The 66,331-nt window shown below is 44.6% G+C and overlaps 2 protein-coding genes, 2 long non-coding RNA genes and 2 pseudogenes across 6 annotated transcripts in view; 4 read left to right on the forward strand and 2 right to left on the reverse strand.

Moving 5' to 3' along the window:
* Window positions 1-2,264, reverse strand: part of LOC311429019 — a 3,159-nt gene extending 895 nt beyond the window's left edge. Inside the window, exons 1-2 of the long non-coding RNA XR_014688013.1 lie at window positions 2,101-2,264; window positions 391-595 (exon numbers count right to left, since the gene is read on the reverse strand). This is a non-coding gene — a long non-coding RNA (uncharacterized lncRNA). The remainder of the gene's footprint in view (window positions 1-390; window positions 596-2,100) is intronic.
* A 13,100-nt stretch (window positions 2,265-15,364) lies between these two features.
* LOC311429017 lies at window positions 15,365-33,608 on the reverse strand. Its single transcript, XR_014688012.1, has 2 exons — window positions 33,518-33,608; window positions 15,365-15,893 (listed from the first exon to the last, which is right to left on the reverse strand). It is a non-coding gene; the product is annotated as an uncharacterized lncRNA (long non-coding RNA).
* LOC311429018 (zinc finger CCCH domain-containing protein 11A-like) lies at window positions 16,751-22,448 on the forward strand (annotated as a pseudogene). Its single transcript has 11 exons — window positions 16,751-16,803; window positions 17,188-17,365; window positions 17,566-17,685; window positions 18,465-18,588; window positions 19,019-19,221; window positions 19,863-19,982; window positions 20,520-20,600; window positions 20,895-21,005; window positions 21,738-21,800; window positions 22,067-22,168; window positions 22,372-22,448. The product of its transcript is annotated as a zinc finger CCCH domain-containing protein 11A-like (transcript).
* On the forward strand, window positions 22,961-26,822 carry LOC311429015 (zinc finger CCCH domain-containing protein 11A-like). Its single transcript, XM_084540180.1, has 6 exons — window positions 22,961-23,448; window positions 23,674-23,750; window positions 24,463-24,655; window positions 25,296-25,465; window positions 25,880-25,941; window positions 26,486-26,822. The coding sequence occupies exons 1-6, from the start codon at window positions 22,974-22,976 to the stop codon at window positions 26,751-26,753; spliced, it is 1,245 nt and encodes a 414-aa protein (XP_084396306.1). The 5' UTR covers window positions 22,961-22,973; the 3' UTR covers window positions 26,754-26,822.
* Window positions 33,609-35,882: 2,274 nt separating the features above from the next.
* Window positions 35,883-41,137, forward strand: LOC311429014 (zinc finger CCCH domain-containing protein 11A-like; annotated as a pseudogene). The gene is made up of 10 exons: window positions 35,883-36,057; window positions 36,258-36,377; window positions 37,157-37,280; window positions 37,711-37,913; window positions 38,552-38,671; window positions 39,209-39,289; window positions 39,584-39,694; window positions 40,427-40,489; window positions 40,756-40,857; window positions 41,061-41,137. The product of its transcript is annotated as a zinc finger CCCH domain-containing protein 11A-like (transcript).
* A 512-nt stretch (window positions 41,138-41,649) lies between these two features.
* On the forward strand, window positions 41,650-45,510 carry LOC311429016 (zinc finger CCCH domain-containing protein 11A-like). The gene is made up of 6 exons (XM_084540181.1): window positions 41,650-42,137; window positions 42,363-42,439; window positions 43,151-43,343; window positions 43,984-44,153; window positions 44,568-44,629; window positions 45,174-45,510. Exons 1-6 carry the CDS (start codon window positions 41,663-41,665, stop codon window positions 45,439-45,441), a joined length of 1,245 nt encoding a protein of 414 aa, XP_084396307.1. The 5' UTR covers window positions 41,650-41,662; the 3' UTR covers window positions 45,442-45,510.
* Window positions 45,511-66,331: the final 20,821 nt, after the last annotated feature.

Consider the following 66,331-nt stretch of genomic DNA (forward strand, 5'->3'; position numbering starts at 1 on the left):
TTTACAAACTGCTGCTCTTATTCCTGTTCCCACAGGAACTGACAGTCCAATAAAGGGCTTCAGACTTCATTAAAGTAGTCCTGTAAATACTGTTTGTAATTATAAGGAAAGATCTCTGTGCTTTTCAGTGCTGTGACACGCCTACATATCAAAGCCTTTTCACGAGCAAACTGTGTTGGCATTTGGACTGGCTTTTTAGAATGAAACCAGGGCTTTCAGCGAATAATCCCATAAGAGACATTTGAGAGTCAGCAGAAGTAAAAGCACTGCCTCTGCTTCTTGCAAAATCCTTACAGTGCAGCCCTAAAAACAAAGTTGAACCTCACCCAAAACGCTGAGAAATACGAACACTGAGAAGTTACAGACACACACAGATCAGCACTACTTTACCTTCTGTGGGTCAACGGGCTTTGCAAATTCCCTGAAACGTCTGTCAGTGGCAAGTCTGTGAGTAACGTCCCTCAAGAAAATTCTAAGGTCACGCAAGGTATCCTCCTCTTCCTCCTCCAACATCCCTACTTTTGTGGGGATCATTCTTGTGGCTTCTGAGGCTCAGCTGGTGGTGCTACAGGCACGACTTCCAATGTCCAATCAACTTCAATTAATCAGGAAAAATTAGCCAATTTACAGTACTCAAATACAAGCATATGACAAATTACTGACAGAAAATGACCACCAAAGCAAAGCCCAACGAGCTAGTAACTTCGATAGGAAAGTTTTAGATGTACTTCTCATATCCTCCTCACCTCTTTTCTTTACAGGAGGCTTAGCCACTTCATTTAGAATTAGGTCCTCAAAAAAAGATGCTCTCTCTGCCCTACCAGGCAACTCAATATTGCACACTTCTCCAAATTCCTTATTAAATAATTTTTGGATCTAAAGCAGAAGGACGAGAGACATTTCAGATTTAAGGCCACAAAAAACTCATCTTCTATTCCAAAAAGACGAGTACCTTTTCAAATTAAGAATAACCTGAAGAACACAAACTGAAAAAAGTTATCTTCCTGGCCTTAAAAGGCTACATTTTCAAAGGCTGGCACAGCAAATTCAAATATCACCTTTAAGAATCACCTACAGAATTAATGCTCGCTGAAGGGATTGTACGCTACACTGATAAAGTAATGGCTTTCACCACATCCAACAGCGCCTCCTTTGTATTTACTTGCCTTGCTGCAGCCTTTACTTAGAACCTTTATGGCTATCGAGGGAAGAGAAAGGCTTCAGCAGACAAGTGAGGGCTTTTTGCTGAGTTTTTATTTCTCTCCCAAAAGGTGTCTGAAGTAGCTAGTACCTCTACGTCTTCCTCCATTTTCAAGTTCTAGTATTAAAAGGTAGGTAAGGAATTTCACTACTTATTTTAGAAGGAATTTACAGCCTGTACAAAAACTTCTGTGGGACCTCAAGCACTTTCAAAGCAGTTGATAATAAACACGTCTAGGTAAGACCCGTTCTCTTCCCCCAATGACTGAGACCAAATCATCAGAATGACAACAGCGTGGTCCTGTTTTGGGCACCTTCCCTTAATGTAAACTCTCAGAAGTCAATGAAGTTCTGCACGTACTTTTACTACAGTTTATTTAGGAATACAACTAGAATTCGATTCCAAAGTTACTTTAGCAGAAATTGGAACTCAGCTTTCCAGCTTGGAAAGCTTTGGCCTATATGAAGAAAGAAACTGATTTATTTATTTATTTTTTTTAATCAAAGTGTTTCAATTCTCTACTAAATCGCATTATTAGCAGTTTACCCAACATAGCATGGAATGGCAGACTGTCAGAAGAAATCTCTTCAGTAAGAACATCCTCTTGTCATTTCAAGCACTTCATATTCTTGACTGAACCACTTTGTAGCCACCAGAATTATTGTATTAATTTATTATTTGCATGTGTGAGAAGGGGGTGAAAGTCACTTGCTTGACTCAGAAAAAACCTGAAGCAGATGCTTTCACAGTATTCTTTTTCTCTAAGCAAATTTTAAGTGATTTGTTAGGGTGCCTGAGTAATAACAGCATGCATTTAAGAAAGCACAGCATTTTGATGCTGAAAGCATATATAAATTACAAGACACTGAAGAAATAGTAAGAAAAGTATTGACAAATACCTCTTCTGGGAGATCTGAGTGACGTACATCAGACGTAGCAAGCAGCAAAACTGGCGAAAATGCTGGAATGTTACGTAGTAGAGTTAGAAAAGTAAGTTTCAAGGCAGGTCCAGCGTTGTCCCACCATAAATGGATATCTGGGACATAAATTGTGCTTGGTGCTGTCTTCTGAGCATTTCGGATCAGCTAGTGAAAAGGAAAGCTTGCGTAAGAAAACTAAAACACGTACAAGAACCTCTTAATACATAGCTACATAGCCATCTGACTGCCCCATGAAATGAAACTGCGTGAACAGAGTGGCAAGCATCCTTTCACATAAGGAATTTCTCTGTGCACCCTTTCAGATTATCAGTACTCGGAGAACTCTAGTCAGAAGATGGGAAGGATATATTCAGGCAGTGGCTAGACACCGTAGCTATATGGCCACAGCCACAATCATCGCATAACAAAGAAAGGAAATGTCCCTCTTAAGGGACACATCAGTATTCAGTCGTGTAACATGTCTGTCCTTACTTGTATGGCTCTCAAATGTTTCCACGAAAAGTAAAAATATTTTAAGGTAGTGATGCCAAACAAGAAAATGGATTTCCTGCCTAAAAGTAAAAACACCAAATCTGTTCATTTTTTCTAGTTAAAACCACATCACCGTGCAAATGAAGTGTTTTCTGAATGTTAATGCTTTTATTGCACATACTGCAACAGCACAAGTTGTGTACGTCCGTGCGAAAACAAAATAAACAGAAGCCCCAAACCTTGGTTGCCTTACTAATATAATTTAGAAGAAGGCTACAAAAAGTAGCCGACACGCAGTCTGATACAGAGCCATCTACTGGGAGCACACAGTCTTAGGAGGCAATGAGAACTACTTTCTGGATCCCAGTGACATGAGCAGCATTTCTTTCCACAAAGAGATGTTCATTAGCAACACCGCCCAGCTTCCTGAGCTGCTAGCAACAGCCTCACTGTAAAACTGGGTATGGAAAATGTCGACATGTACAACATCCAGATTGTTTGTGGTGCTGTCTAAAACAAAAGGGGATTTTCAGACAGAAGCAAACATCCCAGCACATTAAAACAAGGCCACCTCCATTACCAATGAATTTTGTTCACCTTACTTGCAACTCCATTGATCCTTTACATACAGTCAGTGAATCCGATGAGAAGAAAAAGAAAAAAGGTACCTGTCCGCAGATTTCTTCTGGCGATGCAACGTTTGTAAGCAGAACAGAAAGGTCCAGGGTGTGAACGGGAAACTTCTCCAAAGCATGCAACACCGCGGGTGCCACGTAAGAAACCTGGCTGTACCCTTCTTTTCCTACTATTAGCAGACGGGGCTGGCATGATGTTGGTTCACAGAAAGCACTCCTAGAACAGGAGTTAAGAAAACAAGTTTATAAATGAGGTGCTGAATAGACACACAGATGTTCCAAGTAATTTTCCTATAGACTTTCTCTTCCCTCCCCAAATAATCCAAATGGCAGCGGTACATTAAATACATGTAAGATTTCCAGTTAAGTTATTCAGTCATTCCAATTGTTTCACCTTCTTCCCTTGTGTTTCCTATTCTTTACTAAACCAAGACTGCAAATTAATATCCCTGCAATCTTGCTTTACTTTATTATAAATTTATTATTTATTATATATTTATTATTTACTTTATTATAAATTTATTTTTATTTAAAAATAAATTGGTGAGGAGCATTTGTTTCCCCACTACAATCAGGCTGTACCTTTGCTGGCTTAAATCAAAGATGCTAGAGACTTAGCCTTGCTCTAAAGCACAGAAAATCTTCTGGACAGCACAGCAATAGAAACTGAGAAAAATAACTGATCCAGCTGTGACAACATGATCTAACTTTCCAACTGTGGGCTTGCATGACTTCCATACTAAAATATCACAAGATTAACACAACTTGGTGGCTTAACAAATAAAGACACCATTCAATTTTTTCTCAAGGTGTTTTAACAAGCCCTTTCTCGGTTTTCTTTCTGCTACATAATTCACTACTGGTTTAACAATCCTGGAAAACAGAAGGGCAAAAGGTGGCAACACAAACCCATAAAGCTGGGGTATTTTTAGCTAAAAGGACAGACAGCACATTTATGTGGTCTTGAGTCTTTCAAAGAATGCCATGGATTAAGTCAACGTGTTCTGGTAGTCTACGGATCACTTTGGCTTACGAAGAGAAGCCTGGGCTTTTCAATTTGGTCATTCAGAGCAACTTCATTACAACTTTAGTCCCTCCACCCTTTCTTCTTGTGAATACCAAGCACCCCTTCAACACACAAACTTGATGTTGCCCCTTCGTCTACCACCCCTCGCACTTTTAACAGCTGGAACTGTTTACAAAGACTCAGCAGACCTGAGAATTTAAACGTAACAGGGATCTATCTTTCTTTACCTGCTGAAACAGAGGCATTTTTTCTCTGGTCCGTTAGGCATTCCATCTTTTAATTCATCTCCAGAAACCAAGGATGCAACGTCATCACTGTCAAACATATCATCTTGTAAAATAGGATTGAAATGCTCTGAAAGGCAAAAGAGGTTTGTTAACTTTCCTGAATAGCCTTTGTCTCTTTCTCTTCCATTAATACAGCTTCTAAATCAGTGCCAAAACCCTTTCTTCATTTGAGAGCACACACTGAAAGCTATTTCCTAGAGTTCAGCCCACCACAGATCTAAGGAGATGGCACAAGGCCCTACAAAGCTGTACTAAGTCCCACTGATGTGTACGTGTAAGGTACGCTACTCTTGGTGATTTTTTTCTCCCCCTTAGAATAAAGGAGATTACGAACAATTTCTGCAGTTGCTAAATAGCTAAAATAAAACAAAAACAAACAAGACCATTTCTTTCTGGAGGAGGTTCCCACAATGAAAGCACGGGGATAAAGGATGTGATGGCCACAGAATTCCATTCATCTAGTAAATATCAATGCTAATTGATCTCACGTGTATAGTACGATCCACAAACATTTAAATTAGGAGACTGGTTAAAAATGATGATAGCTAAAACAATATTTAGCTTAGACCAGTTATACTTGTATCCTGGTCCTGACATTCTTCAGAAAGGAATTAGAAACATTGACCTAGAAATGCTTCCCCTCCAAAGATCTGAGTTTTGATTTTTTAAAGAAAAATAGGTGCCTTATACTTCAAACCTCAAGTCAACCTCTACAAATGCTAATTATCTTAGCTGCCGTCAGAAGCAGGATGCTTCAGTAGAGAACGCATCATCCTTTACTGTGTATTGAGTCATTCAGAGCTTCCGTTTGGCATTTCAGTTTCAAATCCACAATAAAACCTATGCGTTGTATTCCAGACTTGCCCAAAAAAAAGACATGCACATGGAAATAATAAAATTCTACCACCATTATGTCTGAAAGGTTTAAGTTGATTGCACAAACCGCAAGTTTTTGCTTTAGCAGAATTATAAAGAAGTGGATGCTGTGGTTATACCTTGCTGTCGGTCCTTCTTTAGCGCAAGCTGTGCATGCGGGAAGATCTTCTGCACAACTTGTAAAATATTCTCTACTGATCTTTTAAAAAGTGGCTTGAAAATGGGTGATAGTGCTTATACGGGTGAAGCCTTGATCCGGTTTGAAGCTGGAACAACCTTCTTCATAGCCATGAAAAAGTCCTTTGCTTTTATTTTAATAGAATTAACGTCTAGTAGCAACTTCTCCCTACTTGCATAAATCTGAGGATAGCATCGGCGTAGAGAGCACAGCGCAGCTTCAGTACATAAAGATTTGATATCTGCACCACAGTATCCTAACAAACAAAAATCAAACGTTACATCGGTCAAGGCCCAGGTTTACAACATGCAACATTTAAAGAATTTGTAATGCCAAAACCAAACAGCTTAACAGGGAATTCAAAGTGCTACCGCTCTGCAGGGAAGTTTCATGTTGCTCACTGCCTGATATCCTGCGCTTATGCAGCTGAAGCAGACTCCTCATCAAAAACTATACTCTTGAGGAAGATGCCCCAGAACCATTTAATGTTCTCAGACAACAAGAGGAACGATAACAAAGAGTAAATAGATGAAAGCATCTCACTCAGATTGCTATGAAGGTGTGCCAGCTGCCTCGTTGACTAGTTGTGCAGCAAGGCACAAGAGCATGGGTACTGCCTGGTACAAGCTAAGGTTCTTTACAACTTGGTCACAAGCAAGAATCCGTTTCTGTTTCAGTCTTACCAATGCATTTCTCAGCTAGTTCATCATGCAACATGTCCGGTGGCTGAGGGGTCCAGTCACAAGTATGAATCTTGAAAATTTCTTTTCTAGCCTGGAAGCAAAATCATTGCATTTTAGCTTGTCCCAAGTTTTCCTTAAAAATACCAACAAGAAACAAACAAACCAAAAGGCAAACAAACAGACAAAAAAAAAACAGTCCTCCCTCAAAACCCCTCATCTATTAATACACTTTTCTTACTTGCTCAACTTTCAAGTATTTTACAGTTATTTAATATACACTCTGCATTTTCAACCAGGAAATTGAATATTTCTTATTTGTTATACTGAACTTTTTCTAGGAACCTACAATGAAAGAAAAGGCATTTATAGCTTCAATAACAAGTTTCCAAACTACGAGACCTAAGGACCCAGAGGAAAATACTGTAATGAAAAATTTATCCAGAAACATTTCTTTGCTGTCCAAAAAACTTCTCTAAAACTTAGCAAGCTTTCATTGGGACAGTCTCATTACTTCATCACATTTGCTTTCCAGTCAGTAAATTCACAGAAAGCACTTCTGGCACAATGCTTCCAATTGCTACAATTACTATAAAGAAGAAAAGAATTATGACTCAAACTACTACCACTGATCCGGGGCACAATCAAATGCAAACACGTCCCCTGTTCACTCATAAGTGAAGGATTGAGACCAAAAACACAACTTCATGATGAAAGCGCCCAAGTGGACTAAATAATTAAGCAAACAGGTACAACTTTGGGAATGAAAGGTTTGATTATAGAACTAACTACTTGGTGGTATCATCCTGACCATATATATCCAGTACTAGATTTGCCCTCCATGGAACAACGCAGTGTCTCCACGTGTCACTCTTTTGTTCAAGTTGTCAATTATTTTTTTTTTCCTATAAAGTTGGACTTTGCCATGGTAGCACTAACGTTGAATTTAAGTTCTCACCTCTTAATTTGGCAAGTTGAAGAGGAAGTGTCTGCCAAAGCGTCCTGGTCTTCGTAAAGCAGGATCTATAGAATCCAGTCTGTTGGTAGCTCCGATTACCACGATCTCCCCTCTGTTATCTATGCCATCCATAAGCGTCTGAAGAGTTGCAACAATGGAACTAATAGAAAAATATAATTTTTACTTACTGGTTCAGTAAATTTTGTTACATTCCACATGACTTTTTTGATGCCGGAATAACCTTCTTCCTAGTGGTCATTCAAAACTGGGAAAAAAATAGTCTACCAAGTCGGGGTTTTTTTGATTTGATAATCAATCTGCAGACTGTTAAGTCATCAAGCACTTCAAGACTGTTTGAAATAATCTCTACGTTAATATAAAAGGAGTACTGCACACTTCTGCTCAGGAAGAAAATCACGGAAAATGTCAACTTTGATTTTAGATGTTGAATTTGTTGCAGTGAGATCTTCCTCATCGCACGATTCTATTTGGATTTAAACCATATTATCTATGGAGAGACCAAGATTAGGACAAGAACAGCACAGAGTTCAGCATGAAGCCAATCAGGAGCTCAAGTTTGTATTCTTTGTATTCAACTTTACCCTTCTCTTGCTGGAAGGACCTGCTTTTTGACTCTCCTTCTCTTCACTAGGAGCATGTTCCCTCTTGCATTCGTAATGCTCTTTCTCAGTGGTTTTAGTCTTGTCCTTTGTATCTTGGCATCTCTCTGTAACAGCTGAGGAGGAAAGGTTTTTAGAGCTACATTCAGTGTCAGACTCGAGAGAGGAAGTATGCCGCAATTTCTCACCAGGCTCACAAGACTCTTTGCCGGACAAAACGGTTTCTTTTGAAATGAGGTCACGTTCTTTTGATCTTCTTGCTTTCTCCTTGTCTCCACGGTCATCACATTGGTACTGGGCGAGGTATTCAACATTCCCAGGAGATTTCGGAGGGTCCACGACACTGCACAAAATAAAATCACATTTCTCACTTCTGCTGAAGGACATGAATATTAAGAGTAAAACCTTCCAACGTCGAACAAACAAACAAAAACCTCTGAACTACAGGAACCCTCGCAAAGATATGCCATTTAGAAACCTCTCCTGTGATTAGGACACCTTCTTCAGCTCCCAGAGAAAGTGCTTTTTCCCCTCTTGCTTCTGAAGCCATTGCACTAAAAAAGCAAACGCATCTGTCTCCCTCCACATGCTGCTCTGAATAAGAGCCAGAATATTCAAAGCCACTCTATTTCTTCTCCCCACATAGCCGAAAAAACACCAGTTGAAAGAGTTTTCTACCTCTCTCCACGAATTTACATCCACATATCCTATGACTGCAAAAATAGAAGGCGGGGCTCAGGAGAAACAGCCAGTGCTGGAAATGAAAAAAAGCAGCTTGTTTCTTCAGAGTCTTAAGCCTATGCTACTAGGAACAAAACAAAACAAAACAAAACAAGAGGAGAGGAGAACAACAGCGGGAAATTTACCTATTCTCCAGGTGTTCAATTGCAAAGCCTCCTCTGGAGGATCAACAGTTGTGAATTCAGTGTGCTTAGGAGAAATCAGATCTACATCTGAACCACAACTATTTCAGTAGTATCACGAACTTCTGTTACTCTGAAGAAGCAGTCAGCACCGTTTCTATGTTAGGAAAGAGCTGAACAGAGTCTGTTATTCACATCAAGTAGTCAGGCAGGTTTCTTTAGGAAGGCTGGGTTTCACTAGAACATTACTAGCCTGTAAGCCTCATGGCATCACCTTCCATCTTGACTGCTGAACCTCCTTGCTCCCTACTATCTTCTTTGCCAAGATACAGCTGTCCACATTTACTTTTCCTACTTGGCTGGACTGAATTTAAGAAGATCTTGCATCTAAGAAAGGGAACAAAAGCTGCTGCCCAGCAGCGTCTGGCTCAGGGAGGAGTGAGAAAGCTCTGTGCAGCCCCCAAGGTCCGTGCAGCAGGAGGCAGGAGGTGCTCCAGGCTCACAGCAGCAGTTCCCCTGCGGCCTGTGCAGGGAGAGGCCCCTGGTGGAGCAGGCTGTCCCCCTGCAGCCCATGGGTCCCCCGTGGAGCAGATCTCCACGCTGCAGCCCCCCTGCGGGTGGAGGAGCCCCCAGTGGAGCAGGTGGCTGTGGCCTGGAGGAGGCCGCGGCCTGTGGAGAGCCCCCGCAGCAGCAGGCCCCGGGCTGGACTGGAACAGGCTGTGCTGAGCCTGCTTTGCCCGTGACGCTCCTTGTGGAGTGATCTCCCTGTCCTTCTGGCAGCCCTTGAGCCCTTGCCAGCCTCTTTTCTCCCCTTGGCGTTGGAGGAGGGGCAGGGAGAGAGCGCTTGTGCTGGAGCTCAGCTGCCCAGCTGAGGAAAACCACCACGGCTCTGTCTTGCCGCTGCTGCAGCACGCTGGTAGCAGCCAGCACCGTCTGTTCTTCGAGCCTCAGCAAGCCCACAGCATCTTCCGTGAAGGGATCCCGTTCCTTCACGCCTGACAGGCGCCGCCTCCAGAGGCTGAGGGCTTGTGCCCCGTTTGCAAGCGCTTTCTCAGTGCCCCCTTCCCCAGAGACGGATCCCAGCTGCTTGGCTTCACTGCCCTCTGCTGCCAGGCTCCCGCAGCTGCTATCCCAGCAGCGCAGCGAACATGCGGATAGAAGGCTGCATCATCGTGAGTATCCGCACGTCCCCATGTTACATCTTTCATTTCCCTCATTCACAATCGTGTTTTTTGGTCAAGAAAAGTTATCACAAGGAAAAAAAGAATTGTACTTCTCTAATAAGTAGTCTTTGTTGTCCGGCCAGGATCAGTAAAAATCCCTGCTCGCCGGTAACTAGAGCCCTTCATAGACCAGCGGGGGGCAGGGGAAAGGCCTCCTGCCCGGCCGGGCTCCCCTCTGCTGCCCTGAGGGGGAGCAGGCCGTGTCGCAGGCCCTGTGGGTCGGGGTGCCCTTAGGGGAGGGGGGGAGGTGAAGGCCGCAGGGCCTGGAGGCAGGGCTGGGGGCTGGGGTGTTCCCTCCCCCTGTATCAGCCCCTTCTGGGCCCTGTGAGACGCGGAGCTGCTGCCCGGGGTTATGCCCAAGGTCTCCTGTCAGGCCCGGGGCCGCCCTTCCCCTCGCCCTGCCCTTCCCTCCCGCTCCTGAGCCCTTCGTCAGGCCTTGCTGGGCCCTCTGTCCGGCTGTCTGTCTGTCCGTCCATCTGACCCTCTGGCCATCTGTCCCACCACCCTGCCCCGTCCCTGCCCTCTCCCTAAGGAAGCAAAGAGTCCCCGGGCTGCCTTCATGGGGGGGGTGGGGGGCAGAGGGGAGGTTCTGCTGAGAAAAAAATGAAAGATTTCCCCCTTAACGGGCACCTTGCGAGTTCTTTCGAGTTCCAACCTTCTGCCTTCCTTCCGTAGCAGTGCCTCTAAGGGGTGCGCTGTAAGGCAGCCCTCATCTGGCGCGTTGCTCCTCCGTTCCCCCAAGGAACTGCCTTCAGGATCTGACTAACTCTGGATGCACCCGGTTGTCGCCTTAATTTCTCCTTTAGCTTGCTGAAAACAAGCCGGTTGGGTGACCTTTTGCGTTTCTCGCTTAAAATTTGGATCGAGGAGGTCTGTGTTTCCTTACGCTGATGTCCACGCTGAAGGTGCAGAAGGGTTCCGTGCTGTTGCTTGGGTCAGCCTTGTTGCCAGGTTCGGAATGTTTAGCCTACCGGTGCTTCAGTGCTGTTGGGCTGCACTCAGAGTGTGAGCTCTGGGCGTTATTTCTCAAATACTGCGTTATTTGAGCATACAGACCCGAGATATTCTGCGGAGAGGTGATTTAAGGCACGTCAGAACCACCGCTGCGGCGTGTGCCAGCGTCGGACGCCCGTTCGAGTGATCGGGCGGAGCAGGTGAATTGAATTTGGTGCTGGGTGGCGAGGTGGTGTTGGGGGAAGAGCTAGGCTAAGGAGAGCTTCCTCTTGCTCTGCCCCTTCCCATCTCAAATGGCCGCTTCCTGGGGAGATGGGTTCGTTGGGAGGTTAACTACAACGTTACAGTGAGGATGAGGAATCATCTTTAGTCCCGTAGGTATTTGCTGCCAGGCCGCAGCGTTGATTTCAGAAATTGTATTTAAAAAAGGGAAAAGAAAGGAAAGATGTATTCTTTAACATACTCTCTTTTCTCGGAGAGTAGATGGAGGAGCTTCAGCAGTGCCCTTCCTCCGGAAACGATTCCCAGTGTCTGCTCAGACACTGAGGAGGAAAATGGAGGAGAGCCACCCGATAGAAATAAAGGAAAGAAGGGGTCATGGATTAAGGGAAAAGCACTACTTAAAAAATTGGTGCTCTCTAAAAACGGGTTAAGGGTTTGGGACCTGCAGGTGCTGCCTACAGCTGTGTGTGTTGCAGTCGTGCCTGTTGCCACTGAGCAAAACGGGGAGAGCTGCTTTGTCGAACGCGGCGTGTTAAAGCACGTGCCACTGCCTGGAAGAAAAGCACGGACTTCCCTCGTGTGGGCCTTCTTCCCTAGCGATCTGTGGTTTACCTGATGGTTTCCCATAAGCTGAGAATGTTTAAAAGAAAAAAAAAAAAATAAATCAAAAACCAACACCAACGTTGAGAGTGGTGAAGCAGATCCTCACGTGGGGACTCAGAATCAGCGGTGACATCACCATGCGAAGCATTGTGTGCGCTTCGGGTTGGGGCTGCTGCGAGCCTCGCAGCGGGGAGGGAGAGCGGATCCGGGGTGCCTCTGTGTCAGCCCTCTGCCCTGGTGGCTTCGTGAGCGCTGAGAGTTTGACTCCTGTGTTCCCAGCTTTCGCTTCCGCACCTGCGGTGTGGCAGAGCCAGCGAGCTGCTTGCTCAGCTGGAGGAGGAAGAGGAGTGACCTCAACATTGCCGAGGTAAAGCACAGTTACTGAAAAGATTTGGCAAAGATGTGGGTTGTACCAGCGCGGCTGCTGCAGCTGCAGCAGATCCTGGAGCATTGGAGAAGATAGAGAGGGGTTTCTTCATGAAAAGAATGCTGTTAAAAGTGTTTTCATGCCAGAAATTAGGATAAACGCCTCTGTTGTTTGACATCCTCTATTGAGCTGGCACATTGGCATTACAGCGTACCTGGCACGCTGTTTGTATTAAAAAAAAAAGGTATTTTATTCAGGGCAGGCCAGAAACCTGCCTTGGCACTTGCACATCGCAGCAATGCTTACAGACCCTGCATCCTGGCTGCCAGGCCAGGATCTAAATCCGATGGTGCTGTTGGTAAACTGAAGCTCAGGAAGCGCTTCTGGGTTTTTTTGTCCTTCCATGTGAATTTTTACCCTGTGAAGATGGTGTATGAAGCTATTTTCGTAACAACAAATAGGTTTAAAAGCAGTTTCAGTTTAACATCTACACGCTTGGGTGTTATTAACAGAGCTTTGTATACTGAGCTGGTGCTTGGTAGGAGAAAAACCATCAATCTTACCTGGGAAACCTGGACCCCCTCAGCTCCATACTGCTATGAGGAAACTCAGATGTAAGAACACACTTAAATAACACCTCACCAGAGCTGTTGTGCTCCTGACCACCAAAGGCACCTTTTTCCAACACCGTCGTTCTGGAAGTTGATGCAGCTGGTTCCATCCGTAACGTGTGACTGTACAGTGCTGTAAAAGAACTATTTTTTCACAGTTTTGGAGAAAGTGAAGCAGAGAAAACCACGCGTAACCACTGATACCTGGACCCCAAACTGCCACAGACTGACGGTGATGCCCACTGGATATCTCCTGATACCCTGCTGCCTTCTGACTGCTCCAGCAGAAGTCCCGTTTTAATTAGCCAGCAGGTCCCTCTGAGGGAGGGACTTTGCTAAAAGTCCTGCCGTAGGAAGTATCCTACGGGAGCCAAGTTGCTAAACTGATGTGTGGTTTTCCCTTAACCCCCTCACCCCTGACTTTCCAGCTCCTGATGACACTGCCAACGTGTGCAGTGTCACCGTGTGCCAACTAGGTGCCAGCTGCCATGGTTTATATATTGTAAAATTAGTGATTTGGGACTCGTGAGCACTGAGGAGAGGCTAGCAATTGCTTAAGAGCTTTCCTTGTGTCGCTCTGGGGCAGGGAGATGGGTGAAACATCTTAGGCTTGAAAGTGATTCCCTGCAGAGTGACGTGCTCAGATCTGCACAACAGATCTGTCGTTTTGGTCACCTTATTAGATCCCTGCTTGAGAGGTTGCTTGCAAGAATCGATTCCTCTTCACCTTGATGTGTCAAGCTAAAGACAAATCTGTGCCGAAGCACTGTTTGATCAGACGAGTGCCTCGGTTCAGGATTGTTCTTTGACAGCTACAGAAACAGCAGGACGATCAGCGCCTTCAGGAACAGATGAATTTGATCTTGAGGCTGTCGTAAAACAGGTCCCTGAAGTTTGAAGACTCTTCAAATAGTTTGGGCCAGCAAGGAGCAGCTGTACGTGGCGGCTGCGGTAACTCGGGGCTCCGAGTCTCAGAGAGCGTGGTGAAAGCTGGCTGCTGGAGGAAGCTGAGGCAGCGTTCAGCTCTAACCTTTGCCTTCTTGGCTGGCATCTTTGCACTCCTGCTGTCAGTGGGTGTTGAGTGTCCTTCCCGGCAGCCTCAGAACGTGCCCTCAGATGTAGGCAGCGTTTAGCAGCTAGAATTCCCTCAAATAGAAAGAGTACAAATGATGCGTTTTCTGCTTTTGCTTTGGAACTCTTAGCTTGAGGTTTTCCTGCAGGCCTTGAGGTTTCTTGCAGCAGCAGGGATGAGTTCTGTTAGCAAGAGGCTGTTCTGTGCTTCGACTGTGGGAAGATGAATGGTTACGTGTGCACCGTTAAATATAACTTGACACCTAGCACACCGCACTTGCAGCCTGTGGGGTGCTTTAACAAGCAGGTAAATCAGCAGAGGCTGTTTTGCAGCCGGGGTGATGCTGGGTGATTAAAAAGCAGGGGCAGAACAAGGAGTTTCTAGTGTTTGTTCTTGCTTGTCATCCGACTCTCCACTTCCACTGTTCTTTAAACAAACAAACAAACAAACAAACAAACAAACAAAACAAGCAAGGGGTAAGCATCTTAATATCTTTATTATAAATGGAAGGCACAAAAGAGGCCAGCAAGAGAGACTGTCCAAGAGAAATGCTTTGTGCTTTATAAACAAACAAGGCAGTACCCTTAGGTGGGTGTGATAATCCTCCTCTAATGCGTTTTTGGGGTGCAAAAATAGATTTGTTCCTTTCTTGCTCTTCTCTGCAGGACAAAGGCAGAATAGGCACTGCAAAGTTCGACCAGGGAGGTCAGTTTGTTCCGTACTGAGAAAGACAAGCCTGTAAAACAAACTAGACAGATTTTCTTTGTACTATTCATCTTCCTTCAGCAAAGGCAAAGCTTATGACACTTGTTGGTGTGTATTTCCAGACCCCCAGCTACTGGCACTGTAGCGCATCTCTAATTCTTTGGTACAAAAGGTTCAAAATCTCTTAATGCAAAAATTTTACCAGCACCCTGGAGCAAAAAAAAGAAATCTAAAACCCTTACCAACTTCTATTACAGACCTGCTGAGTGCACCAGAGTTACTCATTTTTATTCAGGCTTTCAGGGGCAACTTCAGTTGGTTTAGTGCTTGGATTGCTCTGTTAGCAGATGTCAGTTTAAAAAAAAAAAAAAGCTTTTGAGGTCCTTTTTAAAATGAGACTGCTTTTTTGGAATTTGGAATACTGCAAGGTATCGTTGGTTTTGCTTTCTTCCCATTCCTTAGACCAGATCCATTCAGATTCTGAACAGCGTTCCCGGTCTGTTCAGGAAAATGGAAGGCAACAAGCAAAATGATGAGCTCCTTGGGCAGTCAAAAGAGCTAAATCTGGAGAGTGTTTTGAGTCAAACTTCCATGCTAAGGAGCACCAGTAATTGTTAGAAGTAGCTGCAGAGGAACCTGCATGGCACTGGGTGTGTTTCTGAAGGTGCTAAAGGTCCGAAGTGACGATTCCTATCCATACTAAAGAAGAGAAGGAAACCTTGCACTTAACTACTGTTTTTATTCCCTTTGTCCAGCAGTCAAAAGCAGTAACTAATATGAGAACCCAACTTTTCCTCTCTTTATTTTAGATTTGGGAAAATTCCCTGCCAAAACAATATTTCCTGGAAAATTCACTAGTGTTTGTGTGAGTAAAAGCTTCCAACCTTTTATTATTAATTTGTAAGAACTATTTCATCCACTTTTGTCCAGAAGAGTCAGAAATAATTTGCACAGAAATGTGCAGCGTTTTAATGAAAGGATTCAGAATCACTCTGAATTGAACTTTATCTGGTCTGGTTGCAGGTTTTGTGACATTTAGTGTCTTTAAAAAAAAATAAATCAAAATTTCTGACTTCATATCAGAAAAAAAGAAAAAAAAATGCTTGTGGCGAAATAAAATCTGTTGCAGCTCTGCTCATCGAAAACTCATTGGCTGTTAAATTGGACCTAAGTCGTCTTCTCTAACCTTTCATGATCCTGCAGCAATGGATGATGATGGATATATGGATTAGGGAACAGCACGTGATGGCAAACCTGTGGTATTTGCTACAGCGCAGAAAGAAAAACCAAATTGCTTCCAAAAAATCAAAGTAATTCAAAATCCTTGGTATCATGCAGCCGTGCCACTGGCAAAGTGAGCATTCCCCTGCCTCTCAAAGCTTGCTGTACCCTTGATCTGCTGTCTTGCTGCTGTTAATTGATTGCAACTCTACGTGTCTGATCAGGGCTACGAGTTGTTCTCGATATGGAGATCATACAACATCTACTGTGCACGCTTGTGTGTATAGATATGTTTATCCTGTATGCATGTACATCCGTATGCATATTTGTGTGCTGGCCCCCAGATCCCTCATGTTACAAAGCATCGGCCTCGAAGGCATACTCATCAAAATCTTTTGTAGAGCCTCCATTTTTTTCTAGTTCCCTCAAAATGAGAGAATTTTTACGCGCTCTCTGTGTCGAAAAGGCAAAAATTCTGATTTTCACTGTCGCTCTCGCTAACTTTCTCTCACTCCCTCCTCGTGTGTGTATAAACACAGATGTGTGTATGCGTATGCACATCTGTGGCTTTAGATGCACTGGTATGTTTTTTGCTGTACAGGCAATAAAGACGGGGAAAGGTTTTTGTGTTTTCTTAATAGGTGAAGAAATCTTGAAGACCAGAGATTGGAAACATGCTGAATTTTAAATTAAAAAAAAAAAAAAAAAAGTTAAATTGCCCGGCTGTGGAAGATGGAGCCTCATTTTTGCAGCCACTTTGAATCACGAGTTCATCTCTAAATGCGCTGTTTTTTTTTTGTTTTTGTTTTGTTTTGCTTTTTGGTTTTTATTTTTTTGAAGAGCTAACTAACCCTGGCTGCATCCAGTCTGAGAGAGCATTCAAATGGACTTGCTTCCTCTCTTAGTTATAAGCTGTTTAAAAGCGCATCCTATGTTTGAATTGTGGATGAGAGGTTCCCTTGGCAAAGTGAGGAGGAAAATTCTTCCTACCCCTTTATTATTAATTCACGGATTCAGTCTTGGTTCGGCCTACAGGAGCAGTTAACTGGAAGCCTTTGAAGATCGATAACTTTGCTGAGGTTGTCCAGGTAGGTGAAATCGAAGACCCACAGGGCCTGGAACGTGCTGTTTAATGCGTCCTAACTGTGTTCTAGAGAAGTTATTTGTAGCCATAGTTGATTATTGACTCGCATGTATCATCAGGTGTTTTTTTAAGGAGTGACTCCGTTTTCAGGCTTCCAGATGTGCTCCAAGTCATATTATTGAGGATGTGGAAGAGAACGCTTGCTGACAAAGCTCCTGGCAGCTTTACAGAACTTTAATATTTAGTTAGTTCATGTAACAGCTGATTTCAAGGCTTTGCTCTCTTTGAGAGACTGATAACTTGATTTGATTAACTGAAGAAAGCTGGAAAAATGTTGGTTCCTCATTATTTTTCACTTGTTACTTTCTTTCGGGTTACTTTTAAAAAGAAGATTTCACTGATCACAAGCCAGTAGAAGACTTTCAGCCCAAGCAAGGGTGAAGACAGCTCTCTCCAAGAGCAGAGGAAGTCCCTGTGGAGAGAACCCGAGCTTGTTAGCAGAACTCGTCGGCATGTCTAAACAAGGAGACGATTGCTACTTCTATTTCTATTCTACCTGTAGCAAGGTATGGCTGGCTTTCCTTTGCTTTGCTTTTTTTCCCCCTTTTTTTCAGGAAGGAGTAGATTAGGAGGAGGAAGCACACTGGTCTTTGGTTAACTTGAGAACCAGATAGATTGTGAATTCAGTTGTAGCACCATTAGGCAGCAGCATGGCCATTTTTGAGGCTGTACTCTATTTTCCTTGTTGGTTTCCTTTTGGTTCCAGGGAGACAAATGTGCCTACCGCCACTGCGAAGCTGCTCTGGGCAATGAGACGGTCTGCAAGCTGTGGCAGAAGGGTCGTTGTTTCAGGAATGTCTGCCGATTCAGACACATGGAAATTGACGTGAGTGCCTAACAATGTGTTCTCAAAATAAATCCACAAAAGCATTTTTCAGTGCCGTAGGTGTACTGATTGTGCTTTTGCAGGATAGATTTGTTTGCTTCAAAATCATACTGGTTTCTGTTACCAAGAGGGGGGGTGGGAGGAAGCAGAGGGAAATAAAATCAATGCCTTAGGTATGTCTTAGCAAGATATTTGTTTATTTTTTTTTATTAGATGCTGACAGTTTTCTCAAGAGATGCAGAATAGCTGTTAAATAGACTGCTAAAACCTGCTGGAGCAGGGGGGTAATAAACAGGCTGTTCTATCCTCATGGGAGCAGGCTTGATAATGAACTATCAGGTGTCTTCTGACCCACAGTCCTTCAGACAACGCTGTTGTAGCTGCCTGGGGTAGGAAGTGGGGAAAGTTAAAGGTGCAGCAGAACTAAGTGTCCAAGAAGTAGTTCTAGACAGGGTTAGCCTAGGCAATTTCAGATGTTCTTTTTCCCTCTGAATAATCCTAGTATAATCCTAGGTGTATTAGTTTAAGCCACCCTCAACTGATGTCTGAGAGTGCCTGTCTTCTCAAACTGAGTGATGACCAAACTAAATGTGCATAGTGGTTACAGCTTATGCAAACTTTGTGAATATGCCCAGAAATACTACACTTAACTGAGAAACTGACCTTTGGAATGATGTTTCAGCACTGTGTTGTGACAGCTGTCACGATCTGGAGCTGTGCATCTCTTTGCAAGCCTCAGGTGCATGTTATCACGAGCTTTTCTTTCTTTCTGTCTTCAGAAAAAGCGCAGTGAGATTCCTTGCTACTGGGAGAACCAGCCGGGAGGCTGTCAGAAAGCCAACTGTGCTTTTCATCATGCAAAGGGACGTTACATCGATGGACAATTCTTACCACCAAGCAAGAGTGAGTTTAGGTCCTTTTTCTTTAAGCGCTGAAGAATTAATTTTGAGTAGTACTTAGTGGGTGCCAATCCTGTAGGGGGCGTCAGGTAACTGTTCATTTGTGAGGGCAGGAAAAGGTCTGCAGTCATAGGTGTACTGCACCGAGTGTACTGCTGGTGTTTGTTTTCTGCTTTCGTGCTCAGCTTCTCTTTGCTTTGTGTGATGTTTGCCTTGCAGTTTGCTTCCTGTTGTTTCCTCTTTTGCTGGGTGGTAGGGAGATGTGTTGTTGTTGGAAGGGAAATCATTGTTCACGGTGTAAGCAGTGATGGGATGGGCAAAAGGAGATGCTGAATTCGTTGTCTGTGTGGGTTATCTGCCTTTGCTACCATCTCTTTGCATTGTGGTCAAAGTTTTAAACTGCCATATTACCGATGATCCTCGTCTTCCTCTAGCTACACTGCCAAGTCCGCCTGAGTGCGCGGACGATGATCTGAAAGTGGCTCAGATGTCACTGCAGCAAAACAAACTTTCTGTCCAGTCAAATCCCTCTCCACAGCTAAGGGGGTGACGAAAGTGGAAAACTCTGAAAATGTCCCAAGCCCTACACACCCTCCAGTTGTAATCAATGCTGCAGATGATGATGAAGATGATGATGGTGAGCATGTTTTGGTTCTTGGAAGGAATTTGTGCTGTAAATGATTGTGTAAATCTTTGGTTCTTGAAGGAATTTGTGCTGTAAATGAATGTGTTAAATCTTTGGTTCTTGAAGGAATTTGTGCTGTAAATGAATGTGTTAAATCTTTGGTTCTTGGAAGGAATCTGTGCTGTAAATGAATGTATAAATCACAGATGACCTGAGGTCTGACTAGCGATAGGGCAGGCAGTCTGGCCAGGTCACTGGTGGCTTTGTCTGGCAGTCAGTGGACAGAAGCTGAAACGTTGGAGGAAAGCTTAGAACCACTCCTGGCTTTAGCTGGTCTTTTGTGTAAAGTTCTATGTGAAACTAGGAAGGAAATTTCTTTTTTCTGTCTGAAGAGCAATGTGTTGTGTAGTAGTTAAAGCTGCAGAGAGAATCTAGAGTCCTAGATGTTTTGTCCTAGTGTATTCTACTTAGGAGTTCATCAGGTCAGTGTAGCTGTTTAAAAACAAACAAACAAACAAACAAACAAACAAACAAAAAAAACAAAACAGCAACAAAGTTTTTTATATGAACCATGGGCTGAAGTGTCACTGCATGAGCTACGTAATCATGACCAACCTGGTCTATGCATAACTGAATCGATTTTTCCCCTTCAGACCAACTTTCTGAGGAAGGAGAAGAAACTAAAACTCCCGTCCAGCATCCAGCTGCGGAAGGCAAAAATGGATTACGGGTGATTTCCACTCGGAAAGGCAGTTCTACTACTACTAAACAAGGTATGCCAGCACCTTAGTAGGATAAATCAGAAGAACTTGACAGTTAAGTCAAAAGCAGCGTGGTGTAAAAACACAACAAAATGTAGGGGTGCTGAATGGAGTCGGTTATTTCCATGATCTCATTTCTGCCATTAATACCATCATGTGCCCATTGGGTCAGAAAGGTGAACTCCTTTTCTTTACTTTTGGAGAACAAAACAGGGCCACAGCATGGAGTTTAAATGGCTGCACGTGCAGCCTTGCAACCACTGTTGATAAGCCATATCTAACGATAGAGGGATCTAATATCGTGTAAATGGATTAAAATGTGGATCTAATATCGTGTAAATGGATTAAAATTAAAACTACATTTTGAACCCTGAAGGATGAAAGGAGGGGCAAAATGCCATTGGTTCTATGGCTATTTCACTTGTGAGGAGTGTTGACAGGCTTTATTCGAAATACTTCAGAAAGTTCCTGAGCGCTAAGAAGCCTGAGGACCTGTGGTCCTCAGTGAGTGCCTCTAAGCCTGTCTCATGAACTGTTTCCTGTTTTCAGAGGGCAATCTGAATTTTGGAATAAAAACACTTGAGGAAATCAAATGGCAGAAGATGAAGGAAAAAAATAAGAGACACGGTGGTGAGTTAATATTCCCTACTTTCTTATCCTGTTCACGGCAGGTGATGGTGACTGGGAGCTGCTTGAGGGACAGACTTCCATTTTTAGCTGGGGGCATAAAGCAACCTGATTCTCAGCCAGCTGGTATTCTAAATGGGAGTTCAAAGGGCAATCAGAGGCAAATTAGTCACCTCTCTTCTTTACATGCTCTGCTTGCTGTATTTTTGACAGTAACAAATCATTTAAAGTTTTTTGTTCTTTGTGATAGTTTTTTATGTTGGGCAAACTTCCTTACGTTTTGGTTGCTCTGAACAGAAGGTTCTTCAAGATCTTCTCTTCGTCCCGTTGATTCTATGATTTTTCCTGCTCCAGAAGAGGAAAATGTCCGGACAGTGGTGAGAACTGTGACAGTGTCTTCCAAGAAAGGTAATAATGAATGCTTTTGTTTTGATTTCATTACTCCTAAACTGGAGGGTTAAGCAATACTTAAAACAATTCACCCATGTTAGCCTTCTGGTGCTGCCTTCTGTTCAAAACGTGCTTTTATGCTTAAAGTCCCTGGTTGTACTGGAAAGATTTGGTGCTCAGGTTAAGTGCAGCGGCAGGAGAAAAAAAAAAAAGTGTCAGTATGCAAATAGGGGGGTAACTGAAAAACAGAAGAGTAACGAGAAGAAAGAGCTGTAGAAGCCAGTGCTATATAAGAAGCAATTTCTGAAGCATTAAAGAGGCGTACAGTGGCAGGTGTGGACGCAGTATGACAGGAGTTTGTATATAAATTGTTTAGAGCTGTGCAAATGCCTTTTAAAGGGAAAAAAGTGTGGAAGTACTTTTACTCGTAGACATTCACCTTAGAAAGGAATATTTCTCAGCATTTGTACCTAAGAATATTTTGCTTGCTTATGCAGCTTTGTTCTGCACAAAGTATAGGTGTCAAGCAGACTCAGATTCACTCTCTACTATCTCAGCTGGAATTTGAAGCAAGCACTGAGACTATTAATATTTTTTTCTATGTTAATTATAGTTAAAATATGAGTTTATGTGGTTTAGCTGTCAAAAGAGTGTCTGACTGGGGTTTTTTGGACATGGGCTAACAGGATACTATTTCTGTTGGCTACTGGTTTCTGTGAAATAGAAAAAAAAAATTCCCTTTTGTTTTAGGGGAGGAACCTGTGGTTCGAGTAGATCTTGCTGATAGACAAGGAAAACGGAAAGCCTCCGCGGGTAAGAACTTTTTACGAGCTGTTACGTAGGTGCTGCCTTCTATATATGACTGCATTAAAGATTATTTGTGGTGTATGAAAGGAAAATACATTGCAGTGGAGATCTGTGTTGACGGCAGAAATGGGAAATAAATAAATAAATAAATCATTTAGCAGCTGAAAGGCAATTCTATGAAAATATGCTTGAAAAAGAGAAGCTTATTGTTGACTGTTCTCAAACCTTCCTGCAAAGAAAAGTTCTTACAATATTCCTTGTTTTCTCTGAAGATGATGTAAGCAGCCTTCCAGTGAAGCGCAGCCTTGCTGAAAGGCTGGGGAAGAAGGTAGAGGCTCCGGGAAATGCTGACAAAGCACCCAAGAGAGAGACAGGTACTAAACGGGCATCTGGATTGGATTCCTGGGTTTCGTATTTAGTCTTTCTGTTTGTCCTTTTCCAGTGATGTTTCTTTTTGCATGTTGGCTGAGGTCGTAATCACTGGGATTCAAAGTCACCTTTCCTGTCTTGTTTTGAAATGTGAACCTGAAGTTGACATTATGCAGCCTCCCTAATTCGTTCTTTTTCTGTTTTGCAGTTCGAGTTCCCAAGTCTCTGAAGGACAGGCTGGGATTACCTCCTAAGCAGACCAGTACTGAGAGAGGTAACAGCTAGATATTAAATGTGCTTTCTCCTCCTTCCTTTCCACGAACTTGGACTGCTTTCATACATCCCTACAAACTAATTTAAACGAAAACAAAGAACTGACGCCTCTTGCTTGAGTGCTGAAGCTCTTCTGACAGCCACTATCAGAACTCTGGCTCTAGGTGTGTGTTTATTTTCTACTTGTGCCTTGTCAAGGTTTTTAGCTGCTTCTGTGAACCGTTACGTACAATTAGAATAGAACCACTGCCAGGAGCAGGAATTTGAAATGCAGTCTGAAAAAGTAATAAAGTAAAGCAGCATTTCTGTGTAGCAGTTCTCTCTGGATAGGGCTGGTCTTCAAAATACAAGTGGCTCAGAGGAAGAGGAGAATGTTGTCCTAAGGATATTGTTCTAAGATGCATTATTGGGAACGCTCAAGATGAGTTTTCCTTAGTGCTCTGACAAATTTTGGAGACTTAAAATATTGCTGGACACTCTTTAGATGTTGGTGCTTCTCCTCATTTCTTGATGATGACAGGGAAGGCTGCTAAGCCGATGGGAGAGATCCATGTGAAAACACTGGAGGAAATCCGTCACGAGAAAGCTCTTCAGAGACGCGAAACTCAAGCCAAAGCCCAGGCTGAAGGGCATGGTAAAACTGAAGATTCCAGCGCAGGGGCAAGAGCTGCTCGTGCAGGTCGCATCCAAACTTTCTCTGAAGCCTTGTCTGAAAAAAAGAATAATCGCTTGGTAGAAGAGAAGAAAAAAGCAGGAGAATGCCATAGCAAGAGCAAAATTCAGGGTGAGTCCAAGAAGCAGCTCGCTCTGTCCGGGCCCAGCAAAGGGCAGGCGAAGGAGCCGGCAGGAAAAGTCAAGCCAGAAGGAGAAGTGCGTGTTAAAACCTTGGAAGAAATAAAGCGTGAGAAAGCTCTGCGGATGCAGCAGAGTGAAGGAGATGTGCCAGCTCCCTCAGCACAACCCGGACCTGCCCCAGCAGAGCAGAAATCTTTATGGAGCACAAAACTAACAGGTAATAAGATGCTTTAATGCCTGCCCCAGTGAGGTGCTTCCCATATTGAGCAAGTTCAGTTTGCTCAGGATCTGCTTCATGGATAAATGCTGAATGGCTTGCACATTGTAGCCTTTCTCTCTCTCTCTCTCATGGGACACAAGGAAATAAATGCACAAAGGAAACAAGTACCCAGCTTTCTTTATTTCTGCCGTTGACAACACTTTTTTTTGTCTTTTTTTAAAGCACCTGAAAAAGAAGAAAAGAAGGCAGTGGAATTGAACCGGCCTTTTCCTAAACTTTCCTCTGGACCTGATGTACAGGTGAGTCCTCTGTGAAGACACACATACATTCGTACAATTTCTGATAATTCTGACAAGTTTTGTTACTCACCGTGTGCCACCCTCTTGAGTGTGTTCTTACCCTTCAGCAGCTGGTAGGAGCTGCAGTGCAGTCTAAATCCTATCGCCAGCAGCATTTCCAGACAGCTCTGTAATCCTCAAACTTGGAATCAGTCTGTCTATACCACAGCAACAAAGAAACCCTGTTAGCACCAGCTGAAATCTACACAGTTAACGTGGAGGGAATTCTTTTTGTTCTTACTGACTTGATCTGTCAGACATGAAGGATTTAATACAGAAGGCCAGAGTTCTGTGTTCAAGGAAATCAATCTGTCAGTGGATACTGTATAGGGGAACTTGTATGACTTTCTGCTGCTTAAAAAGAATGTGATAAATAGATGTACAGCAGAACACCCTATCTGTTTAAAGAAGCTTGCCATAGTGGATATTGCAGATATGTGAGACTGTGTCCGTAGTAAAGCATGGCTCTTGTTACAGGCAGAATTTTATGGAAAAAAAAAAAAAAACAAAAACAAACAAAAAAAAAACCAACAGTAACCTGAACGAGATTAATATGCTGTTCCACATCAAGACCATTTTGGAGGGATTGCTGATCAGATTTTCTTAACGAAATCTCCACGGATTTTATTTATTTTTTTTGTCCTATTCATGCACTACTTTTCTTTCCTTCTAGCCCACTCAGCAGAGTGGAACTCGTAAATGTCCAGAGAAGAGCTTTGAAGAGAGACGGTGGGAGAAGTGGCAACAGAGAGAACAACAAGAGAAGCTTCGGCAGGAGGAAGCTGCTGTCAAATCTACTGCTGGCTTCTTTAATACTGAACCAGCAGGGAAAGTGGCAGCTCAATTTCAGGGCCAGGAAGCTAAAAGTAAGTGTTGAAGGTTAAGAGTTACTTAGGTTGTCTTCTGAAATACAGACAGAAGATGACAATTCTCATGCTGTAACTCTGGCTGGGTGCATTTGGCCACGCAATGCTACGAAGCGAAGGGTGTACTTTCTTTTTCTTAGTTTGTTTCTTTTCCTGCCAGCCAGATGTTAGGTAGGGAACGGGAGACTAGAAAATGACACTACAAATGTGGACTTTGTAGAACAACTTAACTGTGGGACATCACTGCAAGGGAGAGGAAGCTGGTACAACAGTTGCATACACTCTTGTCCTACTATAACTGCTGCTTTTTCCTTTCCTAGCGGGAGCAGGACTTTAAATATAAAAGCCGTCTATATTTGTGAACCTAGCTTGCACTTAGGATTGCTATGTGTCTGAGGTTTCCCTTGTCCTGGATTATTATTTACTGTAGCTCTTCGGTTTCTTTGTTCCTTTGTATGGATTGTTGGTAGACAGAGTTTCCTATGTGGAAAAGATTCCTGAGAATCCAGGCAATGGCGGTGTAATTGTGCTGGCCAAATGCATTTAAGTGTGTAGAAGGACTGTGGAAATGATTAAGAGAACCTGGATTTTTCCTGAGGCAGAGCAAGACTGTATCAGTTCTCTCTTCCTTTTACTCTAGCCAACTTTATGACACCTGCGAAGCCTTCGCGTGGGAAAGTCACTTTCCCCAAGAAGAAGGCACTGAAACGTAAGGCACCTGGGAGTTATCCCTCTGCCATAGCAGCTGTGGAACTACAGACTGCCTTTGATGCTGACATGATGGGACCTCCAGCCAGAAAAGCAGCCATGGTAAGGCCAGGGGCTAATGCAGCGATGGATCCCTTGTTAAATTTCTACCCTCCTCTATTTGAAAAGGTGGAAAACTCAAACGTTCTGCAGGCCTTCTGTTTCCTTTGAAATCCAGTAGCTGTCTCCAGGATGCTTGTAGAACCCTTCTGTATTTATGAGATGAATGGCACTCTTTAACCGGTACTCTGATGCTGTGATTTCTCTGGTGTGCGGGATTTTGTCCATTAATGCCATGTTCTTAAAAGACACAAGATCATGAGTAACCTCCAGGTGAATGTGAACTTTCTTCAGGAGCACCTTGGTTTTGTATTTTGGCCACGGCTCCGCAATGCCAGAGGAGAAGCAGTGTGGAGGAAAAAGCTATTAAGGAATCTTTTACCCATGTGTCATAAATACTGTTTTGCTGCTTTCTAGGGTGTTTCAGACGTGCCGGAGCACGTCCCAGCCATCAGACTTGAAGAAAATCCCCCAAACAGGTGACAACCCCAACTTGTTCTTTTTCTTAATCAGTGTATATCCCCAGGGAAACATAAGTTCTGTCACATGTGGGAAAAAATGAGGGTTCTGAGATAATTGAAGCCAAAATCCATCAAAGGAATAAGTCACCTGAAACCACTTTCTAGCAGCTAGCAGGATTGCTTAATTAGGCTTTCTTGAAATGCTGCAAGTCAGCACAGCTTTCCGGTGACTTCTTGGGTTGTCTGAATACCTGAACGAGGATGAGGTGAAGTTCTACTTCCTCGTGAGGTGATAGATGATGAGTAGTGTCCTCTGCCTTTTGGTCCTCAAGAATGCCACCTCAACTCCAGGTGCCCTGGCTTCACAGATAAACCCCCAGACTGAAAAATGTACCTGGTAACGCATCGGGCTCTAAATGTAGCCCTGGGTTGATTGATAACAATCCCTGTGTAAGATTGAAGCGTAGGAGGGCTTGCCTACAATTTTAAGAGCCGGTTTGCAGGAAAGGGATTTCCCGTTAAGAAATGGCATATCCTGATTGTTCTTTCTTGCTCTCCCAAGACCTGAAGTGCGTCTTGGAAGCCCGGAAAGATTTGAGGAGCAGATGGAGATGGATCTCGAGACCTCGACCTCAGCTTCTTCCCAGCTAGAAGAGGCACGGACACACCGGCTGAGTTCCACAGGGAACGCGCCCTTATCTGCGGATGAAGATTTTGAGAAGCTACTTTGGGAAACCTCAGGAGGCAGACTGGAAGCCGAAATCGACTTAGACCCAGGGAAGGACGAGGATGACCTCCTCCTTGAACTCTCCGAGATGATTGACAGTTGAACTGCGTAGTCCTATGGTAGAATTAAAAAAAAAAAAAAAAAAATTAAAACTGTTCTTCTTGTTGGATACCCTGAGGTGATCCTTTTTCTAACTGAGGCTTTGCAATGAGACTTAAAGCACGGTCCAAAGTGGTAGAAATTGGCAGGATCTGCACTCAGTTGTCCTAAATTTCCCTGCTGGTCAGAGTTAAGGTCTTGTGCATCCATTCTCTTACCTTCGATATTGAGAGGACAAAGCACTTCTTTTGGCACAGAAAGATCTCCATTGGCACGCCATGGTGGCTGCAAATCGATCTTCTGATGGAGCGATGCTCTGAAGGCTTAAACGTAAAGCTTCTTCCTTCCTCCGCCCTTGGCACAACTCGATGTTGGGCACATTGTGAAGCTTCGGTGTTCTGATTTCTCGGACAGTTGATAGCCAAATCCTGGAGTTACTATGTCAACTCTTGACTTTTACTCGTGTATGCCATTGTTTTGACTGTACCCGTGTCAGATGATGAAGCTGTAGGGGTGGCAGGGAGCAGAATCGTTATTGCAGTGTGTTGTGGACCAAACTTGCTGCCAGGAGTGGGGGTGGGGGTCAGCCCACCCAGCCTTCCTTTCAATTATCAGGGAGGATCAAATGGTGAAAAGCAGCAGCTCTGCCATGCGGCTCCGCTACCCCCACTCCCTTCTCTTGTGCTGTACCAAAGTTCCCCCAGGCTTTGGTTGGTGCTTTTTGCTGGTGTGAGGACTCCGGGGCGAGCAGTCGGGACTCTGCCGCAGTTACGGGGTCGATGAAAGGTTGTTTAAGTGCCTCTTGGTTTTAAAACTTGCTCCCCTGAGCTGCTGGCTCTGCTGCCTGCTACAGCAAATGTTCGGGTCCCATCAGCATCGCGCTTGGGCGTGGGCACTGACTCTGCGGAGGACAAAGCTGAGATTTGGGTGTATTGTGTACCCTGCCACCAGCCATCGTTTTTTTTCCCCTAGCAGATCAATTTTGAATTATTTTCCGAACTTTTCGTGGCACGGTAGGCTCTTCCCGCTATGATTTGTGAAGCTGTGGGGGCCCTCAGGCATTTGCTGCTGGCAGAGGAAAAGCGCTTGTCGAATTTGTTGTAAATACTTAATGTTTGGACAAAACCACGCGTCTCTGTGTGTGTGTGTGTGTGTGTGTGTGTGTGCTGTGACGCCCCGGCCCCACCAGGGAAAACCTCCGCCGACGAAACTGCTGCTGGAGCTCACGCAGGCCTTCATCGTGCCAAAGGACTTCACGGGGACTTCTGCCAGCTCAGTAATGGGGGAGACAAAGCAAAATCAGGAGGAGGAGAGCTCAGAGACTGCACCCACCTGCCCTCGCTTTCCCTTCACCCCAAGCCCTGTTCTACCATCAGCCTTCGCCTCTTCTGCCTGCGGTGCTGGCAGCGGGAGCGGCGAGGCGGCGGCAGCCATGGCGTACCGCGAGCAGGACCAGAAGGTGCAGAAGGTGATGGTGCAGCCCATCGTATCCTTCCTGCGGCTGGGGGGTGCCGGGGAGGTGGGTGGGGGGCGGCTTGGACCTCAGGGGTCTCGGATTTGGGGCCCTGGGGGCTCGGCCTGGGCCTTGAGGCCTTGTCGCGGGGCCCTGAGGCCTCGTTGTGGGGTTTGGGGCCTTGTCCCGAGCCCGGAACTGTCGTCCCCGTGCTGAGCCCTTAACGCAGCGCCCCAGAACCTCATCTTCCGCTATCTGCAGAACGTGAGTACCGCGGGGAGGGGGCGGGGATGGGGATTTGGGAGGTGTGGGGGGAGTGGGGAGGGTCTGGGGATTCCCCTCAGTGAGTTTTCGGCTCCTGGCCGTGTCCCGGGACGGGTTTGTGGGGGATGGAGAGCTGTGCAGCGTGCTGGTGGGCACAAGGAGCCCAGCGTTTCCCCCTCGTGTAGCCGGGCGTGCAGGGGTGTTCCCTTGTGACTGGAAACGTGTTCTTCACCGAATGTGTAGTATTCACCCGATGGTATAACGCTCAAATGTCAGATTGCTCATTGAAACTGCCCCTGAGAGTTGCTCCTCGGAGCGTTTGGGAGCTGTCGTGGCTGTGGCTAGCAGGTATTTCTGAACACATGAGAGAACAAAAGTGCTCAGTGTTTGTGGCCCGACTTACTCTCCTCCTTCGTTCTGCAGAGGTCGAGGATCCAGGTGTGGCTCTATGAGCAGGTGAACATGCAGATAGAAGGCTGCATCATCGTGAGTATCCGCACGTCCCCATGTTTCATCTTTCATTTTGCCTCATTCACAATCGTGTTTTTTGGTCAAGAAAAGTTATCACAAGGAAAAAAAGATTTGTACTTCTCTGCCCTTCCCCTCGCCCTGCCCTTCCCTCCTGCTCCTGAGCCCTTCCTCAGGCCTTGCTGGGCCCTCTGTCTGGCTGTCTGTCCGTCCATCCGACCCTCTGGCCATCTGTCCCACCACCCTGCCCCGTCCCTGCCCTCTCCCTAAGGAAGCAAAGAGTCCCCAGGCTGCCTTCTTGGGGGGAGGGGGGGAAGTGGGGAGGTTCTGCTGAGAAAAAAATGAAAGATTTCCCCCTTAACGGGCACCTTGCGAGTTCTTTCGAGTTCCAACCTTCTGCCTTCCTTCCGTAGCAGTGCCTCTAAGGGGTGCGCTGTAAGGCAGCCCTCATCTGGCGCGTTGCTCCTCCGTTCCCCCAAGGAACTGCCTTCAGGATCTGACTAACTCTGGATGCACCCGGTTGTCGCCTTAATTTCTCCTTTAGCTTGCTGAAAACAAGCCGGTTGGGTGACCTTTTGCGTTTCTCGCTTAAAATTTGGATCGAGGAGGTCTGTGTTTCCTTACGCTGATGTCCACGCTGAAGGTGCAGAAGGGTTCCGTGCTGTTGCTTGGGTCAGCCTTGTTGCCAGGTTCGGAATGTTTAGCCTACCGGTGCTTCGGTGCTGTTGGGCTGCACTCAGAGTGTGAGCTCTGGGCGTTATTTCTCAAATACTGCGTTATTTGAGCGTACAGACCCGAGATATTCTGCGGAGAGGTGATTTAAGGCACGTCAGAACCACCGCTGTGGCGTGTGCCAGCGTCGGACGCCTGTTCGAGTGATCATGCGGAGCAGGTGAATTGAATTTGGTGCTGGGTGGCGAGGTGGTGTTGGGGGAAGAGCTAGGCTAAGGAGAGCTTCCTCTTGCTCTGCCCCTTCCCATCTCAAATGGCCGCTTCCTGGGGAGATGGGTTCATTTGGAGGTTAACTACAACGTTACAGTGAGGATGAGGAATCATCTTTAGTCCCGTAGGTATTTGCTGCCAGGCCGCAGCGTTGATTTCAGAAATTGTATTTAAAAAAGGGAAAAGAAAGGAAAGATGTATTCTTTAACATACTCTCTTTTCTCGGAGAGTAGATGGAGGAGCTTCAGCAGTGCCCTTCCTCCGGAAACGATTCCCAGTGTCTGCTCAGACACTGAGGAGGAAAATGGAGGAGAGCCACCCGATAGAAATAAAGGAAAGAAGGGGTCCTGGATTAAGGGAAAAGCACTACTTAAAAAATTGGTGCTCTCTAAAAACGGGTTAAGGGTTTGGGACCTGCAGGTGCTGCCTACAGCTGTGTGCGTTGCAGTCGTGCCTGTTGCCACTGAGCAAAACGGGGAGAGCTGCTTTGTCGAACGCGGCGTGTTAAAGCACGTGCCACTGCCTGGAAGAAAAGCACGGACTTCCCTCGTGTGGGCCTTCTTCCCTAGCGATCTGTGGTTTACCTGATGGTTTCCCATAAGCTGAGAATGTTTAAAAGAAAAAAAAAAAAAAAAAAAAATCAAAAACCAACACCAACGTTGAGAGTGGTGAAGCAGATCCTCACGTGGGGACTCAGAATCAGCGGTGACATCACCATGCGAAGCATTGTGTGCGCTTCGGGTCGGGGCTGCTGCGAGCCTCGCAGCGGGGAGGGAGAGCGGATCCGGGGTGCCTCTGTGTCAGCCCTCTGCCCTGGTGGCTTCGTGAGCACTGAGAGTTTGACTCCTGTGTTCCCAGCTTTCGCTTCCGCACCTGTGGTGTGGCAGAACCAGCGAGCTGCTTGCTCAGCTGGAGGAGGAAGAGGAGTGACCTCAACATTGCCGAGGTAAAGCACAATTATTGAAAAGATTTGGCAAAGATGTTGGTTGTACCAGCATGGCTGCTGCAGCTGCAGCAGATCCTGGAGCATTGGAGAAGATAGAGAGGGGTTTCTTCATGAAACGAATGCTGTTAAAAGTGTTTTCATGCCAGAAATTAGGATAAACGCCTCTGTTGTTTGACATCCTCTATTGAGCTGGCACATTGGCATTACAGCGTACCTGGCACGCTGTTTGTATTAAAAAAAAAAAAAGGTATTTTATTCAGGGCAGGCCAGAAACCTGCCTTGGCACTTGCACATCGCAGCAATGCTTACAGGCCCTGCATCCTGGCCTGGCAGCCAGGATCTAAATCCGATGGTGCTGTTGGTAAACTGAAGCTCAGGAAGCGCTTCTGGGTTTTTCTGTCCTTCCATGTGAATTTTTACCCTGTGAAGATGGTGTATTAAGCTATTTTCGTAACAACAAATAGGTTTAAAAGCAGTTTCAGTTTAACGTCTACATGCTTGGGTGTTATTAACAGAGCTTTGTATACTGAGCTGGTGCTTGGTAGGAGAAAAACCATCAATCTTACCTGGGAAACCTGGACCCCCTCAGCTCCATACTGCTATGAGGAAATTCAGATGTAAGAACACACTTAAATAACACCTCACCAGAGCTGTTGTGCTCCTGACCACCAAAGGCACCTTTTTCCAACACCGTCATACTGGAAGTTGATGCAGCTGGTTCCATCCGTAAAGTGTGACTGTACAGTGCTGTAAAAGAACTATTTTTTCACAGCTTTGGAGAAAGTGAAGCAGAGAAAACCACACATAACCACTGATACCTGGACCCCAAACTGCCACAGACTGACAGTGATGCCCACTGGATATCTCCTGATACCCTGCTGCCTTCTGACTGCTCCAGCAGAAGTCCCGTTTTAATTAGCCAGCAGGTCCCTCTGAGGGAGGGACTTTGCTAAAACTCCTGCTGTAGGAAGTATCCTACGGGAGCCAAGTTGCTAAACTGATGTGTGGTTTTCCCTTAACCCCCTCACCCCTGACTTTCCAGCTCCTGACGACACTGCCAACGTGTGCAGTGTCACCGTGTGCCAACTAGGTGCCAGCTGCCATGGTTTATATATTGTAAAATTAGTGATTTGGGACTCGTGAGCACTGAGAAGAGGTTAGCAATTACTTAAGAGCTTTCCTTGTGTCGCTCTGGGGCAGGGAGATGGGTGAAACATCTTAGGCTTGAAAGTGATTCCCTGCAGAGTGACGTGCTCAGATCTGCACAACAGATCTGTCGTTTGGTCACCTTATTAGATCCCTGCTTGAGAGGTTGCTTGCAAGAATCGATTCCTCTTCACCTTGATGTGTCAAGCTAAAGACAAATCTGTGCCGAAGCACTGTTTGATCAGACGAGTGCCTCAGTTCAGGATTGTTCTTTGACAGCTACAGAAACAGCAGGACGATCAGCGCCTTCAGGAACAGATGAATTTGATCTTGAGGCTGTCATAAAACAGGTCCCTGAAGTTTGAAGACTCTTCAAGTAGTTTGGGCCAGCAAGGAGCAGCTGTACGTGGCGGCTGCGGTAACTCGGGGCTCCGAGTCTCAGAGAGCGTGGTGAAAGGTGACCCCCAGCTGGCTGCTGGAGGAAGCTGAGGCAGCGTTCAGCTCTAACCTTTGCCTTCTTGGCTGGCATCTTTGCACTCCTGCTGTCAGTGGGTGTTGAGTGTCCTTCCCGGCAGCCTCAGAACGTGCCCTCAGATGTAGGCAGCGTTTAGCAGCTAGAATTCCCTCAAATAGAAAGAGTACAAATGATGCGTTTTCTGCTTTTGCTTTGGAACTCTTAGCTTGAGGTTTTCCTGCAGGCCTTGAGGTTTCTTGCAGCAGCAGGGATGAGTTCTGTTAGCAAGAGGCTGTTCTGTGCTTCGACTGTGGGAAGATGAATGGTTACGTGTGCACCGTTAAATATAACTTGACACCTAGCACACCGCACTTGCAGCCTGTGGGGTGCTTTAACAAGCAGGTAAATCAGCAGAGGCTGTTTTGCAGCCGGGGTGATGCTGGGTGATTAAAAAGCAGGGGCAGAACAAGGAGTTTCTAGTGTTTGTTCTTGCTTGTCATCCGACTCTCCACTTCCACTGTTCTTTAAAAAAACAAACAAACAAACAAACAAACAAACAAACAAACAAAACAAGCAAGGGGTAAGCATCTTAATATCTTTATTATAAATGGAAGGCACAAAAGAGGCCAGCAAGAGAGACTGTCCAAGAGAAATGCTTTGTGCTTTATAAACAAACAAGGCAGTACCCTTAGGTGGGTGTGATAATCCTCCTCTAATGCGTTTTTGGGGTGCAAAAATAGATTTGTTCCTTTCTTGCTCTTCTCTGCAGGACAAAGGCAGAATAGGCAACTGCAAAGTTAGACCAGGGAGGTCAGTTTGTTCCGTACTGAGAAAGACAAGCTTGTAAAACAAACTAGACAGATTTTCTTTGTACTATTCATCTTCCTTCAGCAAAGGCAAAGCTTATGACACTTGTTGGTGTGTATTTCCAGACCCCCAGCTACTGGCACTGTAGCGCATCTCTAATTCTTTGGTACAAAAGGTTCAAAATCTCTTAATGCAAAAATTTTACCAGCACCCTGGAGCAAAAAAAAGAAATCTAAAACCCTTACCAACTTCTATTACAGACCTGCTGAGTGCACCAGAGTTACTCACTTTTATTCAGGCTTTCAGGGGCAACTTCAGTTGGTTTAGCGCTTGGATTGCTATGTTGGCAGATGTCAGTTTAAAAAAAAAAAAAAAAAAAGCTTCTGATCTGGTCCATTCAGCTTTCCAATCTGAATGGACCAGATCCATTCAGATTCTGAACAGCGTTCCCGGTCTGTTCAGGAAAATGGAAGGCAACAAGCAAAATGATGAGCTCCTTGGGCAGTCAAAAGAGCTAAATCTGGAGAGTGTTTTGAGTCAAACTTCCATGCTAAGGAGCACCAGTAATTGTTAGAAGTAGCTGCAGAGGAACCTGCATGGCACTGGGTGTGTTTCTGAAGGTGCTAAAGGTCCGAAGTGACGATTCCTATCCATACTAAAGAAGAGAAGGAAACCTTGCACTTAACTACTGTTTTTATTCCCTTTGTCCAGCAGTCAAAAGCAGTAACTAATATGAGAACCCAACTTTTCCTCTCTTTATTTTAGATTTGGGAAAATTCCCTGCCAAAACAATATTTCCTGGAAAATTCACTAGTGTTTGTGTGAGTAAAAGCTTCCAACCTTTTTTTTATGAATTTGTAAGAACTATTTCATCCACTTTTGTCCAGAAGAGTCAGAAATAATTTGCACAGAAATGTGCAGCGTTTTATTGAAAGGATTCAGAATCACTCTGAATTGAACTTTATCTGGTCTGGTTGCAGGTTTTGTGACATTTAGTGTCTTTAAAAAAAAAAAAAATCAAAATTTCTAGCTTCATATCAGAAAAAAAGAAAAGAAAATGCTTGTGGCTAAATAAAATCTGTTGCAGCTCTGCTCATCGAAAAATCATTGGCTGTTAAATTGGACCTAAGTCGTTTTCTCTAACCTTTCATGATCCTGCAGCAATGGATGATGATGGATATATGGATTAGGGAACAGCACGTGATGGCAAACCTGTGGTATTTGCTACAGCGCAGAAAGAAAAACCAAATTGCTTCCAAAAAATCAAAGTAATCCAAAATCCTTGGTATCATGCAGCCGTGCCACTGGCAAAGTGAGCATTCCCCTGCCTCTCAAAGCTTGCTGTACCCTTGATCTGCTGTCTTGCTGCTGTTAATTGATTGCAACTCTACGTGTCTGATCAGGGCTACGAGTTGTTCTCGATATGGAGATCATACAACATCTACTGTGCACGCTTGTGTGCATAGATATGTTTATCCTGTATGCATGTACATCCGTATGCATATTTGTGTGCTGGCCCCCAGATCCCTCATGTTACAAAGCATCGGCCTCGAAGGCATACTCATCAAAATCTTTTGTAGAGCCTCCATTTTTTTCTAGTTCCCTCAAAATGAGAGAATTTTTACGCGCTCTCTGTGTCGAAAAGGCAAAAATTCTGATTTTCACTGTCGCTCTCGCTAACTTTCTCTCACTCCCTCCTCGTGTGTGTATAAACACAGATGTGTGTATGCGTATGCACATCTGTGGCTTTAGATGCACTGGTATGTTTTTTGCTGTACAGGCAATAAAGACGGGGAAAGGTTTTTGTGTTTTCTTAATAGGTGAAGAAATCTTGAAGACCAGAGATTGGAACATGCTGAATTTTAAATTAAAAAAAAAAAAAAAAAAGTTAAATTGCCCGGCTGTGGAAGATGGAGCCTCATTTTTGCAGCCACTTTGAATCACGAGTTCATCTCTAAATGCGCTGTTTTTTTTTTGTTTTTGTTTTGTTTTGCTTTTTGGTTTTTATTTTTTTGAAGAGCTAACTAACCCTGGCTGCATCCAGTCTGAGAGAGCATTCAAATGGACTTGCTTCCTCTCTTAGTTATAAGCTGTTTAAAAGCGCATCCTATGTTTGAATTGTGGATGAGAGGTTCCCTTGGCAAAGTGAGGAGGAAAATTCTTCCTACCCCTTTATTATTAATTCACGGATTCAGTCTTGGTTCGGCCTACAGGAGCAGTTAACTGGAAGCCTTTGAAGATCGATAACTTTGCTGAGGTTGTCCAGGTAGGTGAAATCGAAGACCCACAGGGCCTGGAACGTGCTGTTTAATGCGTCCTAACTGTGTTCTAGAGAAGTTATTTGTAGCCATAGTTGATTATTGACTCGCATGTATCATCAGGTGTTTTTTTAAGGAGTGACTCCGTTTTCAGGCTTCCAGATGTGCTCCAAGTCATATTATTGAGGATGTGGAAGAGAACGCTTGCTGACAAAGCTCCTGGCAGCTTTACAGAACTTTAATATTTAGTTAGTTCATGTAACAGCTGATTTCAAGGCTTTGCTCTCTTTGAGAGACTGATAACTTGATTTGATTAACTGAAGAAAGCTGGAAAAATGTTGGTTCCTCATTATTTTTCACTTGTTACTTTCTTTCGGGTTACTTTTAAAAAGAAGATTTCACTGATCACAAGCCAGTAGAAGACTTTCAGCCCAAGCAAGGGTGAAGACAGCTCTCTCCAAGAGCAGAGGAAGTCCCTGTGGAGAGAACCCGAGCTTGTTAGCAGAACTCGTCGGCATGTCTAAACAAGGAGACGATTGCTACTTCTATTTCTATTCTACCTGTAGCAAGGTATGGCTGGCTTTCCTTTGCTTTGCTTTTTTTCCCCCTTTTTTTCAGGAAGGAGTAGATTAGGAGGAGGAAGCACACTGGTCTTTGGTTAACTTGAGAACCAGATAGATTGTGAATTCAGTTGTAGCACCATTAGGCAGCAGCATGGCCATTTTTGAGGCTGTACTCTATTTTCCTTGTTGGTTTCCTTTTGGTTCCAGGGAGACAAATGTGCCTACCGCCACTGCGAAGCTGCTCTGGGCAATGAGACGGTCTGCAAGCTGTGGCAGAAGGGTCGTTGTTTCAGGAATGTCTGCCGATTCAGACACATGGAAATTGACGTGAGTGCCTAACAATGTGTTCTCAAAATAAATCCACAAAAGCATTTTTCAGTGCCGTAGGTGTACTGATTGTGCTTTTGCAGGATAGATTTGTTTGCTTCAAAATCATACTGGTTTCTGTTACCAAGAGGGGGGGTGGGAGGAAGCAGAGGGAAATAAAATCAATGCCTTAGGTATGTCTTAGCAAGATATTTGTTTATTTTTTTTTATTAGATGCTGACAGTTTTCTCAAGAGATGCAGAATAGCTGTTAAATAGACTGCTAAAACCTGCTGGAGCAGGGGGGTAATAAACAGGCTGTTCTATCCTCATGGGAGCAGGCTTGATAATGAACTATCAGGTGTCTTCTGACCCACAGTCCTTCAGACAACGCTGTTGTAGCTGCCTGGGGTAGGAAGTGGGGAAAGTTAAAGGTGCAGCAGAACTAAGTGTCCAAGAAGTAGTTCTAGACAGGGTTAGCCTAGGCAATTTCAGATGTTCTTTTTCCCTCTGAATAATCCTAGTATAATCCTAGGTGTATTAGTTTAAGCCACCCTCAACTGATGTCTGAGAGTGCCTGTCTTCTCAAACTGAGTGATGACCAAACTAAATGTGCATAGTGGTTACAGCTTATGCAAACTTTGTGAATATGCCCAGAAATACTACACTTAACTGAGAAACTGACCTTTGGAATGATGTTTCAGCACTGTGTTGTGACAGCTGTCACGATCTGGAGCTGTGCATCTCTTTGCAAGCCTCAGGTGCATGTTATCACGAGCTTTTCTTTCTTTCTGTCTTCAGAAAAAGCGCAGTGAGATTCCTTGCTACTGGGAGAACCAGCCGGGAGGCTGTCAGAAAGCCAACTGTGCTTTTCATCATGCAAAGGGACGTTACATCGATGGACAATTCTTACCACCAAGCAAGAGTGAGTTTAGGTCCTTTTTCTTTAAGCGCTGAAGAATTAATTTTGAGTAGTACTTAGTGGGTGCCAATCCTGTAGGGGGCGTCAGGTAACTGTTCATTTGTGAGGGCAGGAAAAGGTCTGCAGTCATAGGTGTACTGCACCGAGTGTACTGCTGGTGTTTGTTTTCTGCTTTCGTGCTCAGCTTCTCTTTGCTTTGTGTGATGTTTGCCTTGCAGTTTGCTTCCTGTTGTTTCCTCTTTTGCTGGGTGGTAGGGAGATGTGTTGTTGTTGGAAGGGAAATCATTGTTCACGGTGTAAGCAGTGATGGGATGGGCAAAAGGAGATGCTGAATTCGTTGTCTGTGTGGGTTATCTGCCTTTGCTACCATCTCTTTGCATTGTGGTCAAAGTTTTAAACTGCCATATTACCGATGATCCTCGTCTTCCTCTAGCTACACTGCCAAGTCCGCCTGAGTGCGCGGACGATGATCTGAAAGTGGCTCAGATGTCACTGCAGCAAAACAAACTTTCTGTCCAGTCAAATCCCTCTCCACAGCTAAGGGGGTGACGAAAGTGGAAAACTCTGAAAATGTCCCAAGCCCTACACACCCTCCAGTTGTAATCAATGCTGCAGATGATGATGAAGATGATGATGGTGAGCATGTTTTGGTTCTTGGAAGGAATTTGTGCTGTAAATGATTGTGTAAATCTTTGGTTCTTGAAGGAATTTGTGCTGTAAATGAATGTGTTAAATCTTTGGTTCTTGAAGGAATTTGTGCTGTAAATGAATGTGTTAAATCTTTGGTTCTTGGAAGGAATCTGTGCTGTAAATGAATGTATAAATCACAGATGACCTGAGGTCTGACTAGCGATAGGGCAGGCAGTCTGGCCAGGTCACTGGTGGCTTTGTCTGGCAGTCAGTGGACAGAAGCTGAAACGGAGGAAAGCTTAGAACCACTCCTGGCTTTAGCTGGTCTTTTGTGTAAAGTTCTATGTGAAACTAGGAAGGAAATTTCTTTTTTCTGTCTGAAGAGCAATGTGTTGTGTAGTAGTTAAAGCTGCAGAGAGAATCTAGAGTCCTAGATGTTTTGTCCTAGTGTATTCTACTTAGGAGTTCATCAGGTCAGTGTAGCTGTTTAAAAACAAACAAACAAACAAACAAACAAACAAACAAAAAAAACAAAACAGCAACAAAGTTTTTTATATGAACCATGGGCTGAAGTGTCACTGCATGAGCTACGTAATCATGACCAACCTGGTCTATGCATAACTGAATCGATTTTTCCCCTTCAGACCAACTTTCTGAGGAAGGAGAAGAAACTAAAACTCCCGTCCAGCATCCAGCTGCGGAAGGCAAAAATGGATTACGGGTGATTTCCACTCGGAAAGGCAGTTCTACTACTACTAAACAAGGTATGCCAGCACCTTAGTAGGATAAATCAGAAGAACTTGACAGTTAAGTCAAAAGCAGCGTGGTGTAAAAACACAACAAAATGTAGGGGTGCTGAATGGAGTCGGTTATTTCCATGATCTCATTTCTGCCATTAATACCATCATGTGCCCATTGGGTCAGAAAGGTGAACTCCTTTTCTTTACTTTTGGAGAACAAAACAGGGCCACAGCATGGAGTTTAAATGGCTGCACGTGCAGCCTTGCAACCACTGTTGATAAGCCATATCTAACGATAGAGGGATCTAATATCGTGTAAATGGATTAAAATGTGGATCTAATATCGTGTAAATGGATTAAAATTAAAACTACATTTTGAACCCTGAAGGATGAAAGGAGGGGCAAAATGCCATTGGTTCTATGGCTATTTCACTTGTGAGGAGTGTTGACAGGCTTTATTCGAAATACTTCAGAAAGTTCCTGAGCGCTAAGAAGCCTGAGGACCTGTGGTCCTCAGTGAGTGCCTCTAAGCCTGTCTCATGAACTGTTTCCTGTTTTCAGAGGGCAATCTGAATTTTGGAATAAAAACACTTGAGGAAATCAAATGGCAGAAGATGAAGGAAAAAAATAAGAGACACGGTGGTGAGTTAATATTCCCTACTTTCTTATCCTGTTCACGGCAGGTGATGGTGACTGGGAGCTGCTTGAGGGACAGACTTCCATTTTTAGCTGGGGGCATAAAGCAACCTGATTCTCAGCCAGCTGGTATTCTAAATGGGAGTTCAAAGGGCAATCAGAGGCAAATTAGTCACCTCTCTTCTTTACATGCTCTGCTTGCTGTATTTTTGACAGTAACAAATCATTTAAAGTTTTTTGTTCTTTGTGATAGTTTTTTATGTTGGGCAAACTTCCTTACGTTTTGGTTGCTCTGAACAGAAGGTTCTTCAAGATCTTCTCTTCGTCCCGTTGATTCTATGATTTTTCCTGCTCCAGAAGAGGAAAATGTCCGGACAGTGGTGAGAACTGTGACAGTGTCTTCCAAGAAAGGTAATAATGAATGCTTTTGTTTTGATTTCATTACTCCTAAACTGGAGGGTTAAGCAATACTTAAAACAATTCACCCATGTTAGCCTTCTGGTGCTGCCTTCTGTTCAAAACGTGCTTTTATGCTTAAAGTCCCTGGTTGTACTGGAAAGATTTGGTGCTCAGGTTAAGTGCAGCGGCAGGAGAAAAAAAAAAAAGTGTCAGTATGCAAATAGGGGGGTAACTGAAAAACAGAAGAGTAACGAGAAGAAAGAGCTGTAGAAGCCAGTGCTATATAAGAAGCAATTTCTGAAGCATTAAAGAGGCGTACAGTGGCAGGTGTGGACGCAGTATGACAGGAGTTTGTATATAAATTGTTTAGAGCTGTGCAAATGCCTTTTAAAGGGAAAAAAGTGTGGAAGTACTTTTACTCGTAGACATTCACCTTAGAAAGGAATATTTCTCAGCATTTGTACCTAAGAATATTTTGCTTGCTTATGCAGCTTTGTTCTGCACAAAGTATAGGTGTCAAGCAGACTCAGATTCACTCTCTACTATCTCAGCTGGAATTTGAAGCAAGCACTGAGACTATTAATATTTTTTTCTATGTTAATTATAGTTAAAATATGAGTTTATGTGGTTTAGCTGTCAAAAGAGTGTCTGACTGGGGTTTTTTGGACATGGGCTAACAGGATACTATTTCTGTTGGCTACTGGTTTCTGTGAAATAGAAAAAAAAAATTCCCTTTTGTTTTAGGGGAGGAACCTGTGGTTCGAGTAGATCTTGCTGATAGACAAGGAAAACGGAAAGCCTCCGCGGGTAAGAACTTTTTACGAGCTGTTACGTAGGTGCTGCCTTCTATATATGACTGCATTAAAGATTATTTGTGGTGTATGAAAGGAAAATACATTGCAGTGGAGATCTGTGTTGACGGCAGAAATGGGAAATAAATAAATAAATAAATCATTTAGCAGCTGAAAGGCAATTCTATGAAAATATGCTTGAAAAAGAGAAGCTTATTGTTGACTGTTCTCAAACCTTCCTGCAAAGAAAAGTTCTTACAATATTCCTTGTTTTCTCTGAAGATGATGTAAGCAGCCTTCCAGTGAAGCGCAGCCTTGCTGAAAGGCTGGGGAAGAAGGTAGAGGCTCCGGGAAATGCTGACAAAGCACCCAAGAGAGAGACAGGTACTAAACGGGCATCTGGATTGGATTCCTGGGTTTCGTATTTAGTCTTTCTGTTTGTCCTTTTCCAGTGATGTTTCTTTTTGCATGTTGGCTGAGGTCGTAATCACTGGGATTCAAAGTCACCTTTCCTGTCTTGTTTTGAAATGTGAACCTGAAGTTGACATTATGCAGCCTCCCTAATTCGTTCTTTTTCTGTTTTGCAGTTCGAGTTCCCAAGTCTCTGAAGGACAGGCTGGGATTACCTCCTAAGCAGACCAGTACTGAGAGAGGTAACAGCTAGATATTAAATGTGCTTTCTCCTCCTTCCTTTCCACGAACTTGGACTGCTTTCATACATCCCTACAAACTAATTTAAACGAAAACAAAGAACTGACGCCTCTTGCTTGAGTGCTGAAGCTCTTCTGACAGCCACTATCAGAACTCTGGCTCTAGGTGTGTGTTTATTTTCTACTTGTGCCTTGTCAAGGTTTTTAGCTGCTTCTGTGAACCGTTACGTACAATTAGAATAGAACCACTGCCAGGAGCAGGAATTTGAAATGCAGTCTGAAAAAGTAATAAAGTAAAGCAGCATTTCTGTGTAGCAGTTCTCTCTGGATAGGGCTGGTCTTCAAAATACAAGTGGCTCAGAGGAAGAGGAGAATGTTGTCCTAAGGATATTGTTCTAAGATGCATTATTGGGAACGCTCAAGATGAGTTTTCCTTAGTGCTCTGACAAATTTTGGAGACTTAAAATATTGCTGGACTCTCTTTAGATGTTGGTGCTTCTCCTCATTTCTTGATGATGACAGGGAAGGCTGCTAAGCCGATGGGAGAGATCCATGTGAAAACACTGGAGGAAATCCGTCACGAGAAAGCTCTTCAGAGACGCGAAACTCAAGCCAAAGCCCAGGCTGAAGGGCATGGTAAAACTGAAGATTCCAGCGCAGGGGCAAGAGCTGCTCGTGCAGGTCGCATCCAAACTTTCTCTGAAGCCTTGTCTGAAAAAAAGAATAATCGCTTGGTAGAAGAGAAGAAAAAAGCAGGAGAATGCCATAGCAAGAGCAAAATTCAGGGTGAGTCCAAGAAGCAGCTCGCTCTGTCCGGGCCCAGCAAAGGGCAGGCGAAGGAGCCGGCAGGAAAAGTCAAGCCAGAAGGAGAAGTGCGTGTTAAAACCTTGGAAGAAATAAAGCGTGAGAAAGCTCTGCGGATGCAGCAGAGTGAAGGAGATGTGCCAGCTCCCTCAGCACAACCCGGACCTGCCCCAGCAGAGCAGAAATCTTTATGGAGCACAAAACTAACAGGTAATAAGATGCTTTAATGCCTGCCCCAGTGAGGTGCTTCCCATATTGAGCAAGTTCAGTTTGCTCAGGATCTGCTTCATGGATAAATGCTGAATGGCTTGCACATTGTAGCCTTTCTCTCTCTCTCTCTCATGGGACACAAGGAAATAAATGCACAAAGGAAACAAGTACCCAGCTTTCTTTATTTCTGCCGTTGACAACACTTTTTTTTGTCTTTTTTTAAAGCACCTGAAAAAGAAGAAAAGAAGGCAGTGGAATTGAACCGGCCTTTTCCTAAACTTTCCTCTGGACCTGATGTACAGGTGAGTCCTCTGTGAAGACACACATCCATTCGTACAATTTCTGATAATTCTGTCAAGTTTTGTTACTCACCGTGTGCCACCCTCTTGAGTGTGTTCTTACCCTTCAGCAGCTGGTAGGAGCTGCAGTGCAGTCTAAATCCTATCGCCAGCAGCATTTCCAGACAGCTCTGTAATCCTCAAACTTGGAATCAGTCTGTCTATACCACAGCAACAAAGAAACCCTGTTAGCACCAGCTGAAATCTACACAGTTAACGTGGAGGGAATTCTTTTTGTTCTTACTGACTTGATCTGTCAGACATGAAGGATTTAATACAGAAGGCCAGAGTTCTGTGTTCAAGGAAATCAATCTGTCAGTGGATACTGTATAGGGGAACTTGTATGACTTTCTGCTGCTTAAAAAGAATGTGATAAATAGATGTACAGCAGAACACCCTAGCTGTTTAAAGAAGCTTGCCATAGTGGATATTGCAGATATGTGAGACTGTGTCCGTAGTAAAGCATGGCTCTTGTTACAGGCAGAATTTTATGGAAAAAAAAAAAAAACAAAAACAAACAAAAAAAAAACCAACAGTAACCTGAACGAGATTAATATGCTGTTCCACATCAAGACCATTTTGGAGGGATTGCTGATCAGATTTTCTTAACGAAATCTCCACGGATTTTATTTATTTTTTTTGTCCTATTCATGCACTACTTTTCTTTCCTTCTAGCCCACTCAGCAGAGTGGAACTCGTAAATGTCCAGAGAAGAGCTTTGAAGAGAGACGGTGGGAGAAGTGGCAACAGAGAGAACAACAAGAGAAGCTTCGGCAGGAGGAAGCTGCTGTCAAATCTACTGCTGGCTTCTTTAATACTGAACCAGCAGGGAAAGTGGCAGCTCAATTTCAGGGCCAGGAAGCTAAAAGTAAGTGTTGAAGGTTAAGAGTTACTTAGGTTGTCTTCTGAAATACAGACAGAAGATGACAATTCTCATGCTGTAACTCTGGCTGGGTGCATTTGGCCACGCAATGCTACGAAGCGAAGGGTGTACTTTCTTTTTCTTAGTTTGTTTCTTTTCCTGCCAGCCAGATGTTAGGTAGGGAACGGGAGACTAGAAAATGACACTACAAATGTGGACTTTGTAGAACAACTTAACTGTGGGACATCACTGCAAGGGAGAGGAAGCTGGTACAACAGTTGCATACACTCTTGTCCTACTATAACTGCTGCTTTTTCCTTTCCTAGCGGGAGCAGGACTTTAAATATAAAAGCCGTCTATATTTGTGAACCTAGCTTGCACTTAGGATTGCTATGTGTCTGAGGTTTCCCTTGTCCTGGATTATTATTTACTGTAGCTCTTCGGTTTCTTTGTTCCTTTGTATGGATTGTTGGTAGACAGAGTTTCCTATGTGGAAAAGATTCCTGAGAATCCAGGCAATGGCGGTGTAATTGTGCTGGCCAAATGCATTTAAGTGTGTAGAAGGACTGTGGAAATGATTAAGAGAACCTGGATTTTTCCTGAGGCAGAGCAAGACTGTATCAGTTCTCTCTTCCTTTTACTCTAGCCAACTTTATGACACCTGCGAAGCCTTCGCGTGGGAAAGTCACTTTCCCCAAGAAGAAGGCACTGAAACGTAAGGCACCTGGGAGTTATCCCTCTGCCATAGCAGCTGTGGAACTACAGACTGCCTTTGATGCTGACATGATGGGACCTCCAGCCAGAAAAGCAGCCATGGTAAGGCCAGGGGCTAATGCAGCGATGGATCCCTTGTTAAATTTCTACCCTCCTCTATTTGAAAAGGTGGAAAACTCAAACGTTCTGCAGGCCTTCTGTTTCCTTTGAAATCCAGTAGCTGTCTCCAGGATGCTTGTAGAACCCTTCTGTATTTATGAGATGAATGGCACTCTTTAACCGGTACTCTGATGCTGTGATTTCTCTGGTGTGCGGGATTTTGTCCATTAATGCCATGTTCTTAAAAGACACAAGATCATGAGTAACCTCCAGGTGAATGTGAACTTTCTTCAGGAGCACCTTGGTTTTGTATTTTGGCCACGGCTCCGCAATGCCAGAGGAGAAGCAGTGTGGAGGAAAAAGCTATTAAGGAATCTTTTACCCATGTGTCATAAATACTGTTTTGCTGCTTTCTAGGGTGTTTCAGACGTGCCGGAGCACGTCCCAGCCATCAGACTTGAAGAAAATCCCCCAAACAGGTGACAACCCCAACTTGTTCTTTTTCTTAATCAGTGTATATCCCCAGGGAAACATAAGTTCTGTCACATGTGGGAAAAAATGAGGGTTCTGAGATAATTGAAGCCAAAATCCATCAAAGGAATAAGTCACCTGAAACCACTTTCTAGCAGCTAGCAGGATTGCTTAATTAGGCTTTCTTGAAATGCTGCAAGTCAGCACAGCTTTCCGGTGACTTCTTGGGTTGTCTGAATACCTGAACGAGGATGAGGTGAAGTTCTACTTCCTCGTGAGGTGATAGATGATGAGTAGTGTCCTCTGCCTTTTGGTCCTCAAGAATGCCACCTCAACTCCAGGTGCCCTGGCTTCACAGATAAACCCCCAGACTGAAAAATGTACCTGGTAACGCATCGGGCTCTAAATGTAGCCCTGGGTTGATTGATAACAATCCCTGTGTAAGATTGAAGCGTAGGAGGGCTTGCCTACAATTTTAAGAGCCGGTTTGCAGGAAAGGGATTTCCCGTTAAGAAATGGCATATCCTGATTGTTCTTTCTTGCTCTCCCAAGACCTGAAGTGCGTCTTGGAAGCCCGGAAAGATTTGAGGAGCAGATGGAGATGGATCTCGAGACCTCGACCTCAGCTTCTTCCCAGCTAGAAGAGGCACGGACACACCGGCTGAGTTCCACAGGGAACGCGCCCTTATCTGCGGATGAAGATTTTGAGAAGCTACTTTGGGAAACCTCAGGAGGCAGACTGGAAGCCGAAATCGACTTAGACCCAGGGAAGGACGAGGATGACCTCCTCCTTGAACTCTCCGAGATGATTGACAGTTGAACTGCGTAGTCCTATGGTAGAATTAAAAAAAAAAAAAAAAAAATTAAAACTGTTCTTCTTGTTGGATACCCTGAGGTGATCCTTTTTCTAACTGAGGCTTTGCAATGAGACTTAAAGCACGGTCCAAAGTGGTAGAAATTGGCAGGATCTGCACTCAGTTGTCCTAAATTTCCCTGCTGGTCAGAGTTAAGGTCTTGTGCATCCATTCTCTTACCTTCGATATTGAGAGGACAAAGCACTTCTTTTGGCACAGAAAGATCTCCATTGGCACGCCATGGTGGCTGCAAATCGATCTTCTGATGGAGCGATGCTCTGAAGGCTTAAACGTAAAGCTTCTTCCTTCCTCCGCCCTTGGCACAACTCGATGTTGGGCACATTGTGAAGCTTCGGTGTTCTGATTTCTCGGACAGTTGATAGCCAAATCCTGGAGTTACTATGTCAACTCTTGACTTTTACTCGTGTATGCCATTGTTTTGACTGTACCCGTGTCAGATGATGAAGCTGTAGGGGTGGCAGGGAGCAGAATCGTTATTGCAGTGTGTTGTGGACCAAACTTGCTGCCAGGAGTGGGGGTGGGGGTCAGCCCACCCAGCCTTCCTTTCAATTATCAGGGAGGATCAAATGGTGAAAAGCAGCAGCTCTGCCATGCGGCTCCGCTACCCCCACTCCCTTCTCTTGTGCTGTACCAAAGTTCCCCCAGGCTTTGGTTGGTGCTTTTTGCTGGTGTGAGGACTCCGGGGCGAGCAGTCGGGACTCTGCCGCAGTTACGGGGTCGATGAAAGGTTGTTTAAGTGCCTCTTGGTTTTAAAACTTGCTCCCCTGAGCTGCTGGCTCTGCTGCCTGCTACAGCAAATGTTCGGGTCCCATCAGCATCGCGCTTGGGCGTGGGCACTGACTCTGCGGAGGACAAAGCTGAGATTCAGCTGAGATTCAGGAGATGTGCGGCGTGCTGGTGGGCACAAGGAGCCCGGCGTTTCCCCCTCGTGTAGCCGGGCGTGCAGGGGTGTTCCCTTGTGACTGGAAACGTGTTCTTCACCAAACGTGTAGTATTCACCCGATGGTATAACGCTCAAATGTCAGATTGCTCATTGAAACTGCCCCTGAGAGTTGCTCCTCGGAGCGTTTGGGAGCTGTCGTGGCTGTGGCTAGCAGGTATTTCTGAACACATGAGAGAACAAAAGTGCTCAGTGTTTGTGGCCCGACTTACTCTCCTCCTTCGTTCTGCAGAGGTCGAGGATCCAGGTGTGGCTCTATGAGCAGGTGAACATGCAGATAGAAGGCTGCATCATCGTGAGTATCCGCACGTCCCCATGTTTCATCTTTCATTTTGCCTCATTCACAATCGTGATTTTGGTCAAGAAAAGTTATCACAAGGAAAAAAAGATTTGTACTTCTCTGCCCTTCCCCTCGCCCTGCCCTTCCCTCCTGCTCCTGAGCCCTTCCTCAGGCCTTGCTGGGCCCTCTGTCCGGCTGTCTGTCCATCCATCCGACCCTCTGGCCATCTGTCCCACCACCCTGCCCCGTCCCTGCCCTCTCCCTAAGGAAGCAAAGAGTCCCCGGGCTGCCTTCTTGGGGGGAGGGGGGGAAGTGGGGAGGTTCTGCTGAGAAAAAAATGAAAGATTTCCCCCTTAACGGGCACCTTGCGAGTTCTTTCGAGTTCCAACCTTCTGCCTTCCTTCCGTAGCAGTGCCTCTAAGGGGCACGCTGTAAGGCAGCCCTCATCTGGCGCGTTGCTCCTCCGTTCCCCCAAGGAACTGCCTTCAGGATCTGACTAACTCTGGATGCACCCGGTTGTTGCCTTAATTTCTCCTTTAGCTTGCTGAAAACAAGCCGGTTGGGTGACCTTTTGCGTTTCTCGCTTAAAATTTGGATCGAGGAGGTCTGTGTTTCCTTACGCTGATGTCCACGCTGAAGGTGCAGAAGGGTTCCGTGCTGTTGCTTGGGTCAGCCTTGTTGCCAGGTTCGGAATGTTTAGCCTACCGGTGCTTCGGTGCTGTTGGGCTGCACTCAGAGTGTGAGCTCTGGGCGTTATTTCTCAAATACTGCGTTATTTGAGCATACAGACCCGAGATATTCTGCGGAGAGGTGATTTAAGGCACATAAGAACCACCGCTGCGGCGTGTGCCAGCGTCGGACGCCCGTTCGAGTGATCGGGTGGAGCAGGTGAGTTGAATTTGGTGCTGGGTGGCGAGGTGGTGTTGGGGGAAGAGCTAGGCTAAGGAGAGCTTCCTCTTGCTCTGCCCCTTCCCATCTCAAATGGCCGCTTCCTGGGGAGATGGGTTCGTTTGGAGGTAAACTACAACGTTACAGTGAGGATGAGGAATCATCTTTAGTCCCGTAGGTATTTGCTGCCAGGCCGCAGCGTTGATTTCAGAAATTGTATTTAAAAAAGGGAAAAGAAAGGAAAGATGTATTCTTTAACATACTCTCTTTTCTCGGAGAGTAGATGGAGGAGCTTCAGCAGTGCCCTTCCTCCGGAAATGATTCCCAGTGTCTGCTCAGACACTGAGGAGGAAAATGGAGGAGAGCCACCCGATAGAAATAAAGGAAAGAAGGGGTCCTGGATTAAGGGAAAAGCACTACTTAAAAAATTGGTGCTCTCTAAAAACGGGTTAAGGGTTTGGGACCTGCAGGTGCTGCCTACAGCTGTGTGCGTTGCAGTCGTGCCTGTTGCCACTGAGCAAAACGGGGAGAGCTGCTTTGTCGAACGCGGCGTGTTAAAGCACGTGCCACTGCCTGGAAGAAAAGCACGGACTTCCCTCGTGTGGGCCTTCTTCCCTAGCGATCTGTGGTTTACCTGATGGTTTCCCATAAGCTGAGAATGTTTAAAAGAAAAACAAACAAACAAACAAACAAAAAAAAACACCAACGTTGAGAGTGGTGAGGCAGATCCTCACGTGGGGACTCAGAATCAGCGGTGACATCACCATGCGAAGCATTGTGTGCGCTTCGGGTTGGGGCTGCTGCGAGCCTCGCAGCGGGGAGGGAGAGCGGATCCGGGGTGCCTCTGTGTCAGCCCTCTGCCCTGGTGGCTTCGTGAGCACTGAGAGTTTGACTCCTGTGTTCCCAGCTTTCGCTTCCGCACCTGCGGTGTGGCAGAGCCAGCGAGCTGCTTGCTCAGCTGGAGGAGGAAGAGGAGTGACCTCAACATTGCCGAGGTAAAGCACAGTTACTGAAAAGATTTGGCAAAGATGTGGGTTGTACCAGCGCGGCTGCTGCAGCTGCAGCAGATCCTGGAGCATTGGAGAAGATAGAGAGGGGTTTCTTCATGAAAAGAATGCTGTTAAAAGTGTTTTCATGCCAGAAATTAGGATAAACGCCTCTGTTGTTTGACATCCTCTATTGAGCTGGCACATTGGCATTACAGCGTACCTGGCACGCTGTTTGTATTAAAAAAAAAAGGTATTTTATTCAGGGCAGGCCAGAAACCTGCCTTGGCACTTGCACATCGCAGCAATGCTTACAGACCCTGCATCCTGGCCTGGCAGCCAGGATCTAAATCCGATGGTGCTGTTGGTAAAGTGAAGCTCAGGAAGCGCTTCTGGGTTTTTCTGTCCTTCCATGTGAATTTTTACCCTGTGAAGATGGTGTATGAAGCTATTTTCGTAACAACAAATAGGTTTAAAAGCAGTTTCAGTTTAACATCTACACGCTTGGGTGTTATTAACAGAGCTTTGTATACTGAGCTGGTGCTTGGTAGGAGAAAAACCATCAATCTTACCTGGGAAACCCGGACCCCCTCAGCTCCATACTGCTATGAGGAAACTCAGATGTAAGAACACACTTAAATAACACCTCACCAGAGCTGTTGTGCTCCTGACCACCAAAGGCACCTTTTTCCAACACCGTCGTACTGGAAGTGGATGCAGCTGGTTCCATCCGTAAAGTGTGACTGTACAGTGCTGTAAAAGAAATATTTTTTCACAGCTTTGGAGAAAGTGAAGCAGAGAAAACCACGCGTAACCACTGATACCTGGACCCCAAACTGCCACAGACTGACGGTGATGCCCACTGGATATCTCCTGATACCCTGCTGCCTTCTGACTGCTCCAGCAGAAGTCCCGTTTTAATTAGCCAGCAGGTCCCTCTGAGGGAGGGACTTTGCTAAAAGTCCTGCCGTAGGAAGTATCCTACGGGAGCCAAGTTGCTAAACTGATGTGTGGTTTTCCCTTAACCCCCTCACCCCTGACTTTCCAGCTCCTGACGACACTGCCAACGTGTGCAGTGTCACCGTGTGCCAACTAGGTGCCAGCTGCCATGGTTTATATATTGTAAAATTAGTGATTTGGGACTCGTGAGCACTGAGGAGAGGCTAGCAATTGCTTAAGAGCTTTCCTTGTGTCGCTCTGGGGCAGGGAGATGGGTGAAACATCTTAGGCTTGAAAGTGATTCCCTGCAGAGTGACGTGCTCAGATCTGCACAACAGATCTGTCGTTTTGGTCACCTTATTAGATCCCTGCTTGAGAGGTTGCTTGCAAGAATCGATTCCTCTTCACCTTGATGTGTCAAGCTAAAGACAAATCTGTGCCGAAGCACTGTTTGATCAGACGAGTGCCTCGGTTCAGGATTGTTCTTTGACAGCTACAGAAACAGCAGGACGATCAGCGCCTTCAGGAACAGATGAATTTGATCTTGAGGCTGTCGTAAAACAGGTCCCTGAAGTTTGAAGACTCTTCAAATAGTTTGGGCCAGCAAGGAGCAGCTGTACGTGGCGGCTGCGGTAACTCGGGGCTCCAAGTCTCAGAGAGCGTGGTGAAAGCTGGCTGCTGGAGGAAGCTGAGGCAGCGTTCAGCTCTAACCTTTGCCTTCTTGGCTGGCATCTTTGCACTCCTGCTGTCAGTGGGTGTTGAGTGTCCTTCCCGGCAGCCTCAGAACGTGCCCTCAGATGTAGGCAGCGTTTAGCAGCTAGAATTCCCTCAAATAGAAAGAGTACAAATGATGCGTTTTCTGCTTTTGCTTTGGAACTCTTAGCTTGAGGTTTTCCTGCAGGCCTTGAGGTTTCTTGCAGCAGCAGGGATGAGTTCTGTTAGCAAGAGGCTGTTCTGTGCTTCGACTGTGGGAAGATGAATGGTTACGTGTGCACCGTTAAATATAACTTGACACCTAGCACACCGCACTTGCAGCCTGTGGGGTGCTTTAACAAGCAGGTAAATCAGCAGAGGCTGTTTTGCAGCCGGGGTGATGCTGGGTGATTAAAAAGCAGGGGCAGAACAAGGAGTTTCTAGTGTTTGTTCTTGCTTGTCATCCGACTCTCCACTTCCACTGTTCTTTAAACAAACAAACAAACAAACAAACAAACAAAACCTTGAGGTCTCTTCCAACCTAGAAAATTCTGTGATTCTGTGATTCTGTGATTCTGTGAAGCAAGGGGTAAGCATCTTAATATCTTTATTATAAATGGAAGGCACAAAAGAGGCCAGCAAGAGAGACTGTCCAAGAGAAATGCTTTGTGCTTTATAAACAAACAAGGCAGTACCCTTAGGTGGGTGTGATAATCCTCCTCTAATGCGTTTTTGGGGTGCAAAAATAGATTTGTTCCTTTCTTGCTCTTCTCTGCAGGACAAAGGCAGAATGGGCAACTGCAAAGTTCGACCAGGGAGGTCAGTTTGTTCCGTACTGAGAAAGACAAGCTTGTAAAACAAACTAGACAGATTTTCTTTGTACTATTCATCTTCCTTCAGCAAAGGCAAAGCTTATGACACTTGTTGGTGTGTGTATATATATTTATCCGGTGCTCTCACAACAAAATTTTGATTTGAAGAGGGCACACAGATTTGATTTTTTTATTCTTTTCCAGTAAATAGTATAATAAGCACTGGTATATTTGTATAAAATCAGAGAAATACAAAACAAAAGACTGAATATTATGTGGTATGCATGACATTTAAAAAAATGGTGGTTTCAACGCAATATGTACCCTTGGGTGTTTGCCATATACTAGAGTCCAGCTTAAAGTGCACGTGATGTGTATTGCATTTTGATATTAATCTCTATGTACAATGTTTTACATGTAATTTATATGGTTCTTGGGAGAAAAAAAAAAAAAAAAAAAAAGAGAAAACCCCCCAAAACCATAGATCCACCCAAAAACAGCCCTAAACCTACCTGATGTTCTCCAAAAAAAAAAAATTTACTCTTTTCCACCACGATGACCACGGAAAACCCAACGAAACCCAATGGAGACCCCAAAACACGTCGAAAACACCCCAAACAAGAATGGCATCACCCCCAAAACTGGAAGAAAATGCCCAAAAAGCACGGATACAATCCGAAAAGCACCCTAAACCTACCTGATGTTCTCCAAATCCCAAAGACCACTCCCAACCACCATAAAATCCATTAGGAACTAAACGAAACACAACGGAAACCCCAAAACACATCAAAAACACCCCAAAAGTGAACTGGATCAGAAGAAAAAACGTGATTTAACCCCCGAAAAACCTTTAAACCTACCTGATGTTCTCCTAAATGTACAATCCACTCCCAACCACCGGAAAACTCAATGGAAACCAAACAAAACACAACGGAGACCCCAAAACACGTCAAAAACACCGCAAAAAAGAACAGGATCACACCAAAAATGAAAGAAAACCACAAACACCATAGATCAACCCCAAAAGTTCCCCTAAACTACCTGATGTTCTCCAAAACCCACAACTGACCATTTTCCAACATGATGACCAACAAGAACCACACTAAAACCCAACGGAGAAGCCAAAACACATCAAAACAACACCAAACAAGAACGGGATCACCCCCAAAAATGAAAGAAAACCCCCAAAACCATAGATCCACCCAAAAACCACCCTAAACCTACCTGATGTTCTCCAAAACCCACAATTTAAACTTCTCCACCTTGACGACCAACGAGAACCCAACAAAACCCAACGGAGACCACAAAACACGTCAAAAATTCCCCAAAAAGGAACAGGATAACCCCCAAAAACGAAAGAAATCCCCCAAAATCATACATCCACCCCAAAACCACCCTAAACCTACCTGGTGTTCTCCAAAATGCACAACTTACTCTTTTCCACCACGATGACCACGGAAAACAAAAGCAACCCAACGGAGACCCCAAAACATGTCAAAAACACCCCAAAAAAGAATGGGATCACCCCCAAAACTGGAAGAAAGTACCCCAAAACCATAGATCCGCCCCAAAACCATCCTAAACCTACCTGATATTCTCCAAAACCCACAATTTACCCTTTTCCACCATGATTAACACGGAAAACGCAACGAAACACAACGGAGACCCCAAAACACATCAAAAACACCCCAAAAAAGAAAGGGATTAGAAGAAAAAACACCAAAAACTATGAATTTCCCCTCAAAACCACCCTAAACTCACCTGATCTTCTCCAAAACCCACAGTCCACTCCCATTTACCTTAACGACCAACGAGAACCCAACGAAACCCAACGGAGACCCCAAAACAAGTCAAAAACATCCCAAAAAGGAACAGGATCACCCCCAAAAACGAAAGAAAAACCTCAAAAACATAGATCCACCCCAAAACCACCGTAAAGCTACCTAATCTTCTCCAAAACCCACAATTTACACTTTTCCACCACGATGAACACGGAAAACACAACAAAACCCAACGGAGATCCCTAAATATGTCAAAAACACCCCAAAGAAGAACGGGATCACCATCTAAACTGGAAGAAAATCCCCAAAAAGCACGGATCCAAACACCAAAACCACTCTAAACTCACCTGATCTCCTCCAAAACCCACAAACAACTCCCATTTATCTAAACGCCAAACGAGAACAGAATGAAACCCAAAAAAGACTGCAAAACACGTCAAAAACACCCGAAAAAAGAAAGGGATCACCCCAAGAAAAAACAGAAGAAAACCCCAAATACCATAGATCCACCCCAAAACCACCCTAAACCTACCTGATGTTCTCCAAAACCCACAATTTATGCATTTCCACCACGATGACCACAGAAAACCAAACGAAACCCAACGGAGACCCCAAAACACGTCAAAATCACCGCAAACAAGAACGGGATCACCCCCAAAAACGAAAGAAAACCCCCAAAACCATAGATCCACCCCAAAACCACCCTAAACCTACCTGATGCTCTCCAAAATCCACAATTTACACTTTTCCATCTTGACGACCAACGAGAACCCAACAAAACCCAACGGACACATCTAAACACGTCTAAAACACCCCAAAAAATAACGGGATCAGAAGAAAAAACACCAAAAGCTATGAATTTCACCCCAAAACCATACTAAACTCACATGATCTTCTCCAAAACCCACAATCCAATCCCATTTACCTTAACGTCAAATGAGAACCCAATGAAACCCAACAAAAAACGCAAAACACGTCAAAAACACCCCAAGAAAGAAAGGGATCACCCCCCAAAAACAGAAGAAAACCGCAAATACCAAGAATCCACCCTCAATGTCCCCCCAAACCTACCTGATGTTCTCCAAAACCCGCAACTTACCCTTTTCCACCACGATAACCACGCAAAACCAAAAGCAACCCAACGGAGACCCGAAAACACGTCAAAAACACCCCAAACAAGAACGGGATCACACCAAAAAACAGAAGAAAACCCCAAATACCATAGATCCACCCCAAAACCACCCTAAACCTACCTGATGTTCTCCAAAACACACAATTTACGCTTTTCCACCATGATGACCACGCAAAAGCAAACGAACCCCAACGGAGACCCCAAAACACGTCAAAATCACCGCAAAAAAGAAGGGGATCACCCCCAAAACTGGAAGAAAATCACCCAAAACCATAGATCCACCCCAAAACCACCCTAAACCTACCTGATGTTCTCCAAAACCCACAATTTATGCATTTCCACCACGATGACCACGCAAAACCAAACGAAACCCAACGGAGACCACAAAACACGTAAAAGCACCCCAAAAAAGAACGGGATCACCCCAAAAACTAAAAGAAAAATCCCAAAAAGCACGGATCCAATCCCCAAACCACCCTAAACTCACCTGATCTTCTCCAAAACCCACAATCCACTCCCATTTACGTTAACGACCAACGAGAACCCAGCGAAACCCAAAGGAGACCCCAAAACACGTCAAAAACACCCTAAACAAGAACAGGATCACACCCAAAAACGAAAGAAAAGCCAAAATACCATAGATCCACCCCAAAAACACCGTAAAGCAACCTGATCTTCTCCAAAACCCACAATTGACCCTTTTCCACCATGATGACCACGCAAAACCCAAAGAAACCCAACGGGGACCCCAAAACACGTCGAAAACACCCCAAACAAGAACGGGATCACCCCCAAAACTGGAAGAAAACCCCTCAAGACCATAGATCTAAACAAAACCACCCTAAAGCTACCTGATCTTCTCCAAAACCCACAATTTACACTTTTCCAATATGATGACCACGCAAGACACAACGAAACCCAACGGAGACCCCAAAACACGTCAAAAACACCCCAGAAAGGAACAGGATCACCCCCAAAAACGAAAGAAAACCCCCAAAACCATAGATCCACCCCAAAACAACACTAAACCTACCTGATGTTGTCCAAAACACACAATTGACCCTTTTCCACAACGATGACCACGGAAAGCCAAACGAAACCCAACGGAGATCCCAAAACACGTCAAAAACACCCCAAAGAAGAACGGGATCACTCCAAAAAAGGAAAGAAAAGCAAAAATACCGTAGTTCCACCCCAAAACCATTCTAAACTCACCTGATCTTCTCCAAAACCCACAATTCACCATTTTCCACCATTATGACCACACAAAACCCAACGAAACCCAACGGAGACTCCAAAACACATCAAAAACACCCTAAACAAGAACAGGAAAACACCCAAAAAGAGAAGAAAACCCAAAATACCATAGATCCACCCCAAAATCACCCTAAACCTACCTGATGTTCTCCAAAACCCACAATTGACCCTTTTCCACCACGATGACCACGGAAAACCAAACGAAACCCAACGGAGACCACAAAACACGTCAAAATCACCGCAAACAAGAACGAGATCAACCCCCAAAATGAGAGAAAACCCTAAATACCATTGATCCACGCCAAAACCACCCTAAACCTACCTGATGTTCTCCAAAACACAATTTACGCTTTTCCACCATGATGACCAAGGAAAAACCAACGAAACCCAACGGAGACCCCAAAACACGTCAAAATCACCACAAAAAAACGAACGGGATCACCCCAAAAACTGGTAGAAAATCACCCAAAACCATAGATCTACCCAAAAACCAGCCTAAACCTACCTGATGTTCTCCAAAACCCACAATTTACGCTTTTCCACCAAGATGACCACGGAAAACCAAACAAAACCCAACGGAGACCCCAAAACACATCTAAAACACCCCAAAAAAGAACAAGGTCAGAAGAAAAAACAGCAGAAAACCCCAAATACCAAGAATCAACCCCAAAAGTCCCCCAAACCTACCTGACGTTCTTCAAAACACACAACTTACAATTTTCCACTACGATGACCACGGAAAACCAAACGAAACACAACGGAGACCCCAAAACTCGTCAAAATAACCACAAACAAGAACGGGATCACCCCCAAAAACGAAAGAAAACCCCCAAAACCATAGATCCACCCCAAAACCACCCTAAACCTACCTGATGTTCTAAAAAACCCGCAACTTACCCTTTTCCACCATGATGACCACGCAAAACCAAAAGCAACCCATCGGAGACCCCAAAACACGTCAAAAACACCCCAAACAAGAAAGGGATCACACCAAAAAACAGAAGAAAACCCCAAATACCATAGATCCACCCCAAAACCACCCTAAACCTACCTGATGTTCTCCAAAACACACAATTTATGCTTTTCCACCATGATGGCCACGTAAAACCAAACGAAACCCAACGGAGACCCCAAAACACGTCAAAAACACCCCAAACAAGAACGGGATCACCCCCAAAAACGAAAGAAAACCCCCAAAACCATAGATCCACCCCATAACCACCCTAAACCTACCTGATCTTCTCCAAAACCCACAATTTACCCTTTTCCACCTTGACGACCCACGAGAACCCAACAAAACACAACGGACAAATCTAAACAAGTCTAGAACACCCCAAAAAATAAGGGGATCAGAAGAAAAAACACCAAAACCTATGAATTTCACCCCAAAACCACACTAAACTTACATGATCTTCTCCAAAACCCACAATCCAATCCCATTTACCTTAACGTCAAATGAGAACCCAATGAAACCCAACAAAAACCGCAAAACACGTCAAAAACACCCCAAGAAAGAAAAGGATCACCCCCAAAAAAACAGAAGAAAACCCCAAATACCAAGAATCCACCCCAAATGTCCCCCAAACCTATCTGAAGTTCTCCAAAACCCGCAACTTACACTTTTCCACCATGATGACCACGCAAAACCCAATCAAACCCAACGGAGACCCCAAAACACGTCAAAAACACCCCAAACAAGAACGGGATCACCCCCAAACACGAAAGAAAACCCCAAATACCATAGATCCACCCCAAAACCACCCTAAACCTACCTGATGTTCTCCAAAACCCACAATTTACCCTTTTCCACCATGACAACCGACAAGAACCCAAGAAAACCCAATGGAGACATCTAAACACGTCTGAAACACCTCAAAAAATAACGGGATCAGAAGAAAAAACACCAAAAGCTATGAATTTCACCCCAAAACCATACTAAACTCACATGATCTTCTCCAAAACCCACAATCCAATCCCATTTACCTTAACGTCAAATGAGAACCCAATGAAACCCAACAAAAAACGCAAAACATGTCAAAAACATCCCAAAAAAAGAAAGGGATCACCCCCCAAGAAAACAGAAGAAAACCCCAAATACCAAGAATCCACCCTCAATGTCCCCCCAAACCTACCAGAGGTTCTCCAAAACCCGCAACTTACCCTTTTCAGCCACGATGACCACGGAAAACCAAAAGCAACCCAATGGAGACCCCAAAACACGTCAAAAACACCCCAAACAAGAACGGGATCACCCCAAAAACGAAAGAAAATCAAAAATACCATAGATCCACCCCAAAACCACCCTAAACCTACCTGATGTTCTCCAAAACCCACAATTTATTTATTTCCACCACGATGACCACGCAAAACCAAACAAAACCCAACGGAGAACCCAAAACACGTCAAAAACACCCCAAAAAAGAACGGGATCACCCCAAAAACGAAAGAAAAGCAAAAATACCATAGATCCACCCCAAAACCACCCTAAACTCACCTGATCTTCTCCAAAACCCACAATTCACCATTTTCCACCATTATGACCACACAAAACCCAACGAAACCCAACGGAGACCCCAAAACATGTCAAAATCACCGCAAACAAGAACGTGATCAACCCCCAAAATGAGAGAATATCCTAAATACCATTGATCCACCCCAAAACCACCCTAAACCTACCTGATGTTCTCCAAAACCCACAATTTACCCTTTTCCACCATGATGACCAAGGAAAAACCAACGAAACCCAACGGAGACCCCAAAACACGTCAAAATCACCGCAAAAAGAGAACGGGATCACCCCAAAAACTGGAAGAAAATCACCCAAAACCATAGATCCACCTCAAAACCACCCTAAACCTACCTGATGTTCTCCAAGACCCACAATTTACGCTTTTCCACCAAGATGACCACGGAAAACCAAACAAAACCCAACGGAGACCACAAAACACATCTAAAACACCCCAAAAAAGAACAAGGTCAGAAGAAAAAACAGAAGAAAACCCCAAATACCAAGAATCCACCCCAAAAGTCCCCCAAACCTACCTGAAGATCTCCAAAAGACGCAACTTACAATTTTCCACAACGATAACCACGGAAAACCAAAAAAAAAACAACGGAGACCCCAAAACACGTCAAAAACACCGCAAACAAGAACGGGATCACCCCCAAACACGAAAGAAAACCCCCAAAACCGTAGATCCACCCCAAAACTACCCTAAACCTACCTGATGTTCTCCAAAACACACAATTTACCCTTTTCCACCATGATGACCACGGAAAACCAAACGAAACCCAACGGAGACCACAAAACACGTCAAAATCACCGCAAACAAGAACGGGATCACCATCAAAAACGAAAGAAAACCCCCAAAACCATAGATCCACCCCAAAACCACCCTAAACCTACCTGATGTTCTCCAAAACACACAATTTACCCTTTTCCAACTTGACGACCAACGAGAACCCAACAAACCCAAAAGAGACATCTAAACACGTCAAAAACAACCCAAACAATAACGGGATCACCACCAAAACTAAAGAAAATCCCCAAAAGCACAGAAACAACGGCAAAACCACTCCAAACTCACCTGATCTTCTCCAAAACCCACAATCCACACCCATTAAAATTAACGACCAATGAGAAGCCAACGAAACACAACAGAGACCCCAAAACACGTCAAAAACACCCTAAAAAAGATCAGGAAAACACCCCAAAACAGAAGAAAACCCCAAATACCATAGATCCACCCCAAAACCACCCTAAACCTACCTGATCTTCTCCAAAACCCCACAATTGACACTTTTCCACCACGATGACCACGCAAAACAAAACGAAACCCCAACGGAGACCCCAAAACACGTCAAAATCACCGCAAACAAGAACGGGATGACCCAAAAAAAGAAAGAAAACCCCAAATACAATAGATACACCCCAAAACCACCCTAAACCTACCTGATGATCTCCAAAACACACAATTTACCCTTTTCCAACATGATGACCACGCAAAACCCAACGAAACCCAACGAAGACCCCAAAACATGTCAAAAACACCCCAAACAAGAACGGGATCACACCCAAGACCGGAAGAAAATCCCCTAAAACCATACATCCACCCCAAAACCACTCTAAACTCACCTGATCTTTTGCAAAACCCACAATACACACACATTTAAATTAACGACCAACGAGAAACCAACAGAACACAACAGAGACCCCAAAACACGTCAAAAACACCCCAAACAAGAACGGATTACCCCCAAAAATGAAAGAAAGCCCCAAAACCATAGATCCAAACCAAAACCACTCTAAACTCACCTGTTTTTCTCCAAAACCCACAATTTACACTTTTCCAACATGATGACTACGCAAAACCTAACGAAACCCAACGGAGACCAGAAAAAAACTTCAAAATCACCGCATACAAGAACGGGATCACCCCCAAAACTGGAAGAAAATTCCCAAAACTATAGATCCACCCCAAAACCACCCTAAACCTACCTGATGTTCTCCAAAACCCACAATTGACCCTTTTCCACCACGATGACCAAGGAAAACCAAAAGAAACCCAACGGAGACCCAAAAACACGTCTAAAACACCCAAAAAAGGACGAGATCACCCCCAAAAACTAAAAGAAAATTCCCAAAAAGAACGGATCCAATCCCAAAACCACTCTAAACTCACCTGATCTTCTCCAAAACCCACAATTTACCCTTTTACACCATGATGACTATGGAAAAAACCAAACGAAACCCAACGGAGACCCCATAACATGTCAAAATCACCGCAAACACTAACGGGATCACCCAAAAACTGGAAGAAAATCCCCCAAAACCATAGATCCACCCCAAAACCATCCTAAACCTACCTGATCTTCTCCAAAACCCACTATTTATGCATTTCCACCATGATGACCACGGAAAACACAACGAAACCCAACGGAGAACCCAAAACACGTCCAAAACACCCCAAACAAGAACGGGATCACCGCCAAAACTGGAAGAAAATCCCCAAAAAGTACGGATCCAACACCCAAACCACTCTAAACTCACCTGATCTTCTGCAAAACCCACCATCCACTCCCATTTAACTTAACGACCAACGAGAACCCAATGAAACCCAACAAAGACCGCAAAACACGTCAAACACACCCCAAAAACGAAAGGGATCACCCCCAAAAAAGAGAAGAAGCCCAAATACCAAGAATCCACCCCCAAAGTCCCCCCAAACCTACCTGATGTTCTCCAAAACCCGCAACTTACCCTTTTCCACCATGATGACCACGGAAAACCAAATGAAACCCAACGGAGACTCCATAACACGTCAAAACCACCACAAACACGAATGGGATCACCAAAAAAATGGAAGAAAACCCTCAAAACCATAGATCCACCTCAAAACCACCCTAAACCTACCTGATGTTCTCCAAAACTCACAATTTACCCTTTTCCACCACGATGAACACGGAAAACCCAACGAAACGCAACGGAGACAGCAAAACACGTCTAAAACACCCCAAAAAAGAACGGGATCAGAAGAAAAAACACCAGAAACTATGAATTTCCCCCCCAAACCGCCGTAAACTAACCTGATCTTCTCCAAAACCCACAATCCACTCCCATTTACCTTGACGACCAACGAGACCTAACGAAGCCCAACGGAGACCCCAAAACACGTCAAAAACACTCCAAACAAAAACGGGATCACCCCCAAAACTGGAAGAAAACCCCTCAAAACCATAGATCCACCTCAAAACCACCCTAAACCTACCTGATGTTCTCCAAAACCCACTATTTACCCTTTTCCACCATGATGACCAGGGAAAACCCAACAAAACCCAACGGAGACCCCAAAACACGTCTAAAACACCCCAAAAAAGAACGGGATCAGAAGAAAAAACACCGAAACCTATGAATTTCCCCCCAAAGCCACACTAAACTCACATGATCTTCTCCAAACCCACAATCCGCTCCCATTTACCTTAACGTCAAACGAGAACCCAATGAAAACCAACAGAGACCACAAAACACGTCAAAAACACCCCAAAAAAGAAAGGGATCACCCCAAAAAAGGAGAAGAAAACCCCAAATACCAAGAATCCACCCCCAAAGTCCCCCCAAAACTACCTGATGTTCTCCAAAACCCGCAACTTACCCTTTTCCACCATGATGACCAGGGAAAACCAAACGAAACCCAACGGAGACCCAAAACACGTCAAAACCTCCGCAAACACGAATGGGATCAGCCAAAAACTGGAAGAAAACACCTCAAAACCATAGATCCACCTCAAAACCACACTAAACCTAGCTGATGTTCTCCAATACCCACAATTTACCCTTTTCCACCATGATGACCACGGAAAACCAAACGAAACCCAACGGAGACCCCAAAACACGTCTAAAACACCCCAAAAAAGAACGGGATCAGAAGAAAAACACCAAAAACTATGAATTTCCCCAAAAACCAAACTAAACTCACATGATCTTCTCCAAAACCCACCATCCAGACCCATTTCCCTTAACGTCAAACGAGAACCCAATGAAACCCAACAAAGACCGAAAAACACGTTAAAAAACACCCCAAAAAAGAAAGGGATCAGAAGAAAAAACACCAAAAACTATGAATTTCCCCCCCAAACCGCCGTAAACTCACCTGATCTTCTCCAAAACCCACAATCCACTCCCATTTACCTTGACGACCAACGAGAACCCAATGAAACCCAACGGAGACCCCAAAACACGTCAAAAACACCCCAAAAAAGAACAGAATTAACCCAAAAAATAGAACAAAATGCCAAATACCACATATCCTCCCGAAAAGCACCCTAAACCTACCTGATGTTCTCCAAAACCCACAACTTACTCTTCTCCACTAGGATGACCACGAAAAATCCAACGAAACCCAACGGAGACCCCAAAACACGTCAAAAACACCCAAACAAGAACGGAATCAACAACAAAACTGGAAGAAAATCCCCCAAAACCATAGATCCACCCCAAAACCACCCTAAACCTACCTGATCTTCTCCAAAACCCACAATTTACACTTTTCCACCACGATGACCATGGAAAACCCAACGAAACCCAACGGAGACCCCAAAACACGTCTAAAACACCCCAAACAAAAACGGGATCAAAAGAAAAAACACCAAAAACTATGAATTTCCCCCCAAAACCACACTAAGCTCACCTGATCTTCTCCAAAACCTACAATCCACACCCATTTAAATTAACGACCAACGAGAAGCCAACGAAACCCAACGGAGACCCCAAAACACGTCAAAAACACCCCAAACAAGAACGGGATCACCCCCAAATCTGGAAGAAATCTCCTCAAAACTATAGATGCACCTCAAAACCACCCTAAACCTACCTGATGTTCTCCAAAACCCACAATTTACACTTTTCCAACAAGATGACCATGGAAAACCCAACGAAACCCAACGGAGACCCCAAAACAGGTCAAAAACACCGCAAAGAAGAACAGGATCAACCCAAAAAACAGAATAAAGGCCCAAATTCCATAGATCCACCCCAAAACCACCCTAAAGCACCCTGATCTTCTCCAAAACCCACAATTGACCCTTTTCCAACATGATGACCATGGAAAACCCAACGAAACCCAACAGAGCCCCCAAAACACATCAAAAACACCCCAGAAAGGAACAGGATCACCCCCAAAAACGAAAGAAAACCCCCAAAACCATAGATCCAACCCCAAACCACACTAAACCTACCTGATCTTCTCCAAAACTCACATTTTACACTTTTCCACCATGATGACCATGGAAAACCAAACGAAACCCAACGGAGACCCCAAAACACGTCAAAAACACCCCAAACAAAAACGGGATCACCCCCAAAACTGGAAGAAAATCCCCAAAAAGCACGGATCCAACACCCAAACCACTCTAAACTCACCTGATCTTCTCCAAAACCCACAATCCACACCCATTTAAATTAACGACCAACGAGAAGCCAACGAAACCCAAGAGAGACCCCAAAACACGTCAAAAATACCCCAAACAAGAACGGGATCACCCCCAAAACTGGAAGAAAACCCCTCAAAACCATAGATCCACCTCAAAACCACCCTAAACCTACCTGATGTTCTCCAAAACCCACAATTTACCCTTTTCCACCATGATGACCACGGAAAAACCAACGAAACCCAACAGAGACCCCAAAACACGTCTAAAGCACCCCAAAAAAGAACGGGATCTGAAGAAAAAACACCATAAACTATGAATTTCCCCCCAAAACCACACTAAACTCACATGATCTTCTCCAAAACCCACAATCCGCTCCCATTTACCTTAACGTCAAACGAGAACCCAATGAAACCCAACGGAGACCCCAAAACACGTCAAAAACACCCCAAAAAAGAAAGGGATCACCCCAAAAAAAAGAGAAGAAAACCCCAAATACCAAGAATCCACCCCCAAAGTCCCCCCAAACCTACCTGATGTTCTCCAAAACCCGCAACTTACCCTTTTCCAGCATGATGACCACGGAAAACTAAACGAAACCCAACGGAGACCCCAAAACACGTCAAAAACACCCCAAACAAGAACGGGATCACCCAAAAACTGGAAGAAAATCCCCCAAAACCATAGATCCACCCCAAAAATCACGCTATACCTACCTGATGTTCTCCAAAACCCGCAACTTACCCTTTTCCACCATGATGACCACGGAAAACCAAACGAAACCCAACGGAGACCCCAAAACACGTCAAAACCACCGCAAACACAAATGGGATCACCCAAAAGCTGTAAGAAAGCCCGTCAAAACCATAGATCCACCTCAAAACCACCCTAATCCTACCTGATGTTCTCCAAAACCCACAATTTACCCTTTTCCACCATGATGATTACGGAACACCCAACGAAACGCAACGGAGACAGAAAACACGTCTAAAACACCCCAAAAAAGAACGGGATCAGAAGAAAAAACACCAAAAACTATGAATTTCCCCCCAAAACCACACTAAACTCACATGATCTTCTCCAAAACCCACAATCCACACCCATTTAAATTAACGACCAACGAGAAGCCAACGAAACCCAACGGAGACCCCAAAACACGTCAAAAACACCCCAAACAAGAAAGGGATCACCCCCAAATCTGGAAGAAAACTCCTCAAAACTATAGATGCACCTCAAAACCACCCTAAACCTACCTGATGTTCTCCAAAACCCACAATTTACCCTTTTCCACCATGATGACAATGGAAAACCAAACGAAACGCAACGGAGACCCCAAAACATGTCAAAATCACCGCAAACACGAACGGGATCACCCAAAAACTGGAAGAAAATACCCCAAAACCATAGATCCACCCCAAAACCATCCTAAACCTACCTGATCTTCTCCAAAACCTACCATTTATGCATTTCCACCATGATGACCACGGAAAACCCAACAAAACCCAATGGAGACCCCAAAAAACGTCAAAAACACCCCAAGCAAGAACGGCATCACCGCCAATACTGGAAGAAAATCCCCAAAAAAGCACTGATCCAACACCCAAACCACTCTAAACTCACCTGATATTCTGCAAAAACATACCATCCACTCCCATTTAAATTAACGACCAACGAGAACACAACGAAACCAAACGGAGACCCCAAAACACGTCAAAAACACCGCAAACAAGAACAGGATCAAACCCAAAAACGAAAGAAAACACCCAAAGCCATAGATCCACCCCAAAACCACCCTAAACCTACCTGATCTTCTCCAAAACCCACAATTGACCCTTTTCCAACATGATGACCAAGGAAAACCCAACGAAACACAACAGAGCCCCCAAAACACGTCAAAAACACCCCAGAAAGGAACAGGATCACCCCCAAAAACGAAAGAATACCCCCAAAACCATAGATCCACCCCCAAACCACCCTAAGCCTACCTGATCTTCTCCAAAACCCACAATTTACACTTTTCCACCATGATGACCATGGAAAACCCAACGAAACCCAACGGAGACCTCAAAAAAATAAACAAAAACACCCCAAACAAGAACGGGATCACCCCCAAAACTGGAAGAAAATCCCCAAAAAGCACGGATCCAACCCCCTAACCACCCTAAACTCACATGATCTTCTCCAAAACCCACAATCCGCTCCCATTTACCCTTAACGTCAAACGAGAACCCAATGAAACCCAACGGAGACCCCAAAACACGTCAAAAACACACCAAAAAAAGAAAGGGATCCAAAAAAGGAGAAGAAAACCCCAAATACCAAGAATCCACCCCCAAAGTCCCCCCAAACCTACCTGATGTTCTCCAAAACCCGCAACTTACCCTTTTCCACCATGATGACCACGGAAAACCAAATGAAACCCAACGGAGACCCCAAAAAACGTCAAAACCACCGCAAACACGAATGGGATCACCCAAAAACTGGAAGAAAACACCTCAAAACCATAGATCCACCTCAAAACCACCCTAAAACTACCTGATGTTCTCCAAAACCCACAATTTACCCTTTTCCACCACGAAGAACATGGAAAACCCAACGAAACGCAACGGAGACATCAAAACACGTCTAAAACACCCAAAAAAAGAATGGGATCAGAAGAAAAAACACCAAAACCTATGAATTTAACCCCCCAAACCGCCGTAAACTAACCTGATCTTCTCCAAAACCCACAATCCGCTCCCATTTACCTTGACGACCAACGAGAACCTAACGAAGCCCAACGGAGACCCCAAAACACGTCAAAAACACCCCAAACAAGAACGGGATCACCCCCAAAACTGGAAGAAAACCCCTCAAAACCATAGATCCACCTCAAAACCACCCTAAACCTACCTGATGTTCTCCAAAACCCACAATTTAACCTTTTCCACCATGATGAAAAACGAGAACCCAACAAAACCCAACAGAGACCCCAAAACATGTCAAAAACATCCCAAACAAGAACGGGATCAACAACAAAACTGGAAGAAAATCCCCCAAAACCATAGATCCACCCCAAAACCACCCTAAACCTACCTGATCTTCTCCAAAACCCACAATTTACACTTTTCCACCATGATGACCATGGAAAACCCAACGAAACCCAACGGAGACCTCAAAAAAATAACAAAAACACCCCAAACAAGAACGGGATCACGCCCA

The sequence above is a fragment of the Aythya ferina genome (assembly GCF_964211825.1).
Source record: "Aythya ferina genome assembly, contig: HAP1_SCAFFOLD_239, whole genome shotgun sequence".
Classification (NCBI taxonomy): domain Eukaryota; kingdom Metazoa; phylum Chordata; class Aves; order Anseriformes; family Anatidae; genus Aythya; species Aythya ferina.

Coding starts and splice junctions, on each gene's coding strand:
- LOC311429016 (XM_084540181.1), top strand. CDS start 41,663: ATGGGAGAGATCCATGTGAAAACACTGGAGGAAATCCGTCACGAGAAA. Junction 42,440..43,150: donor CCTCTGGACCTGATGTACAG/GTGAGTCCTCTG, acceptor CTTTCCTTCTAG/CCCACTCAGCAGAGTGGAAC. Junction 44,154..44,567: donor CAGCCAGAAAAGCAGCCATG/GTAAGGCCAGGG, acceptor GCTGCTTTCTAG/GGTGTTTCAGACGTGCCGGA.
- LOC311429015 (XM_084540180.1), top strand. CDS start 22,974: ATGGGAGAGATCCATGTGAAAACACTGGAGGAAATCCGTCACGAGAAA. Junction 23,751..24,462: donor CCTCTGGACCTGATGTACAG/GTGAGTCCTCTG, acceptor CTTTCCTTCTAG/CCCACTCAGCAGAGTGGAAC. Junction 24,656..25,295: donor TCAGGGCCAGGAAGCTAAAA/GTAAGTGTTGAA, acceptor CTTTTACTCTAG/CCAACTTTATGACACCTGCG.